Source organism: Ruditapes philippinarum, unplaced genomic scaffold, assembly GCF_026571515.1.
Source record: "Ruditapes philippinarum isolate M1 unplaced genomic scaffold, ASM2657151v2 ctg1783_1_1_1_1, whole genome shotgun sequence".
NCBI lineage: Eukaryota > Metazoa > Mollusca > Bivalvia > Venerida > Veneridae > Ruditapes > Ruditapes philippinarum.
In genome coordinates, this window is record NW_026857499.1 from 174,434 (window position 1) to 229,016 (window position 54,583).

Genomic DNA, 54,583 nt, shown 5'->3' on the forward strand with positions numbered 1-54,583 from the left:
CATTTCTCTTTTTTTTGCTGCAACTGGTTATAACTTGTTATTAATGAATGGATTGACTTCATATTTAGATACGACATTCTTTTGGATACGACCTTTATGTATATGAAATTTCAATTGACCTTGGATCATTTATGACCTTGACGAATGAGTTATTGAATTTCCACTGATTCTTTGCTATAAATGACTGTAACTTTGTATTAATTAATTAATACATTACATTTATACTTGGACAAAACAAATTTTTGGACAAGACCTTTTAAAAAAGTTAAACTGACCTTGACATTTATTTTGGATTTCTTCTTTTTTTAAAATTCAAACAACTATTTTGTAATTGTTTTTAGAACATCCCATAGAATTTATATGTCAACTTTCAAGTTTGTTCAAAGAAATGTGGTAAGCTGCTTAAGGAAGACTTTGTATGATATAGGGTATAGATTATCATTAGACTGGTTTGTATTTACCTTCATCCTAGACCTTTTATTCAAATTAGCACAAATTATATTGGCTGCCCAAATAACATGAAATTTGAGACTGTTAACATGGATCATGTAGGGCACTTAAAGCTGAAAAATATGAGAATGACAGTCGATAAATAAAATTAGATTAAAACAGAAAATTCATATTTTGTGCAATTGAGCCTGATATGCACTGAGGCTATCTTGTACTAATTTATTAGATTTTTTTATCCATAAATGTTGAATAAATAATGGCAAAAGTCATGTTTTAAGAAAATCTTGCAGGGATCAAAAATGAAAGCGCAAGTGTTGAAATACGACATACGACTGTACTCCAAAGAAATTTAATACACGTCAGCCAGTTCCTTCGCTTGGACATTTCTTCTCGCAAATTCCAAAGTTAAACCACATAAAAAATGATTTAAATGTGTGTAATTTGGGGAAATTAAATCGACAGAAAAGCAGGATACTGGTATTTATAGTCCGTTACATATCTAGCGATCACCCATAAATGACATACTTATACTGTAAAACTCAAACAACGTTACTTTCATGTTACATATCTATGTTATACAATTAGTTTTGCATGCGTCCAAAAGAAATATTGCTGACAATGATTCAGATTTGCTTTAAATTTATTGAAAGCACGTCTATTTTGTTCCCATAAAATTGTAAGGTAACTTTTAAAGTAATGGGTTTTGAAAACGTCATTCGTTGAGCTGAAATAATTCCAGTTGTTCATAATTTCAAGCCAACTGTAAGGAGAAAATTCACTTTTGCATTTAGATTTTCACACACAATGTATATACGAATAACAAAGTTAAAATGTTTTCTTTATTTTCCTGTTATTAAAAGATTTTAGTTTCCACGGTCATATTAAAGATCCTGTAACACAATTACATTTATGGTTTTATATTATAATTATGATGCTCACATTAAGATTTATCAATTTTTTAAGTCCCAAAAAGCATTATTTATAAAGATATTGCCGAATCTAACATGTCATGTAAATAAAGGGAGGTAATAAGATATTTAACTTGTATAGTCTAACTCATTTATATCTGAAGTGAGCTCGTCATTGACTGTATTAAATTATCATCGTCTGTCTCGGGTGGTAGCGTTCCGTTGTTCATCATACACAGTATTTGTCTAGTTCATTGGCAATTTTGTGTCAGTGTGCGATTTAAGAAAGGATTCTAGTCAATAGTTGACTAGTATATTTGCAATTTTTTGTCAATGCGCGATTCAAGAGAATTAATATGCCAATTAATGCGATCGGCCCCTTTTATGACACACACATAATATGTTTGTCTTACAATAAGCATGGTTAACTGGTTAACTTAGGTGTTTAGTGGAAAAGACTTTATTAGAGTATACCTTTTTAAACTCGAAGTGTGTCAACATTCGGTGACCTAAAAACTTGTTCAATCATTTTACCGTGCAAATTACGTAAAGGGTAACCAGTTTCAACTAAAATCCAACATTTATTTTGGGGAAATGAGAACATAATCATCACTTCTGTTGCCTTAGAAGTAGATTTAGTGATTGGTAATGCAGATTCTTGGTTACACCACAGATGTAGATATCTGTCTCTAGTTTCACGTAATATCGAAACTGTGAAACCTTTGAGTATCTCTATAATTTTGATAACCAATGCTCGCGTTGTATAGCAAAAACTTTTGAAAGTACATATATTTATTACAACACACTTTAAAATAGGACAGTGCATTTTCATACACAAAAAATAATTGAAAAGCTAAAAACATTTTGTTTATCAAATGATCATGGATCGTATTTGAAGTGGCTTGCCCCAAGGACCAGAACTAGTGCAGTGCGTGCTTGCCAAAAGGGTTTACCATATACATGTATATGAATGACATATATCCAAAAAACATGTGTTTTCAAAGCCCTAATTAATAAGAAATTGAAAATGAAAGCAACTGAAAACGACAGTTTTATAAAGATAATGTTGACGAATTGTTTTTAGACAGCTGTTTTTTTTAGATTTCCCCCTCAAACTTTCATGTAGTGTTCTTTATATAAACGGAGTTCAAGCAAAATATTGAGTTCAATTAAGTAACCTTAGCGTTAAATTGGTTTGTTCAATGTTAAACTTTCCTAAGGTCCTCATTAAAATTTATGTTAATTGTATTTTGTAAGATGAAATGATATAATAAGTTTTAAATGGTGGTTTTATTTATATATGTAGATCTATAAGATTTGAATAAATTTTAATTTGTAATTAAGATCATAAAGATAGGAAATAGATACAGTGATTGATAAAAGTCCTGATTGGATAGTAATACTAGATATCTACCCGGTAGATAAAAAATGCAAATGTATAAAAAATGTAACGTTGTTATCAAAAAAGCTACTATAAAATAGAGAAAATAAGAATCCCCAAAGAAAGCCCAACACGGCATAATTGAAATGTTGCAGGCTCAGTTTGATAAAACCACTAAAGAGTCGGGAAAATGGGTTTACCATTTTCAACCTCATTCACACACGTGCAAGACGCTCAGGACTACCAAATAACAGCATATAGATAGATAGTTTTATTCTGATAAAAAAAATGCATGTCATTAAACAAGAACATCAAGAAATACATGTGAACATGATAGTGCATGTGTTGATGACATATATTCAATATGGCTTTTCCCTCTCAGCCCCACCCTGCCTGCCCCAATCACAGCCAGCTCTGTATACGCCACTGACACACTTCATGAATATATTTGGAATACCCATTTGGGACATACGGATCCGACCGCATCATTCATTTAAGATGCCCATCGTGAAAAGTATCAGTTGGTCTACGTGACTTTTGATTGACAGTCGATACTAAAAATATCTACTCAGGTATTCCGATGTGTGACGTCACACTTCACAGGTGACCTAATTTCGCGTATTATTTATTGATCGCTTCAGAAAGTTAAAGAAAAGTTTTAGTTGCGAGTGTAGCTTATTAAAAGCGTCGGATATTTAGCTTTTAACAGGACTTTGGAGTGCGACCAGCGATGTCGTCGTCACGAGGTAGACGAGCGCGAAGTGGTCGGCCTAGAAGTGCTCGGGATATCGAACTTAGGACTGTACAAGAGGAAGAAGCGTTCAGGAGGGAACTTGAGCGGGTAAGTTTAAAAATAATTTCACTTACCTGAGGAGTCTGATACACGATTAACTTGTGAGTAGTGATCAGGTAAACAGGTTGTTCACATAAATGTATTGCTTTATAAATTAGCTGGGTTTTTCTATATATTGTGAAGTATTTGGTTGATATTTGAGAATGTTAAACTGAGTCATATTCGACATATAATGTAACAACTGGGTAAACAACCTTGATAAGTACATTTTTAGCTGTTTTTAAAGATAATACCTGATTATTTTCTATTATGAATGCACTATAAATAAACCAAATTTATATAGGACTACATGTAGCATATATACCTCTACTACATTTACCTTTGAAAATAGCAGGCTCTTTAGACTGTATAAACATGTAAACAAAGTAATAATACTGATAAATATCATTTGTGACTGGAAAAGAATATATAATTGTGTTCTGTTACCTACTGAAGTTTTTATTTATCATGAATGACATTTTAGTATATAATGGGTTAAATCCTAGTAACAGTGATAAAATTAAGAGGGACTTAATTACCCATTGATGCACTAAAGTGACATTATGAACTCAATGGCAAGTTGAGTGCATTACTCAAGTTTTACTAAATCATTTCCCCTTTATAAATATGATAATACATATGAGTAATATATTAATCCTTAATTGCTAGGTTAAATACCTTACATTATATGGACTTGTCCATCTTTCAATCTAATTAAAAAAACCAACAACATCAAAACACCAGAGACATTATAGCTTGGCCAGCACTGTAGGTTTACTGCAATTTAGTAACAGTAAATAATTACTAAATCATTTCCCCTTTGCAAATATGATAATACATAATTTTTTATGAGTAATATATTAATCTTTTGTCACCGGTATATTGAAGCCAGGGCAGCGCCTCAGATCTTCAATGTAGTCAGTTGTACTTAAATACAGACTGACATACAAGGATGTCAAAATTATTGAGTATCTAGCAAAACGTTTTATAATTGATACATACAATGTACATGAACACAGTTGGCAATAAAAAAAAATTCACTGGCAAAAATGATTATACCTAATTTTAGTTTTTACACAGTATACTGTACCATGCATATATATTAGGCTGTACAAATTACCTGTGGTCTGATCCATCACTTCTGACCATTTTAGAAAAATTAACATGGTTGTATACTTAACCTTTACACCAGCTAATTGACTTATATATCATCCTTTTGAAGTTCAGCTAATTTGCTTATCCTCTTTTGAAGTTCAAGAATTGATCATGGTTAGTTAATAACCTATATTTTGCTAGTCCACCCATGTGACCCAATTTGAGAGAACAGCGGTGCCACCTGATCATGGACCAGCCACACTGTTTGCTATTCAGTCTATAGGCTTATACATATATTCTTTTCCCTAAAAATGATGAATGGTTTTGCCCAAATTGAAAAATGGACAAGTCCATTTAAGATATTAAAGTGTGGTATAAGGGTCGTATTAACACATGATGTATATATTGTTAAACTGAGTATATAGCTACATGCCAAGCTATGTGTCACCTTTAATGAGGGCTTCCATTAGTCCAAGTGTGGGAGTCATTTTTCTCCTGATTTTGGCTTGTTACTTCCAAAATACAATTAAATTAATGCTTTTCCTTCTTTACCTATAAAAAGAGACTTCCAAATTTATGTCGGGCATTTTGCAGTCTCTGACTTCCAAGGTTTTGAACTTCTGGAAGCCCTGCAATGCCTGGCAGGGTCTATACTCTTTGCATATATTGAAATTATCTTTGCTGCAGAATAAGCTCTTGAATATTTAATATTATCTATATATAGCTGAATAACTTTTGTGTCTAAAGCAGGTGTGTAGCTTGCTAGCAGTCAAACTCCTGTACCAGATTAGTAAAAGCCCAGTCTGACACTGTGTCAGGTGGTCGTGTTGGTTGTTTTCACTCTGGATCACTGCAGTAAGCCACATTGAATTTACTAGAGCACAGCTCAGCCACCGCATTAATGCTTGAAGTCGGTAGTTACCCTCAGACTTATGTTGGACCATCTTGAATTTGAATTAGTTTTAACAAGTTCTCACTCATCTCAAATTCAGCTAATTGTAAAATACCAAGTGAAACATCTCATTACAGGGTTATTTTTGGCTTATTTTATAGCCGTTATTGGTTCATATTCCCAATGGAAAATTTAGTATATTATTTTTCCAATCCACAGGAAGAAATTCCAAATTGAAAGTTACAATATAAAAATATTGAATAAAAATTCTAAAATCTTTGCAAATAATGGTTTCTTCACTGTAATAGTGCTTAAATGTTAGAAGATGCCATCATAGACGGTAATTGTTGGCATCCATTTAATCACTGCAAATTTTCAGTCATGCGTTTTTCCCATTTTTTAACAAAACACTGCTGAAATTCCCAATTCCATGGGTATGGGTCATGTTCCCAAAATCCTGGAAAAAATCCCTGCATTATTAATCAGCTATAAAAGCCTATGATTATGACTTTGAAATTGCCCAGTAATTCATGAATGCAGAATATAGGTGTTACTACACTTTGTATACATAGTATGTATTACTGATTATTGCATGTAAACTTGTTGATCATTAACATATTGTACATATTTATAAATATGTAAACGCTGTGAGTCTGCCATGTGCTATAATTTATGCAAATTTTATGATCAATAGCACCTAAAAAAGCATAATGTCTATACAATGTATATATAAACATTTATATTTTTTATGATTTCCCATATGTGGTTTACACTTAGGTTGGTACACATATATGATAATCAACATAATGTTGATAATATATGTTACGGTCTGTTGCAGTCGTACAACAAACACTGCAATCTAGACATGAACATAATTCTCGGTGATGTATCAACCTCATGTTATAATTGTTGTGCTATAATATTATAAAGATATAAACGGCAGCACGAAATACCCAAATACACCCAAATACAGCAATATGTATTTTTGTTTGTTTAAAATATAGATTATAGTGAGAATTAAATAAATATTTATAAAATAATATGACTTAGCCTGCTATAACTTTCATTCATTCCGTTGAGATGTTGTAAGAAAATAAAGGTGTTACATTTGCTTATAATCTACATGTACTATATAGGTTCTTTATGAATTTACTTGCAATTTTAAATCAAGATGTTATATTTGTTGTCTACACTTACATTTTTAAGGTTTAATTTTGTTGAAATTTCATATCATATACAAGTGTCCATGTTATTAAAAAAAATAGCTTTACTGGAGTACATATACTGTATTTTATTTCAAAACACAATGATAGGAAAATGTATATTTGGGTATGTTTGATTATATCTTAGTGAAAGTGTATACTGTATTGTATTCATGATTAAAACAGCACTTTTTTACTATAAAACATTTATTTTTAGTATAATTGGGCAATATTTGGGTATATTTAGGCAATATTTGGGTATATTTGGGCAATATTTGGGTGTATTTGGGTATATTTGGGTATTTCGTGCTGCCCGATATAAATTGATTTGAGGTTTAAATGGCATCTTTCTTCAGTGTCTATTCTAGGACGCGCGATTGCGCGATTCACGCTAGTATTTAACAGATCGCGCACAATTCAAAATCATGTGCGTGAAAATCGCGCATCTATAAAAATAGTTAATAAAACCGTAAAACTTCCATCCCGCATTATATTTGGTTGTTTTGTTTACATTTACACTGAAAACCGAAGGGAGGTAACTGTAAGCTAATTATAATAATTTAGTACCGTATGGTACTGGTTACGTGAGTTGAAGGAAATTAACGGAATGTTCCGTATCAACCTGACAGTTGGGCGCCATTTTAGTGTAGTTAATAATTAGGAAAAATGAGGCAATTCCTAGCTTGGCTACGATCTAGACGTGAAAGATAGTTCGATTATTTGTATTGCCAATCCCTTTATAATCAATCGCGGCAGTTCTGTAATAATTTGTTTTCGTTTAAAAATTAAGGGGGGACAACTTCTGCTGCCTTAAATAAATATTATCGTTTTAAATATTTCCTCGGTTGAACGCCTCAGTGTAAACTTAATGCAGACGATTTAACACTGGCAGTTTATATTGGCACCCTTTGATTTTGAAACTCGCCCCCTTTTTTGAAATAGAGGGGGGAAAATCACCCCTATTTTTCAATTCCTAGAATAGACACTGTTTCTTGGAATTTTTGACAATAAGTTTTCATTCTGAAATTGCCCATTTCCTTTAAGAAGTGTTTTGTTTAAAGTCTTTTTTTTTCAGGCTTTTCTTTAAAAAAAACTGGGAATCAAATTTAAACACCATAAAATGACATTGCTCATATTAGGGATTCTTGTACTGTTTAAAGTAAAAAAAAAAGAATATTTGTATATATTTTTAAAAGGGCGTGCACTCGGCTCTGTCTTTGACAGATAGCTAAGACAGACAGGATTTAACAGACTTTTAAATCATATTCTTTCCAGTCCTTTTTTGAAGAGCTGCAACATAGTTAGAGTAAACTGTGATATCAAATTAATTATATGCAATCTGAAAAAAACCCTCATGAACTTAGCCTGAATAATTTTGTGCAATCTGACAAGGAGCCTTGAACCCTGCACTGCAATCTGACAAAGAACCTTGAGCCCTGCAGCCAGAATTATTTTGTGCAATCTGACAAAATGTCTCAATAACCCAGTCTGAATAATTTTGTGCAATCTGACAAGGAGCCTTGAACCCTGCACTGCAATCTGACAAAGAACCTTGAGCCCTGCAGCTTGAATAATTTTGTGCAATCTGACAAAAAGTCTCAATAACCTAGTCTGAATAATTTTGTGCAATCTGACAAAAAGTCTCAATAACCCAGCTTGAATAATTTTGTGCAATCTGACAAAAAGTCACAATAACCCAGCCTGAATAATTTTGTGCAATCTGACAAGGAGCCTTGAACCCTGCACTGCAATCTGACAAAGAACCTTGAGCCCTGGAGCTTGAATAATTTTGTGCTATCTGACTTTCTGACTTGATGTTTACTTTAATTTTTGCATTTTAATATTTTTTTCATATCAAAACCCTTTGCTTTAACCATATTCTAATAATAACTGTTCCAAACTTTAAAATGAAGAAAAAAAAGGATTGAGTTCATTATGCAAGTTTTGTTGGGTTAAACTCGAGGTAAAATTACTAAAATGCAATAAAATATATTTTTTGTCTTCTTTTTTCATATGCTGACAGCAATTCAAGCCATTGTTTGATAAGGTAAGTTTTGATTTATTTTGATTTTCAAATTATGAATTTTAAAATTTAACCTTCACATATCTATTTGTAGTATTTAAATTATGTTTTGTACCCTGTTAACTGAATATGTTGCGGAAATTATATAGCCTTTAAGGCTGAAAAAGAAAAGTTTGCTTTCTTGTGGTCTCTGAGGCCAAAATAAAAAGGGGACAGTTCTGACTTGTAGGTTAGGATAAGAATACTATTTTTTATAGATTTATATTAAATATTGTAAAGAAAAGAGCTTGAAGGGCATAAAACAACAAAACAAACAAACCAGAAACTGTTGGTCAGCTGTTGAATTTAAAAAAAGATGGTGGATTAGAGGACTTTGCCTCTCTTAAGTCAATAATTTTTTTTTTTCATATAAAGGAAGAATTAAAATGACAGATCTAGATAAAGGAGCTTCATATGATTTTAAATATTAAGATTATTGAAACATACAATGGGATGTTATGTAACATGAGCCGCCCATGATTCACCTGTAAAATGTCATCTTTTTGAAGTATTAATGTCAATGATAAATACTGTCTGGATATATGAATTTTTATACAAATATTTTGTAGGCGTTTTTTATGCGATTAAGATATTATCTCAAATGTTTGAACTATCTGTGCTAACAATGACTTTATCGCTAATCTTAAATAGCAATTTATTTAATTTATTTATCTGATGTTCAGGAATTTTTCTAGATTTTGGCTATTTTCCTTATACGAATTTATTTTAGTCTTGATTGTATTGGCAGCTATTATTTTAAAGCTTATTGAAAAACTCGCGAATTTATTATTTAAAGCTGCTCCTAGGTTCGAAAGATTTTTTATGCAGTCAAATTTAAATTCACTTACTTAAGTGTTTACTGTTATTTATAGGCTGTTAAACGTACAATTTAATACGGTTAATTTAATACATGTTAAAGAGGTCTGGTCCGGGAGAGGTAATCTAGTGTAGGTTTTGATAATACTGGTCAATGTGAATCTAGTATGGGTTTTAAATTACTTTTAATCGTGGATTAGTGATTTAAACCGTCTCTTTCAATGCTGTAAATGTTTGTTATGTTATGTGACTTAAAAGTTAAAACAAGATCTTAACATTTAGTTGGTTGTGATAATACACATTGTTATTTAAACACCATAACAAACCTGATAAACATTTATATTTTAAAGAAATGATTTCCAGATAAACTGACAACTATTTTGAAGAAATAGGGATAGCTATATTGTACCCACGCGTCTAGCGTCACACTTGGTTAAGTTTTTGCGTGCAAGTTAAAATACGTTAAAAATACGGAAGGAAATAAATTTGAAACTTCACACACAATATTGAGAGCACCATAGGAGGTTACAGTCCAAGGCCAAAAGTTTTAACATTGATCTTGACAGAATTATGGCCCTTTTTGAACTTAGAAAATTTCTATATTATCACTGGAAATAATATTTCGAGATAAATGTTCCATTTGATGTAGGGTTAGACCAATAACTTGTGTGTTAAATTTCAGATCATTTTAAGCTCACTCCATTTACCCTGAATACAAATACATGTATTGTAATTTTGGAAATTGACCCAAAATTGAGCTAGGAATAACACAAAATAAGATTTTCAATTTATATATGAGTATATTTGCATATTTTTTTCTGTTTTTAGTGTCCCAGCTAATGTATGCAAGAATTTAAAATTCTATGTTTTTTTAAGGCCTTCCAACCAGTCAAAGGAGTTTCTTCAATATTGTAACCATGCCCTGTTAATAATTATATTGTGATAATGTATAATGATATTAATCTTGCGTATTGTGTTAAAATTGAATTTAAGAACAATGGTGACCGTGAAGAAAAACAAAGGATATAATTTTCCTGTTCAATATGTTTTGCATGACAAATATCCTCATATACAGTGACAGATTATTTTATATAAATTTCGTGTAAACATTTCGTGTAAAGAAAAAGTTCACAGTAAAAAAAGCCTGCTTGAATGAAATTAATGATGATTATTACTTTATTATTATTAACGTTATCAAGAGCTTAAAGCAGCATGCCTCCAGATTAATTCTAATTTTTATTAAGATTTTAAAAATGTATTTAAAAGTAAAATATTTTGAAATGAACAGAGAAAATAATTTACACATTGCAAACAACACTTGCAATCCACATAAAATACTAAAACGTGGAAAAATAAGTAGAAATAGCTCTTTACTGCCTTAGTAACGCAGTAGAAATATGGCAATTAATACTGCAAAATCAGCCTTTAATTGCACAATGAAATATTTTGGCTCATCTGGAGGCATGCAGCTTTAACATCCATATTGAGACTGGGTAATTAAATGTGGAAAAATATTTAATACATTTGTATGCATATATTACAGCATGGTAACCAGGGAGTTTTGGTCACTGAGTTACAAGATGAACTGGATGAGACGGGAATTATTAACACTATACCGGAGGACAGGTTAGATATCTTGTTGGAGAAGGCGGACAGAGATGGGGACTCTTATATTACCTTCGCTGAATTCATCAATATGGTATATAGATAAGTGGATATATAAGATTTTCTTTTTTATATTTTTTTTGGTATGGTATATAAATTATAAGAATCTTATTTTATATTTTCCCTCAAAAAGTCTTTAGTTCAATAACTTTCATAATTATGTATCTAGAGCATTTGTAGAGAGAGCACGGGATTTGTAATTAAGGGGACGCGGATTTTAACACATATCTTGCAGTTGGTTCAGTGTCCGAATAGGCTTTTCTGGATAACTAACCATTTATTCCAAATTTCTCAGCAAATGACCACTAACTGATACAAAATAATCTGAATCAGTGTTGAGAGACAAAATTAATGATCATAAGGCTCAATGTTTGAGAGAAATTGTTGCTGAGAAATGTAGCCTTAATTGCCCGAGGATCAAATCTGCGTAAAAATAAACACAAACAAAACTAATATTTATTTACTATAATTGTATTTGTATTGATACAAAAATTTGTTATGTAATTTGCATCTTTTATTTGATGTTATTTAAGAAATTATATGGGTCTTAATTTGCTGAGTTTATCGACTATTTAACACCGGTTTGGAGTTTCTATTTTTTTTTTTCCATATTTGTCTATAGTGACAAAATCACGAGGAGTGTTAGAATTAATTTTGTGTATGATTTTAGATGACACGGGATGGTGTTCTGTCAAAGAAAGAGCGTACAGCTATGACTAGATTTGTAGGCGGAGTTATAAACAATATCGTACCAGAATACATGAAGGAAGATTTCCTCGAACATTACACATGCTGCCCGCCTCCAATCTTCATGGTGGTCATTAGCATAATTGAGGTCAGTGCTTTTTATATGTTTTATATATAATATCTAAAGCAGCTTTTTTTATCTGTTACGAAAATAAAAAGTGAAGCTATTATGATCACTGCATCGTCGTCGTCATGCAAAAACTTCAATGTAGCCCATTATTATAACAGTTTAAAAGTAATTGAAATGCAATTTGAAATATTTGCTTACCATGACAACATGCAATTGTAAGACAAGGGACATTATTCCGAAAAGTATACCTTTAGAGTTATCCCCCTTCTTATCTTAAATTTTTGTTTCAAAATTGGTTTTTATAGCTGTTGCCTTTAACAGATGACAGTTAACATGGCATGCAGTGCACTTGTTAGTTTTATGAAATCTTACGAAAGGTAAAATATAAGTAAAAAACACTTTTTAAGAAATTGTTTTTAATATGGATAAACACAAAACAGATATAATATATTATAGATGATGTTATGTGGGTCAAAAGAACATTGCATGTTTGATGAAAATCTGTATAATTATGAGATTTTATTTTATGCCTCTGAGTGGACTACTGATTTATTCCTGAAAATTACTTGTGAGAATACTCATTTGAAAGCTCACTTGATGAAATAAAATTTCATAAAACACAAAAACAAACAAAATATCCTCTAAAAAATATTAATGAAATCAACGTATCAATTGTCCTAAGGGCTACAACTAAAATAATTGTGTTGATATTATTATTGTTGTACACACATTATAATTGGCAGAGAAAGGTTTTTAATACAAACTGATTTTTTTTCCAGATTATAGTGTTTGTAATATATGCAATGCAGTTAAAAGATACTAACGATCCTGTCACTGCCACGTCAGGGGTACCACTTTACAGTCCTTTTATATACAAACCGTCAAGACGATATGAGGCGTGGAGATATTTTACGTATCTACTCATTCACCAGGGGTATAGTCTCTTTATTTTTTTTTTTACATCCCTTAATTTGCATTATGGATTTGACTGGCCTTGAATTTGGAAAAGTCCATGCAGTATTTAAGGGATTCCAGTATTAAATTTAAAAAAACAAACCAGTATACAATGTAGAGCGTGTTCGGAATGTATGGATGTGATGGCTTGTGCAAATGTTTATCACTTTCGAAAGTTTACTCGTTCAAATGATCTAAAATACATTGTATTGAATTTAGTATTGTGAAATTTAAACTTAACACTGTTTTAATCTTGCCTCCTAAGTCACACAGACACTATTGTAGTCATAATGACAACTTGTGTAAAATCTAGCTTTACTGGCAAAGGAAGCATTTCTCATGCACATGTTGGCTAATAGAACCATGACCTTTCTACGCTAGATAGATAGCTTCATCAATAACATTAAACTCCGCTTATAATGATATTCTAAGGACTGCCAAATTTGTTGTTGGGTGCCCTAAATTCGTCCTTGTCCTATAGTCAACACCCTTACTGTGAATGTCAGAAAGTCCTAATACATGTTCGTTAAGAAAGAAAACAGTTGGATGTTTTAAACGTCGAAGTAATTTTAATGTATCTGCCAAATTTCTTCTTCATAGAACGCTTTGATCATTAGAAAATATAGCGTATCAATTAAACTACATGAACTAGCACTGTAAAATATTTAGGGTAATTAACCATGCCCAAGCTGGTCTGGATCAATGCTGGTCGCAAACACATTATGTTGGTTTTGTCATGGCGCGGCTTATTTATAAATGAATATTTTATTTGTTTTGTAGGTATATGCATCTTGTCGGTAACCTGATATTTCAGTTATTGCTGGGCCTACCTCTAGAGATTGTACATAAATGGTGGAGAGTTCTTATTGTCTACTTCTGTGGTGTTATCGCAGGTAAGTTCTGGAACAGCTGGATACTTCCTGATATCTCCCTTGTGGCTGAGGGGTTGCCTTAAAAGGTTAGGGCATCAGAATTGCAGCCACCGTTTATCCCTGCATGATAGTAAGCGGTAACTGAATGGTTTCAAATTACTGTAGTGACTATTTGGGTTCGAATTACTGGAGTCTATGCAACTCTTAACTAAAGCAGGTGAGGTGGTTTTAACCCCTTGTGTTATCACCTGAGGTTCACCAAAATCATCTTCCCTGTTTTGGCGCCATATGACCTAAATTGTTTTGGTGTGCAGTAAGACCAAACCAAGCAAAACAAAACAAAATGTCTTAACATGAAAACATTCATTGCAGACTGGAAAGTGATATGCAGTCAGTGAATATAGAGTGGACACAATAGTCCTTGAAAAAGCTGCTGAATCATGATTATTAAAATGATAAGAGTTTAGGTGAAACATTTATGTACAAGAAAGAGTAATTCAATGTTTGTTTAGATATTTATTTTAGCTCAGTTATTATAAGAGGTTGAAGCTTATTAAAGCCTGTTTCCTAGAATTTATCAGTACTGGTGTCTTGTAAAAAATAATGGTTGCAATCCCACAATTCTTTGGTTGAAAGGCAGACACCTTAAGATTTTACTCTAGGCATCTGCATTTTCAGTATTCCAATACTAATGTCACATATTAATTATAGAGCAAAATTTCCTTTCAAAATTAGCAGTGTAATGTTTAAAGTCAAAATGAGGATGTGAACTTTTTTTGTCTTTAATTTGACAGGTTCACTGGCACATTCATTGACAGATCACAATGTTGCCTTGGCCGGTGCTAGTGGAGGTTGTTACGCTCTTATAGGTGCCCATCTGGCTTCCGTTGTAGTGGTAAATATATAAAGAAAAATATTACTACTAAGTCTTAAACAATGGATGATCCATGACTACAATGTGTACTGGTAGAGCAAAAGAAAAATTAAATAAGTGTACACCAAAACTGTAGTTGTCTAGCAAAATCATTGGGACATTTTGATAAAACCAATGATACACTTAATAATTTTTAGAGATAGTTTTCTTATGTTTTGATTGGGTAAAATGTGTGTAATTTTCTGTTTTGTTGAGATGAACATGTATTGAGATCATGCTGAAAATATTTAGACATTCTTATGGTTTTATATGGCGAATGTGTATTTTATGGCAAATAGATTTAATTGTAAAAATGAATGTTTCATTTTAAAACTTCATGAAAAAATTAATATTTAATTTAGAAAGTAATGATTGTTTGACTTATTTGAATTTATTTATTTGAATTTGAAATAGCGTTTATATAAGTTTTAATATAAAAATTATGTTTCATATAAGTTATTAAATATAAAAATTATGTTTCATATAAGTTATTAAATATAAAAATTATGTTTCATATAAGTTATTAAAGATATTTTATGGTGATTTTTAATTGAAAATAGAGTGTTCAACCTATGATTTTTAGTGTCATAATTGGCGTTTCATATAATTTTAATGTACAAGTAGGTGTTTTATATAATTTAAAGTCAACAAATAAGTGTTGCATATAAGTACCAACTAAATCTTGAGTGTTTATTTTATTACAGAATTGGTCTGAGATGAACCACGAATGTTGTGATGGCAATCCTATAAGGTTCTTACTAAGTGCACCTGTCAGACTCACTGTCCTGCTATTGTTAGGTAAGGTTCTTACTAAGTGCACCTGTCAAACTCACTGTCCTGCTATTGTTAGGTAGGGTTCTTACTAAGTGCACCTGTCAAACTCACTGTCCTGCTATTGTTAGGTAGGGTTCTTACTAAGTGCACCTGTCAGACTCACTGTCCTGCTATTGTTAGGTAAGATTCTTACTAAGTGCACTGGTCAGGTTCACTGTCCTTCTATTATTAGTTAAGTTTCTTACTTAGTGCACTGGTCAGGCTCACTGTCTTGCTATTGTTAGGTAAGATTCTTACTAAGTGCACTGGTCAGGCTCACTGTCTTGCTATTGTTTGGTAAGATTCTTACTAAGTGCACTGGTCAGGCTCACTGTCCTGCTATTGTTAGGTAAGATTCTTACTAAGTGCACTGGTCAGGCTCACTGTCCTGTGATTATTAGGTGAGGCTCTCGTAAGTGCTCACTGTTCTGCTATTATTAGGCAAGGACCAGTCAGGCTCACTGCCATGCTATTATTAGGTAAGGTTCTTGCTAAGTGCACCTGTCAGGCTCACTGTCCTTGTTTTAGGTAAGGTTTGTGCTAAGTGTACCGATCAGGCTTAAAGAACTGCCAGTAAAACCCACTAAACAACTCTGTATATTCATATTGTGACCCCCTATAGAGTTTAAAACGTAACACTCATTAGGTGAGGCTCTTGCTAAGTGGCTGCATGGCCGAGTGGTTAACGCGTCGGACTAGTAATCTCATGATCGTTAGCCGCATGGGTTCAAACCCAGTCAGGGGCAAGTCGTTGTTTCCTTGAGCAAGAAACTTTACACTCATTGCTCAGTACTGGTTGGTTCCAGGAACGGATTCGAAAGTGTGTCTATAAGCTTATAGCTTCCTACACAATCCAACTAAAATAAATTCTGTATAAACCAAAACGTAACACATCTACTGTTGTGTAAAGTCAAAACATATTTATTATATACATTGTACATGTAGCAATTATCAAATATCAAACTGAAGCATAATATATCATTAATATTTGAGGTGTTAATTTAAAGTATTAAATCTTTATCTCCGATTCTAGGCAAGAGAAAATTCTGTGCCATACGTTCTGACGAAATTCTTCCCATTTTTCGGCTTAGATTTTCAGTTTAGTTTTTGTACCACCCTATTGATTTAGACTAGTAAAATATATAATACCCTTTATGGTATTATCTTTAATCTTTATACTGCCTTCTCTTTCCATTCTACATCACCTGATTAATTATAGACCTCTTCTTGTTACCCTTTGAGATAGAAGTTTTTAATACCTGTTCTTATTTCATTATCAACTACTTACAATAGTCTAGAGCTATTCACCAAGGATTTCGGTGGTTCTACTAGGGTGCCTGTTGATGCCAGAAATAATGCACAGAAGGTATTCATCCACCAGTAAAGCTTGAAAGTTGCCATATGACCTAAACTGTGTTGATGCGACGTAATTTGGTAAAACCCAACAAAAAAAAAACATGTTTTTTTTATGGACTGCATTTGTTTTTTGTTACTTAAAGGTCTTGAAATTGGTATAGACTGTTCCAAATCCGTAGCAGGTCAAATCCATTACACAAATTCAGCAGGTTATTGTTTAATTTGTCAGTAATAACTTGGTGTATACAGTGTAAGAAATTAGGATTTGAATCGACTAGGCTGGTCGGACTACCAGATTGGAATATTCACTAGCCCAAAAGACATTTCACTAGCACGATTCATTTGTTCAAAACAGTTGTTTATATTGCCTCTGAAAATGCAGTAGCCTGGTCGGGCTTGTTACTGTGAAAAGTTGGTAGCCCGAGGAGAAATTTAGTAGTCTGGGGCTATAGGACTACTGCTAATTTCGAACACTGTGTATATTTGCAGCTGGTTTAGATACCGCTAATGCAGTTTATAGACGATTCTTTGATCCTGCTGGTGGTAATATCGGAATCACAGCTCATATGGGAGGCCTCATAGCAGGTAAAACATTCTTATTATAATAGTTTAAGTCTTTGTTCTATGTTCACTTTGCCAAATTCTTGAAATTTAGTTTTTGTAAGGACATATGTGGTTCATGTTTAGGACTTCAGACCATTTGTCCTACAACCATGGATTTGAATCCTGGTATGAATCCTGTTAAGTGCATTTGATCCTTTAAGCTATCTAGCTAGCTTACATGGTAGGTGACTCAACTCGGGTGCCAGTTTGTGCCTGAAATAATGCTCAGAAGGGCACTTATAATATCTGTTAACAATACTGAATCACTGTAATTTTTTATTAGCTCACCTGTCACAAAGTGACAGGGTGAGCTTTTGTGATCGCTTTTCGTCCAGCGTCCGTCCGTCGTCTGTCCGTAAACTTTTACTTTAAATGACATCTCCTCATAAACCGCTAAGCCAATTTCATCCAAACTTCACAGGAATGTTCCTTTGGTGGTCACCTTTAAAAATTGTTCAAAGAATTTAATTCCATGCAAAACTCTGGTTGCCATGGCCGGCGAAAGAAAAAACTTTAGATATGTCTACAAAGTTTGTTCAAATAAAAGCCCTGGGGTCAAAACTGGCCCCGACCCAGGGGTGTCATTATTTTTAACTATATGTGTAAAGTAAAAACTTAAAAAATCTTATTTTAAAAAACCTTAATAGCTAGAGCTTAGATATTAAGCGTGAAACATCTTCTTATGGGTCTCTACCAAGTTTGTTCAAATAAAAGCCCTTTGGTTAAAATTGGCCCTGCCGGGGGGGGGGGAGTGGAAGATCATTGTTTTTCATTATATGTGTGTAGTAAAAACTTAACATCATGAAACATCTTCTAATGGGTGTCTTCCAAGTTTGTTCAAATAAAAGCCCTGGGGTTTAAACTGGCCCTGCTCCGGGGGCCTATATACAGGTGAGCGACCTCAGGGCCATCATGGCCCTCTTGTTCGTTAAGCCAGTTTTTATAAGAAAAGTAACTATTTAACTATTTCATTTTGTGCTTGCCTCTTAAAGGTTTGGGCTAAAATCCCATCAGGGACTTTTGATTTTTTCATGTGAGGAAGCTATACTGCTATATTACAGCACGTCAGTGGTTCTACACAGGTATCCGTTCTTGCCTTAAATAATGCAGGAAGGGGCCCCTGAGGTCTTTCTCCACAAGTCAAGCTGTGAAGTCACAGTATTTCTGTTACAGCACCAGTGTGACTTAAAATTCAACAAAAACAAAATTAAATTTGTAGAAGATCCTTATACAATGTATTCTACTCACAGCTATATTTATACTTTGTTATGAGAAATATTTTGTATCATTTTTAAGGCTGGTGATTCTACACCAGTGCTTGACTGTTCCTTGAACAATTGAGGAACATTTATGAGTCTTGGAACTGAAAACTGGAAAGCTGCAAAATTGAGTAATAGTGTCCATAACAGTGACGCCATGAAAAAAGATGAAAGTTAAAGATAGAATCATTATGTATATAATTATTATGGCAATATTGTGTTATTCATTGACAGGGTTATTATACCCCAAAAAACGAAGTTTGGGGGGGGGTATATAGGAGTCACCCGGTGGTCGGTCGGTCGGTCGGTCCGTCGGTTGGTCGGTCGGGCGGTCGGTTGGTCGGTCCAGACGTCCGTTGCATTTTCCTTGTCCGGAGCATAACTTGAAAACTAATGGTTGGAATTCAATATAACTTCATACAATGGTCAAGCACATTGAGAGGAAGTGCAGTGCACAAAAACCATAACTCTATCTTGACTAATTACAGAGTTATTGCCCTTTGTTACTTTTCCTTGTCCGGGGCATAACTTGAAAACTACTGGTTGGAATTCAAAACAACTTCATACAATTGTCAAACACAATAAGGGGAAGTGCAGTGCACAAGAACCATAACTCTATCTAAAGTAATTACAGAGTTATTGCCCTTTGTTGCTTTTCCATTGCTTTTTTTTTTGTCCGTTGCATTTTCCTTGTCCGGAGCATAACTTGAAGACTAATGGTTGGAATTCAATATAACTACATACAATGGTCAAGCACATTGAGAGGAAGTGCAGTGCGTAAGAAACATAACTCTATCTTGACTAATTACAGAGTTATTGCCCTTTGTTACTTTTCCTTGTCCGTGGCATAACTTGAAAACTACTGGTTGGAATTCAAAACAACTTCATACAATTGTCAAACACAATAAGGGGAAGTGCAGTGCACAAGAACCATAACTCTATCTAAAGTAATTACAGAGTTATTGCCCTTTGTTGCTTTTCAATTGCTTTCTTTTTTTGTCCGTTGCATTTTCCTTGTCCGGAGCATAACTTGAAGACTAATGGTTGGAATTCAATATAACTACATACAATGGTCAAGCACATTGAGAGGAAGTGCAGTGTGTAAGAAACATAACTCTATCTTGACTAATTACAGAGTTATTGCCCTTTGTTACTTTTCCTTGTCCGTGGCATAACTTGAAAACTACTGGTTGGAATTCAAAACAACTTCATACAATTGTCAAACACAATAAGGGGAAGTGCAGTGCACAAGAACCATAACTCTATCTTAAGTAATTACAGAGTTATTGCCCTTTGTTGCTTTTCAATTGCCTTCTTTTTTTGTCCGGAGCATAACTTGAAGACTAATTGTTGGAATTCATTATAACTTCATACAATGGTCCAGCACATTGAGAGGAAGTGCAGTGCACAAGAACCATAACTCCATTTTGACTAATTACAGAGTTACTGCCCTTTGTTTCTTTTCCTTGTCCAGAGCATGACTTTAAAACTACTGGTTGGAATTCAAAACAACTTTATACAATGGTCAAGCACATTGAGAGGAAGTGCAGTGCACAAGAACCATAACTCCATCTTGACTAATTACAGAGTTATTGCCCTTTGTTACTTTTCCATTGCTTTCTTTTGTCCGGACCATAACTTGAAGACTTATTGTTGGAATTCAATATAACTTCATACAATGGTCAAGCACATTAAGAGGAAGTGCAGTGCATAAGAACCATAACTCCATCTTGACTAATTACAGAGTTACTGCCCTTTGTTACTTTTCCTTGTCCAGAGCATGACTTGAAAACTACTGGTTGGAATTCAAAACAACTTCATACAATGGTCAAGCACAATAAGGGGAAGTGCAGTGCACAAGAACCATAACTCCATCTTGACTAATTACAGAGTTATTGCCCTTTGTTACTTTTCCTTGTCCAGAGCATAACTTGAAAACTACTGTTTGGAATTCAGTACAACTTCATACAGTTGTCAAGGACATTCAAAGGAAGTGCAGTGCACAAGAGCCATAACTCCATTTTGACAAAATACAGAGTTACTGCCCTTTGATACTTTTCCTTGTCCGGAGCATAACTTAAAACATACTGGTTGGAATTCAAAACAACTTCATACAATGGTCAAGCACAATAAGAGGAAGTGCAGTGCACAAGAACTATAACTCTATCTTCAGTATTTATAGAGTTATTGCCCTTTGTTCTTTTTCTTTGTCTTTCTGGACTTATTACAGAGTAATTCAATTAAACTTCATCAATGGCCAACCACATTGAAAGGAAATGCAACATACATGAACCACAATTATCTTTAATTGCCCACAACCATAACTCTATGTTTCAATTCTTTTACAAGGTATTCTGTTACTAGTAACATCCTCATTTCCGAAGCAGACTTGTGGGGGTATTAATCACATTAAGTGATAGTTCTAGTTCCTTTTATTATAGCAATATTGTGTTATACTTTGACAGGGTTATTCCTTTTATTATGGCAATATTGTTTTATACTTTGACAGGGTTATTCCTTGGTATAGCAGTGATGAAAAATATCAATGAGAAGCCGTGGGAGAAGAATGTAGGTTGGGTAACTCTAGCATTGTTCCTTGTCTTCGTGTCATTTTCCATATTCTTCAATGGACTGTACAATGGGTATCCGGAAACAGACTGGACTGCCTGTTGCCCATAGACTGGTTATCTCGTTGACCATAGACAGATCATAGCCTTATTAATTGCCTTAAGATAGTATGTTTTGGTTAATCAAGTGTAAAACGTTTTTTTACAAGGCATGAACTGGTGCCAAGAATATGAGATTACAAAAGCTATTTGATGTATGTATTTAAAAAAAGTCACTAAATTTTATTAAAAAAATACTTTTTATGTGGCAGCTGGATTTCTAGTAATGCAATATTATTGTGTGTCAGAAATGTCTATAGTATGTAGGAAGCTATAGATATTGCATTAAGCAGGCTCTCCAACCTCCCTAGTCTACTTTTCTACTTTTCTTACACGCTACTGGAGAGCCTGAAATAAGAAATGATGCAATTAAGAAACAGTTGTCTTTTTTCTTTATAAAACTGTTACCATTTTTTAAGTTTATGAATGCTGCACATGCAAGTTGAGTTCTTGCCAAGATTTGCCACAACTTTTCACCAGTTTTAAAAATGTAGAAAATTTAAAAATTAAAAAAAAGACTGTCTTACATACCATAACAATTTAATGTTTTTTTTTCTTTTCAAAAATATTTTCTCAGATTTACTATATCAGCATACTTCATTGCTCAAACACCAAATACTATCTCTAACACAAAAAACACTGCCAAATTAAATATTTAGCTTCTGTTTATATTCCTTTCCAAAATGTATCAATAATATTTATACTTTCGTTTACAAAATTCTGCTTGCATTTATGTTATAAATTGAAACTTTTTGAAAATGAAATTTTAATCCCTTTATCTTTTAAGAAATCTTCGTACATTAACTTTATTTTATCTCCATGTTTTTTTTTTAATTTTAGATAATTAATGTGTTACTATTTCTTACTGAGATTTTAGGAAAACTTAAAACGTATGTATATATTATATATATATATATATATATATATATATATATATATATATATATATATATATATATATATATATATATATATATATATATACAGTCACATTCCTCCATTTACGGGGCATCGGTCTATTTGAGACCATACTTGTGGGGTTTATATTTAATGTGGGGCATACATAAGGCCTCCCAACTCTGGCATGTTTAAAACGATGTATGGGGGCGTAGGCTACCCTTCTAACATAGTGCCCATAGGCCGGTTTTAGTAGTAAATGATATATGTCCCACAAATGTATATATTTTTAATGGGGTTTTATGTTGTTGGTCAATATGTTTTCACCTATGGTAAAATTAAATATATAGTTGATATATATAACTTAGAACCCCTTAGTTCTGTTGTTTGGAAATGTCATTATATGCCTACATAGTGGCATATATAAAAACTGACTGCATAAAATAATGCCACTCAACTCGGTCTTATAAATAGGCCCCGTAAGTAAAGATATGTGTGAATATATATATATATATATATATATATATATATATATATATAATTCACAAGTCGATTAATGTATATGGTCCTTTGTTATTTTAGATGGGGCATTTTGAAAAGCCCTGTGCTTAGAATTTTAGGAGTTGAAAAAAAAAATCCACAAAAACAACAAACGTTTTTTTACATTTTCTTTCTCTTGGACGTTGTTTTTTTATTACTTTAGATCTATGAAATACGTCAGTTTTCCTTCACCAATGTCTTTCCCATGATGCGAGCTTGTTCATTTATTTCTATTTAGGGGCGTCCGTGGCCGAGTGGTTAAGGTCGTTGACTTCAAAACACTTGCCCCTCACCGCTGTGGGTTCGAATCCCGACAGGGACTTTGGATTCTTTCATGTGAGGAAGCTATCAAGCTAGCTTACGGAACGTCGGTGGTTCTACTCAGGTGCCCGTTCATGCCTGAAATAATGCACGGAAGGGCACCTGAGGTCTTCCTCCACCAGTAAAGCTGGAACGTCGCGATATGACCTATACTGTGTCGATGTGACGTTAAACCCAAAACAAGCAAACAAAATTTCTATTTATGGTAATGATCATACATGACATTATAGATAGTAAATGAATTTTCTGATTTGATTATTGTTGAAGAGGCCTCCAAAGAAGAGAGGTAAAATCAGCCGACTTTAAAATTTTTATTTTACCTGTGGGTTCCAATCCTACCAGGGACTTTTGATTCTTTCTTGTGAGAAAGCTTGTCTTGAAGTTCTACACAGGTGCCCGCTCGTTCCTTAAATAAGGTCTTTCTCAACCGGTAAGTTTGAAAGTCGCCATATGACTTTTACACTCCCAATGTGACTTAGAATAAAAAGATAAAAACATTGGTATTGAAGTTTCTCGAACTATTTCTGTAGCCTTTCATTTTTTTTATCAACAAAGTTGTAAAGTTTTGTTTGTTTTGCATATCCAGATACAATGATTGTGATAAAATCAGAAAAAAACATAAGCAGAAAATATTTTCCACAGTCGTTAGTGCTCACACAGGGCACCTTAATTCCAATCCCATGACATCATTATGATGTACCTATAGTACCTATAATTATTGAATGCTCTAGTATTGAAATGAGTGAGGCAAGGTTGTACATTCTGTCCATACAGTTTCACAGCGTAAGTTTCAAGATTAGCATGTCCCTAACCAATATACCAGTACCAATATGACCAGTTAAGACAAGATCAATAGGCACATCCATGTTGCCTGATCATGACCTGCACTGTACTTTATTCAATAATAAATATGTAGAATGAATGAAAAGCAAGTGCATTTAAGATATTTACTGTGGTTAGGGTTACATTAACAATTATTAACTGTTAAATGGATTGGCTAACATGCTTGCACATATAAATTCTCTTATCTTGTTATTGTAAATTAAATTGCAATTAGAATCATACATTTATGTTATATTCTGATTTATGTTTGTATGTTTTAGGGGAAATGGTATTGTACGAATAACATTTGTTTTAATAATATGAGCCGTGACATGACAAAACCAACATAATGGGTTTGCGACCAGCATGGATCCAGACCAGCCTGCGCATCCGCGCAGTCTGATAAGGCTCCATGCTGTTCGCTTACAAACCCTATAACAAGTATAGAAACAGTTGTCTTTTTTAACGAAAAAGCGAACAGCATGGATCCTGATCAGACTGCGCGGATGCGCAGGCTGGTCTGGATCAATGCTGGTCGCAAACCCATTATGTTGGATTTGTCATGGTAGGCTCATATGTGAAGCATTTTCAAGACATGAGTAGATCTATGTATTAGTGAATAGATAATTATACTGATGATATAGTCGCTTATATTGTAGTAAAAAGATAGTGACATTATATTTTGTATTCTAAACATGAATGGTATGCCCTTTTATATAATCACTTACTGATATATATGTTTCTGAGCGCAATATAATTGCATATTGTTATTTTCTTTTACTTTATTTTACATATCATAAACATAAATTCTAATTGTGTTGTGATCCCTTATGTTTTTTTATCTTTATACGTATATTTGCCTTTTTGCATTTATTTATATACACATAAAGAATTACACTGTTAGATATCAGTTGCAATCACGTTAAAATCAGTTATGAAAGTTTTCTTGGATATATGTTATTTAAAGCATGTTTTTTTAAAAGTAACTTTTTTTTAAGTAATGTTATTGTCTTCAGCAAACACAAGATTACAATTTTACATGCAAACGCTAAATGTTTATATTGCACTTGACCACAGTGCTGACAGGTGAGATTTAGTTGTGATAGTATGTTTTCCATTTTGTATAGACTGTTCTGTTGTGACCCATAATTTAAAGAAAAAAAATTGGTATCCCCTCCTTTTTATTCTTTTCAACTTTCACTTCAACAGAAGTTATGACAATGGTTCTGGCATGATGTATCAGTAGGTCAAAGGAGCTAAAATATATTTAAAATGAATTTTTAAAGTCTTCCTCTCTGAATGTACAATAATATGACTGAAAAACTGTTGGGAAAAGGCGTAAAATGAAACAAACAAAACAAAAAAGTAAAAAATTGGCATGTTACATCTTCTTGTGTCGTCTGCTATAAAATTATATAAATCCCGCCATCAGGGTCAAAATAAGCACAACCCCGGGGTTAATTTAGTTTATGTTATTTTTGGTGTGAAATTACCTGGTATAGAAAGAATATTTAAAATGCAGCATTGCCTAAAAGACCTTTACAAAAATATAAATCATTCCCTTTGGGTAAAAATGGGTATTGCCCTGGTGTCATTTTTGTTTCGTAGAAATGTATAGGAAACAGATTATAAAATGATTTTTAAAATCTCTTAATAAACTACGATGCCACGAAATTTAATGTTTTGGCAAACAACATAACTTAATGGCTCTTTACTGAATATATATTTGTCACCAAGTTGATCTTTGATAAAGATTTTAATGTTATTATAAATCATACCCTTTAGATCAAAATTTGTCCTGCCCTTGGGGTCACTCGGTATAGGAAAACACGTTATCGTGAGGAACTACATGTCTTAGAGCTTAGATAGTGACTACCTAGCATTGTTTAGTGAAACCTATTTTAAAATTATTTGAAGAATTTTCGCAGGGGTGAAATAGTCCCACCACAAAAAATTGACCCAATGACTTAATAACATAAAACCTTTTTTAGCAGTTGATCTCATGTGAGAGGTCTTCGGCTATCTTATTATATGTAACGTTTTTATCAGTTTTTAGCTCGACTTTTCTATGAAAAGGGGAGCTATCCTACTCGCCCCGGCGTCGGCGTCGGCGTTGGCGTCACACCTTGGTTAAGTTTTTCGTACCACCCCACTTTATTTCAGAAGTATTACAAGTATGGCTTTGAAACTTACCATACTTGTTCACCATCATAACCTCCATCTACAGACAAGAGTACATAACTCTGTCAAGGTTTTTGACAGAATTATGGCCCTTTTTTGACTTAGAAAGTGTATTGAGCTTGGTTAAGTTTTTTGTACCACCTCACTTTATTTCAAAACCATTGGAGGTATTGCTTTGAAACTGACCATACTTGTTTACCATCACGACCTTCATCAACAGACAAGAGGACATAACTCTGTCAAGGTTTTTGACAGAATTATGCCCCTTTTTGACTTAGAAAATACATTGAATATGGGTAAAATCCACTTATTGCCTTAACCCTTTGAGATATTGCTTTGAAACTTTTAATGCTATTTCACATCATTACCCCCATCTGTACGCAAGAGAAGGTAACTCTGTCAAGGATTTGTTTTAAAAATTAAGGCCTTTTATCGACTTAGAATCTTGGTTAAGTTTTTAGTACCAGTCCACTTTTTGACTGAACTGTTTGAGATATTAATTTGAAAGTTGGAATACTTGTTTACAATCATGATTCCCAAACATGTCCAGGAGAAGGTAATTCTGTCAAAGATTTTATTTGAATTATGGCCCTTAACTGTCAATGTTTTGTATTATAGGCAAGCACTAAAAAAGTTTTTTTTTCTTTCTTACCAGCCCTCTTTTGACTTAAACATTTCAAACTTTGCTGCAGTGTTCAAGGGTATCACACAATTCAGTAAAATAATTCTTCACTAAATATCTTAATGCTCATGGCCATTGTTCACTTTAAAAATACAGAGATTCTTGTATTGCCTTTTACTGCAAAAACTTTTTTTATTGGCAAGCAATAAAAAAGTCGAGCGCGCTGTCTTACGGACAGCTCTTGTTAATTACTCTTGTTGATTATATTTCTAGCTTTTATAAAATATATTTAACATTATTTTCAATAAATGAATTTATATATTTTTGAAGTTTTAATTGTTGATTTACACCTATTAAAGATCCTGTATGTTGTTACTGAGGTTGTATACCACACTTAAGTGAAATTATATATATGTATATAATTATGCTTATAAAATAGAGAAAAACAAAATCCCTAAAGGAAACAATTTTCAAACATCGAAGGATATGTAAAATATGTACTGCAAATAATTGTACATATTGTAAGGGATTGTGAATGATTATCAACTAAATTACTTTTAGGACCTTGTAATGAATATATCAGTTGAAAACAAACTATGTTTTATGACAATTTGAACATCAAACTAGCATAATTTATTGACAAATGAGGTAATAGTGTTCAGTCAATGCTTAAAACTTACCTGTCAGGATTCCTGAACTTACCTCAGCCATTCATATTTGCTGATTTTATGTGCTTAGATAATTTTCTGGTAAATGAAGGAATTAAGACCAAGATATAGGACATTCTGAGGCTCTAGGACTATGCAGGTCACTGCAAGAAGGTTTACACTTTAAGAAATGATTAATTACTTACTTTGTTTATCCTGGCATCAAAATGGCCAACAAGAGTTGTCTACCTTGATTCAAAGCTTTAAATGACTTCATTTTCATAAACATATACAAATACTTATTATTTTACATGTAAGAACATAGAATGCAATTCTTATTTACCTAAGACCCAAGTTACTTTCCAAATATAGTTAGCTGGCTTTGCTGTATTCCATAATAATCTTGATGACTGGTATGACCTCTAAGTTTGTCAGGAGGGAAAATTCAAATTCCTGGCACTTGGAATCTTTTTATATCAATTGTTCATTTTTCTAAGCTATAACCATGATTGCTTTTAGTCCAGATTTTAAGTGCATTAAGTTAAGCATGTAATTTAAGTGTTCATTGCATATTTTGTTATAAGTTAACTTTGTTAATTAACATTTTCTAAATTATTCCTGTCAATATGGCTGCCATTTTAAGAAATTCCTGTCTTTCCTGCCAGACTGCCAGGCCAAATGGAATGTAATGATTGGTTAATTGTGACAGTCCTGACTATTTCAGAGTCTATATAAGTAGCCATGACAGGCTGTGCTCAGTTTACTAACTCTGGATGGTTGGCGCTAAATTGCCGCTAATGAGAGCCGTTTTTGTTATCGTCAGTATGGAACTTGATGCCTGGCCAGTATTGTCGTACTCCTCTACCACCAAAGAACGAAGAATGGGTACCAGGAAGATTCAGCTTGATAAAGACGTCCCCGATGAGACTACCTTAGTGGACCGGCAAGGATGGTTATTCCGGCGCCGAGTATAAATAAACTGAAATTGACTGACTGACTGTGCTCAGTATGCATTTTGGCTTTAAATTCTGACAGTCGCGAAAACTAGTGACAAGAGCATTTTGTAATAATTTCCTGAAAACTTCTATTGTTAATCTAGCAAATTTAGTGCTCTTCAGAGTTGAATAAAAAAATTGTGAAATTAACTTTTTATCAGTAAAAGTTGTTATTTGAACAGTTTTTGACTTAGCTTACAATATTATATGGAATCATTAAAATATATGCATTCATTTCCTATTAAAAAATTTGACTTAGACTTTATAGAAAATAAATATTTTATTACCTTCCTTTTTTACATAAAATGTTCTATTCGGTAATATCTTTATAAATAATGTTGTTTGGAACTTACAAAATTGATCAATCTTAATTTGAGCGTCATATTTATGATATAAAACCATAAAAAATGTGTTACAGGATCTTAAAAGACATATGTAAATACAATTTTGCCTCTTTGATAACGGTTTTTCTTGTTTCTTTACCGCATAAGACTGGACGATAAAAAGCATCAATTTATTTTAGGCGATTTTTTCTCTCTGTGAGTATACATACTGCAGAGATGACAAGTTGGCCTGGGTCAGAGGTTAACTATAAAGAAATTTTATAAAGCTCAAACATAAATTGATTTGAATGGTCAGAATCTGCCACATCATATTTACTGACCAATTAAAATCCTGCGATTTTATACAAGACCACAGAAAAATGTTTCATAATCATGAGAACAGAATTATTTTATCTAGATTCCTCATCATCATTTACTCGGTGGACCAATGTCATTGCGGATTGGTTGATTGGAAAGCTTGGATTATTCCCTTTACGACGATGATAATTATTTTAAAAACGCAGACTGTTTGATTTAGTCGGTTCATTAATGATAATGTTGCTGCAATCAATGAGCCAAAATGAAAAGAAAGATAACACAAGAGGCACATAAGTTTCCAGGGAAAAGCATTGTGTTTGTAGCACTGTTTTTTGTCAATATATCAACTCATTTAGATTATTCTCGTGCAAAGCAATTTAAATAATTTTTTCTAGAACTCGCCGTCATCTAAAAACGTCTGTCGTGTTCCCTCCTTTGAATCCAACTCTTGGTAAACGCAATGGTAAAAATAACGCATAGATCAACAGTTGAAATGCTAGACATTTACATAGAAAGACTTTCAAAGTCAAAAACTCAATGTGTTCATTTTTGTCGATTGCGGAAACAACATAATGACCCTGAACTTTACATATCTGGTTCTAAAATTCCAGTAGTTGATGAAGCTACGTTTTTAGCTCACCTGTCACAAAGTGACAGGGTGAGCTTTTGTGATCGCTTTTCGTCCGGCGTCCGTCCGTCCGTCGTCCGTCCGTCCGTCCGTCCGTAAACTTTTACTTTAAATGACATCTCCTCATAAACCACTAAGCCAATTTCATCCAAACTTCACAGGAATGTTCCTTTGGTGGTCACCTTTAAAAATTGTTCAAAGAATTTAATTCCATGCAGAACTCTGGTTGCCATGGCAACCGAAAGAAAAAAACTTTAAATATCTTCTTTTAAAAAACCATAAGAGCTAGAGCTTAGATATTTGGCATGAAACATCTTCTAGTGAGTGTCTACCAAGTTTGTTCAAATAAAAGCCCTGGGGTCAAAATTGGCCCCGCCCCGGGATGTCATTCATTTCCCTATATGCATATAGTAAAAACTTAAAAAATCTTCTTTTAAAGAACCCAAAGAGCTAGAGCTAAGATATTTAGCATGAAACATGTTCTAATGGGTGTCTACCAAGTTTGTTCAAATAAAAGCCCTGGGGTCAAAATTGGCCCCGCCCCGGGGGGGTCATTGATTTTCCCTATATGCATATAGTAAAAACTTAAAAAATCTTCTTTTAAAGAACTCAAAGAGCTATGGCTAAGATATTGAGCATCAAACATGTTCTAATAGGTGTCTACCAAGTTTGTTCAAATGAAAGCCCTGGGGTCAAAATTGGCCCCGCCCCAGGGGGTCATTGATTTTCTTTATATGCATATAGTAAAAACTTAGAAAATCTTCTTTTAAAGAACCAAAAGAGTTAGAGCTAAGATATTTAGCATGAAACATGTTCTAATAAGTGTCTACCAAGTTTGTTCAAATAAAAGCCCTGGGGTCAAAATTGGCCCCGCCCCGGGGGGTCATTGAATTTCCCTATATGCATATAGTAAAAACTTAAAAAATCTTTTTTTAAAGAACCCAAAGAGCTATGGCTAAGATATTTAGCATGAAACATGTTCTAATGGGTGTCTACCAAGTTTGTTCAAATAAAAGCCCTGGGGTCAAAATTGGCCCCGCCCCGGGGGGTCATTGATTTTCCCTATATGCATATAGTAAAAACTTAAAAAATCTCCTTTTAAAGAACTCAAAGAGCTATGGCTAAGATATTGAGCATCAAACATGTTCTAATAGGTGTCTACCAAGTTTGTTCAAATGAAAGCCCTGGGGTCAAAATTGGCCCCGCCCCGGGGGGTCATTGATTTTCCCTATATGCATATAGTAAAAACTTAGAAAATCTTCTTTTAAAGAACCAAGAGAGTTAGAGCTAAGATATTTAGCATGAAACATGTTCTAATAAGTGTCTACCAAGTTTGTTCAAATAAAAGCCATGGGGGTCAAAATTGGCCCGCCCCGGGGGGTCATTGATTTTCCCTATATGCATATAGTAAAAACTTAAAAAATCTTCTTTTAAAGAACTCAAAGAGCTATGGCTAAGATATTTAGCATCAAACATGTTCTAATAGGTGTTTACCAAGTTTGTTCAAATAAAAGCCCTGGGGTCAAAATTGGCCCTGCCCCGGGGGTCATTGATTTTCCTTATATGTGTATAGCAAAAACTTAAAAAATCTTCTTTGAAAAAACCCAAATAGCTAGAGTTAAGATATTAAGCATGAAACATCTTTTAGTGTGTGTCTACAAAGTTTGTTCAAATAAAAGACCTTGGGTCAAAATTGGCCCCGCCCCGGGGGTCATTGATTTTCTTTATACAAATGTTATATGTGTATAGCAAAAACTTAAAATCTTCTTTGAAAAAACCCTAGAGTTTAGATATTAAGCATGAAACATCTTCTAGTAAGTGTCTACAAAGTTTGTTCAAATAAAAGCCCTGGGGTCAAAACTGGCCCGGCCCCAGGGGTGTCATTGTTTTTAACTATATGTGTATAGTAAAAACTTTAAAAAAAATCTTCTTTTAAAATCCCCAATGAGCTAGAGCTTAGATGTTTAGCATGAAACATCTTCTTATGGGTGTTTACCAAGTTTGTGCAAATAAAAGCCCTTGGGTAAAATTGGCCCAGCAACGTTGGGGGGGGGGGGGGGGGGGGTTGGGGGAGCCTATATACAGGTGAGCGACCTCAGGGCCATCATGGCCCTCTTGTTAGTAATTATATTTGATAAAAAACTTTCTTTTATACCACATATTAAACATTTGAAAACTAAATGCCTAAAAGCTTAAAATTTACTTAAGGCTTGAACAAGTACAAATTGGGGATCAAATTCTTCAACATTACTGAAATTATACAGAAGTCTTATCCGATCAAAATTAGATTATGGTTCTGTAGTATATGGGTCTGCAAGAAAATCATATCTTCAAATGCTAGATACCATACATCACCAGGGTTTACGTTTAGCTTTAGGTGCTTTTCGCACTTTACCTGTAGAAAGTCTATATGCGGAAGCTAGGGAACCATCGCTTCATCTTCGTCGAAAAAAGCTATCACTTCAATTTGCAACTAGAATTTCATCTAATAGCAAAAATACAGCTAAAAATATTATTTTCAAGCCAAGTTATACTAAAAAACCAAAGGAAATTAAAATATGATAAACAAGATCAACAAGGAAAGGCGGCGTTCAATGAACGCAACCCCAATATGACCCAGCAAGAAGAACCAACGGCAAGGAGCCCAGACGGACCCCAAACAAAAACAGGACAGGGCAAAGACAGAACACGGACAGGTTAATCATTAAATGATAAATAATTTGGAACTGATTAGGAATTCAAAGAAAAATTAAAGAAATGAAAGCTAGAGGCAATGGGGAAGATACTTACCGTAGACAGGAAAACAACAAGGGACACAAGCAAAAGTGTCACCAAAACAGTATGAAACAACAGACATACATCTGAGGAACACAGTGAGGCGCCGCCTTGGAACGGTTAGCAGCATAATAATGACTGCTGGGGAGTTTAAACCGGTTAATGGTGCACCAAACCTCGCTCTTAGCCCCAACATGTTCCTATAAACGAGACAATGTAAATAAAATGAATCCCCGCCAAGTGAAATTCTAACAGTTGTCATGGTTACAAAAGGTTAAATAAGTAAAACACTAAAATGATCATGTAGAAACATATAAAAGTAAACTCAATGACCATAACAAAAGGACTCAAATGTCCTAAAGGAAGGGCAGAGCAACAAGAAAATCACCTACAATGGCCCGACGAAGCAAGGCAGAAGACGACATTAAGAACAATTCAGTCCCAAAGGGCCTTACGAACTATCCATCATAGAGTCTCCCACTTGGTGCGTCAGATGCAATCAAAAAGAGGAAAGCGTAGTGTCCAACTGTAAAAGGGTTGAACACTAAACATGCAGTATGTCTAAAAATAGTAGGGTCATAACCTCTTTTAATAAAACGTTTAATGATTTTAGTAAAAACAGCAGAAAAATTACCATGACCCAAAATCTTACGAAGTTTGTAAATCACATCGCCATAAAAACCAGGCTGGCTAATCCCTTGTCGCAGAAGAGTTTTTAAATCACTATTGAATTTAGAAAATTAAATCAAAGTTACGATTGTAAAATTTAGTACAATGTTTCCGTAATTTATGATAGCGGTAGCCCTGTTTCAGAAGCTTGCTGGTAATAAAAATATTCCGCTCGTTGAAATCCTGCTACAAGCTCTAGCGAATCTAATTAACTGAGAAAACCATAAACCCCGTAAGATGTTGCATGGGGTACGTCTCCATCTAAATGTGGATAATTAACTATCCAAAAGTCAAAGTCATCTCTTTTATCATAGATTTTCGTGTGAATAGAATTGTTGTTGATAGTAATATGCAGATCCAAAAATGATGTACTAAACATTTCAAGAATTCGTTTTATTAAGTTGTAGTTCATGCGGATAAATAACAGACACCATTTGATCAAAATAAGGATTATCTAAATTAAAAATATCATCAAGGTATCTGGAAGTATTATTAAATGCGACTATAACATCTTGTTGTTTATCTTCAGAGAGACTCAACATAAAGTCACTTTCATAGCAGTACAAAAACAAATCGGCGACCAGGGGTGCACAATTAGTACCCATAGGAATTCCTATGATCTGTTTAAATAGGGTATTACCAAACCTGACATAAATGTTGTCTAAAAGAAAAGAGAGTGCTCTACAAACTTCGTCACAGGTCCACATAGTATAATGTTTAACAATACCGTTAGTAAAAAAAAGCTTTGTTTAAAATTGCATGCTAGAACGGTAACTTTTTCCCATGCAAAAGTTTTCTGAATTAGGGAAATTAGTTTATCATTGATTAATTTATGTGGCAAAGTTGTATAAAGTGTAGAAAAATCGTTTGTACTGACAGTTGAAGCTTGAATGTTCTTAATTTTAAATTTATCCAAGATTTCACCAGAATTTTTAATTGACCAAAAGAGATGTTTGCCTGTGTTTTCATAGACTTTATCACAATATCTAATTACATGTGTTTTAATGGCAGTCAAACAAGACGTCAATAAAATAGAAAGTTTACTTGTAGTGCAAGATGTAGAATTAGTAATGAATCTGGCTTTGTAAGGTTTTTTTTATGTAATTTAGGAATCCAATACATAATAGGAAGTTTGAGTTCTTGTTCATTAATTTGGACTTTAAGATTGGAAATATTAGTAATATGATTGTTAACAATGTTTTTTCGGAGGCAGAGCTTTTAGAATACGCATTAGTACTATTTAGTTCCTTATGCAAAACATTAATGTAATGGATTCGTCATACAATTATAATATTATTAGCGGCCTTGTCCGCTGGCACCAAAACAAATTTTGAATGAAAGGCTAGAATTTTTTTTTCAGATGTCTTAAAGTAAGTCTTGGTTTAGGTGGCAAAAGATGTTCATTTCCACGATGAAAATTAATACGTGAATCAATAATTTTAAAGATGTTACGTTTCCATGTAACTAGAGCATTAATTACTATCCGCATTTTCACGGCGACACCATTTGACCGAGAAATCCTCTATAGATTCAGCAATCTGACCACGACAAGCATTAAAATCAATCTCAGAAGAAATTCTGTATTTAGGTCCTTTCAAGAATAAGTTACGAATTCTTTTGTCTGCAATTATATCAAAATTACCTGTGATTATATGGCCAAAATCTGAATTACAGAATTTAGAAGTATTGCAGTCTCAAGTTGTTGGAGTATTAGACTGAATATCTAAGTCAGAAACCACTTTGTTGTAATTAAATATGATATTTCTAACAGGTTTCTTATATTTATAGCAAATAATTGGTATCTCGGAGTTTTTTGAAGTATAAAGGAACAGAATTAGTGACACGTTTATCACGAAAAATACTTGGTAAATCGATGAAATCGATACCTTTATTAAGAAAGGTTACTTTTACGAAATGCCTGTTGTGGTCAGAAGTGTTATCGATATGAGGTCTTAAGACGTGCTGAGTATAACTTTGAATAAGATAAGCTGCTGTATATAAAGGATCTGTTTGAATAACTATACTATCTGCCTCTGCGTCTAAGATTTTCAGAGATGATAATGAAAGGGAAGTAAGACATGATAACATTGCATGTTTTCCAGAGTTTTTTAAGATAATATTTAAGTCGGTGACAGACAGGGTAATTTTAGATTTACGTTTGATGTTGCCATTTCTACGTACTCCGTGAGATCGGGATTTACGTTTACGAATATTCAGAATAGAAAATATATCAATGTTTGGATCTTTAGAGATGTTACCTTGTTGAAAAATATTGTCATTTAGGCCAAGTGGAAAAGGCGTTTGTAAGTTATTGATCCATTTTAATTCTGCTAAGTGTCTAGCTTTAACTTTAAAACTAGCAGAAGCATCAGAATCAAAATTATTTGTTCCACTGGTTGAATTGAAACATTTTTAAATGAATGACCATCTTTACGAAAATGTTGATATAGAAAAGTTGTAAATTTTGTTGCGATTTCTCATTTTATAAAAATGTTCACGGAATCGAATTTTAAGAGAACGTCCTGTCTGACCAACATACTGTATGCCACACCCAGAGGTGTTTAAAGTCAAAACATAAACAAAATGAGTTGCCTTTCAGTCAATATCTGTATTTAAAATAATATTAAAAGTTCTCCCATTTACATTAGAGGTTAATGTAGACCTGTGCGATAAAAAGTAACAACATCCGCACCTCTTAGAATTACACTTATTAATAGAAGGATACACTCTAGCTCTATGAGGATAATTAGTATGTGTGATATTATATTTCTTAAGAATGGTGTGTTTTATAGGAGAAAGCCTAATGCGTAAAGAATTATTGAAAATATTAGAATTAATGGATCGTGGAATATAAAATGAATTAACAGATGAAAAGTTTTAAGGCGAAAGAACGACGGATGGTGTTCGTCTAGGTGTACTGTGATTTCATATCTGTAAAGAATTAGTAGACGTAGAATGTACCCGAAGAGGTGAAAGAAAGTGTGTATTGTTTCTATTCAAGTTATTCATAATTACATGTAGTAATAAAATGATTCCGTGTCCAGTGGGGCACCAATATTAAAGTAACGAGACTAGAGTATTAGTGCCACAGCTAGTGTACACACAACCTGCAAAAGGGTAAGATTAAAGAAAACTTTGGTATAAAAATATAATAAAGTGGAAATAAATATAAACCATTAGTCTATGAAGGCTGGACATGGAGGGGGACACCGACACTGAACGCCGTAACAATCCCTTGAGGATGGAAATATAACAACATTGATTGCATGTACGGGGAGACTTTTTACAGCCGCCACACGGCACAAACAACATGGTTGTGAGCATAAAATATGATAAACAAGATCAACAAGGAAAGGCGGCGTTCAATGAACGCAACCCCCATATGACCCAGCAATAAGAACCAACGGCAAGGAGCCCAGGCGGACCCACTAAAATTACCCACTTTTATCTCCTCACAAATGACAATGCCCCTTTCTGTGTAGGTTGTAATGAAAACCATTAGGCCTTCGTTTAAAAGATGATTTAGATAAACTTAAGATTAACCCAGACAGTATCTTTCAAAATGACGATGCGGATGTTCCACCTTGGACTTATAATTCCCCGAAAATAAATATTAACCTTTCAAATATAAAAAAGTCATCAAATTCACCTGAATATTTCAAAGAGAAGTTTCTAGCAATTTAGGAAGATTTTATACATATTTATACGGACGGTTCAAAAGAAGGTTGCAAAGTAGGTTCGGCTGTGTTTGAAAATAATTTTACATCTAGTATGAGGCTACTAGTACCAGGTAATGCATTCATTTTACTACTGAAGCAAAAGCTATCGATTTAGCATTGTCATACATAGCACAGCATACCCACGATAAATTTGTGATATTTTCTGACTCGCTTTCTGTTTTAATATCCATTAAAAATAAAAAGTCTGACAATATCATGATAAAGAAACTTCTTTTACGATTTCATGATATACTTAAAACAAAATTTGTTAAATTATATTGGATTCCAAGTCATGTAGGTATACGAGGAAATGAAAAAGTAGATGCTTTAGCTAAACAATCATTAAATTTTCAAAAAACTGACTTATTATTACTTGCTTGTGATTTTAGACCGGCTATAAATAAATTCGTCTCATCTGAATGGAAAGCAAATTGGGACACGATAAACTTCACGATATAAACCCATCTCTTGATGTGTCACCATCTCTATCTCTGTCAAACCGCCGTGATCAAACAGTTCTTCTTCGATGCCGAATTGGACACACTAAAATTACCCACTCTTATCTCCTCACTAATGACAATGCCTCTTTCTGTGTAGGTTGTAATGAAAATTTTACTGTCAAGCATTTTCTTCTTGAATGTCATGATTTTTCACAGACCCGTACTAGATTTTATTCTGTAAATTCACTCAAAGAACTCTTTAATACAATTCCATCAAAAAACATCATTGATTATTTGAAAGAGATAAACTTGTATTCTAGGATCTAATTGGCTCATTTCTATTGTCATTTACAAAGTTTTACATAACATTTTAAGCCATTATAGCATTCGGCACGATATGGCCAGTTATGTGTTGACGTGCTGTAAATCCAAACAAACAAACAAACAAACAAACAAACATAGAAAGACATGTCAGGGCTGCAAGGGTATGAGCTCAAATAAAGCAGTAAATTAGATGTCAATTGAGTGATAATACTTTAGTTATAAATGGTTCTCCATGTTAAAGCATATTAATGTGAATTAAGCATATACACATTGAACCTCCAGCCTTGGGTTAATTTATTTGAAATCACGTTCTTTCAAAGTGTGATTTCACATGTCAGCTTTATTACTGTAAGTAAGACATATCTGGACAAGACAATGGGGTCACTGTCTTTAAGCGGTAAAATAAGTATCGTAACAGGTGCTACTCGTGGAATTGGTAAAGCAATTGCTATCCAGCTTGGTCAACAAGGTGCCAAGGTTTATATTACCGGAAGAACATTGAGCACTCAAGATGGCGTATGTTTACCAGGATCGCTAGAGGAGACAGCACGTGACATATTACGCGCTGGAGGAGGAGTTTGTGTACCAATTCAATGTGACCATTCGAAAGATATTCAACATTTATTTGAACGCATCACAGCAGAAAACGACGGGAGGCTCGATATTTTTGTCAATAATGCGTTTTCGGAAAATGATATCCTTTTGAAGGAGCGAGGAAAACCATTTTGGGAACAGTCGTTGAACATGTGGGACGATATAAATGAGGTCGGGTTGAGAAATAACTATGTGTGCGCTATCTACGCGTCTAAATTGATGGTACCACGTAAGAATGGCGTCATAATAAATGTGTCGTCTGCTGGGGCTTCAATGTACATGTTGAATCCTGCATATGGGATTGGTAAAGCTGGTGTTGATCGCATGACAGCCGATTGTGCCCTGGAACTGAGGAAGCATAACATAGCCTTTGTTAGTTTGTCGCCCGGTCCTTTGAGCTCAGACACTTTAATGGCGTTGTCAACAAAATAACATAACTGAAAAATGTTATAAGAAACGACGCCCTGTCACTGGTTTAAGCATATTCGTCTTCTACAAGACAATGCCCCGCTCATACCTCCGCAATAGTTTCGGCGTTTTTGAAAAAAGAAAAAATGACTGTTAATTTTGCCTCACCCCCGTATTCTCCAGACTTTGCCCAATGTGATTTCTTTTTGTTTGCGAAATTGAAATCCTTCCTTGCTGGGCGAAAATCCGACAGGCACTTGGATCTGCCATTCATCAGTACCTTTTTACTGTGCTCAAATCAGCGTACCGTGTCGCCTTCAAGAAGTGGATACATCGACTGAAACTTTGCATTTCTTGCCAGGGGGAGTACTTCGAGGGCTTGAAATGAACACTTTTAAGCTGACATGAAATTTGAAGTCTCTAGATAGAAATAAGCAATACATTTCGAACATTCCTTGTAATGCACGCAAGGGCACCTCAGGTCTTCCTCCACCAGTCAAGCTGGAAGGAACGTCGCCATATGACCTATAATGGGTCGGTGTGACGTAAAACCCAAATTAACAAACAATAAACAAAACATAGCCAAAAGGACACAATTAAAAGACCTTATAAGCATTACTAGTTGGAAGTTGCTTGTCCATATCATAAAACTTCCTGATTACATTGACTTTAGCTTTGAAGAAATATAACATATGTCTGTTATTGTATGTATCAATATCTGATTAATAGTCATTCTCTTTCTTCTGAAATTCCTTTGTCTCTGATAATCATGAACCACAATCTCATTCCGTACCGCTAATGATGCCCTTTAACGACATAATATTAATTCTGGTGTATATGTTATGTGACCATTAGCCCCTATTTGTTAACATATTTTCTCATTTATTATATAAGACCTGGCCTTTGTGAACAATACAAAGATAGTATCCTGTTATACTTAAACTGGGCATTTGCAAAAACAGCTTTATCTGACTACAAACATAGTGAAAACATGAAAGTCATAATGACTGTGAGGTTGCGTTAAAAACTTATGCAAAGTACATGAACCATGCCTTTCGTGAATTTCAATTTGACTATGGTGCCTATTAGAAGATAACGATAGCATAGAAATTCTATAACAGGTCCGCAGGTCCCGATCCTGTAAAGCATTCACTAAAGCTATGCAATCATTGGTTTGCATGATAAAGGCTTGACAATTTTGTATTAATTTTGTTTATGCAGACTCTGAGTTATACATACATATATAGGTTATTCTTTATTTATTTAATTTGACTTTCTGAGTGCAACAGAGCTAGGTGTCCCATCTTTGACTAGCACTTAGTCATGATATTAATATGTTATATGTTGCAGTTTGGATAAGAATATCCGTCGCGAAGTAACCAGCCTATTTGGTGAGTAACGATGCTTGCCGAGATGCTGGTAATGGGCGGGTATCAAAGAGACGGATATTTCTATTTCCATCTGATTCGCAAATACATGTCAAGTGTTTCCGTAAAACTAACCTGCGGTGCCAGATTAAGTCGCGTGCTTTTCAATGGCGACATTTTAGCACACTTTATGAATAACCTCCGTTAAAATGACTTCATTTTTGGGCATTTTTGAAGTACTAAGAATAACATATAAAATGTAATGTTTTTCGTTATGATTTAGGGTTTAACAAAGAAAGTAAATACACAGTATGATTCACTACTGCTCTTATTCTATTTTCAAAGGCCTTTTATTTTTGGTGTACTTATAATTTCCAAATAGTTTCTCATTTGCTAATGACCTGGACCATTTTGTTTCTTCTGTTGCCTTTGGCAATCGCACTGTTATAGTGATTTGGTATTTTGTATGGAAGTCAAAATACTACTTGGTTACATTTTGATTCCTGTATGACCAATGTGGTCACATCTAGCGCTACATTTCTCAAGCAACAATAATCTAATAGCTTACGTTATTAAAAATTCACATATGCCGTTTTTAAAGAAGTAAACATTTATTCATTTCTGCGGCATAATGTGCCTTTAAATAAACTTTTCAATGGTGTAATAGAGATTAAATTCATACAGAATATTAACATGTGTCACCCATCGTAAGAATATTTAACGTATAGTTTACCTTCATGACATGTTCTAACATGAAATAAGTACATATAACATACATATTGTTTTTCCTACAACAAAAAATGGTCATTTCTGCATTTACTTTACGCTGGACCTTTTAAGCTCACCGAATTACTAGTAGCATGTTAGCAACTGAACTTACAGATCAATAATCATCCGTTGAGAAAAGTGAAATTTTTTGAACATGCTTGAAATCTTGCCTAGTAAATGATAATTTGATTCGAGGAATAGTTTATTTACAGATCGTTACGTTTTTAGTCAGATTAATGCTTTTTACCTCTTACAATTGTATTCTGTTAGATAGTAGTGGGGCTGTTTAAAATTCTCTCTTGCGATGAAATATGGACTTTAAAAAAATTCAGTCGTACTAAGGTTTCTTTTACAGAATTTACCAACTAAAGGGTCAAATGCAAGAGCGCCAGGTCATTGTTGTTGGACAATATTGAAAGGCATATTGTGGTAAACATCCAATTTCAATGATCTGCCTATTTGTAGACTTATACACCACAGAGCACATTATGAAATATGAAATATTACCAGGTATGATCAAAATGTTACGGCCTCTTATACTTCTAGCCACTACGTACACTGACATTCAACAGAATTAATACGTCGATACCGAGATAACTGACCGAGATACACGCGGTTTTACACAGATTAAGTAACATAAAACACACTTTGATCAGTAGAGGGGTGTGTCATTTAGACCAAATGGAGAAAGTTGGAATCAGAGCCGTCATTAAGTATCTCTGTAAGAAAGGAATGGCCCAAGGAAATCCATAAAGACTTTGGAAGGAGTCCCCTTCCTATAGCAATGTGAGAAAATGGGCTGCTGAATTTAGGAGGGGCAGGGAGAGCATTGGAGATAATAAGCGGCCTGGGCGGCCAAAAGAGGCCACCAACGATGAAACTGCCAAAGCTGTGCACGATCTGGTGATGTGCATCAGAACGCGAGACCTGCGAACCATTGCTAGGGGAGTGGGTATAAGCTTTGGTTCAGTTCTGGCAATTCTGACTGATGTCCATAGCATGTCAAAGGTTTCCGCTAGATGGATCCCAAGACAGTTGACTGACGACAAGAAACGGACCAGGCTTGACATTTAAAGATATATTTTGTCTCGCTACGAGGATAACCTGATTTTATCTACCCGATTGTAACTCAGGTGATAAACATTGGTCCAGCACTTTGATCCAAAAATAAACAGAGCATGCAATGGAAGTACCCGGCTCACCCGCCTCCGAAATAAATTCAAGAAGGTTGTCATCTGCAGGGAAGAAGATGGCTGGATAGTCAGGGATAATCATGATTGACTATCTTGAGCAAGGTCGTATTATAAACGTTACGTACTATGCAGACGAATTGAGACGTCTGCGTCAAGAAATTGCGCGTAAAAGGAGGGGCAAACTGACACAAGGCGTTCTGCTCCTGCACGACAATGCGTGCGCCAACTCACACATTCCAAGATGCGATGGCTGCTGCAACCCATCCCCATCCCCCATATTCTCCGGACTTGGCCCCCTCTGACTTCTACCTGTTTCCGAAACTGAAAACCAAGCTTCGTGGTAGACGTTTTGGAAGCAAGAAAGGTGTCATGGAGGCGGTCAATTAGTTCTTTGAGGACCAAAATCCAAGCTCAACTTGGGGTAATATTCCTATATCGAATATAAGTTTTCATTACAGAATGATACACAAAATATATTTATTGTTTTATGGAAGTGATCTGTTATTATGTTGATGATTTCTACATCATGCACCTTTGGATCTCTTCAGCATATATGTACATATGTACTTATATATTTTCAGTCAAATCTACGGACCTTTAATTGTTCTTTTAGATTGGCTCTTCAATTACAAAATGAAAGTGATCCGTAGATGGTTTCCGTTATCACTCGTGGAGATCTTCAGCACATATGGAGCTGAAATGGAATTTTGATCGACAATTCCTTTATTTTGAGCCCAGTCTCAATAAATGCTTCAATAAGGGGTTTGTTTGAATGTTTAGCATCTTTTGGTTAAAAGTCTGTATCTGGAGTCCGTTTAGCGAAGGTTTCTTCATACGCATTGCATATTTTGGGCACACCAGAACCCATGTCGGGAAGAATATCTCGATGAAGACTACATAAAAATTCAAACAAAAATGGGTAAATACAGAGGAAAGCCAGGAAAATTGGACCGCATTTCGTTTTCTGAAAATAAGAATTGTTTAAAACGATAAAAGCTTACCCTGTGATTAACCTATTTTCTCCTTCTCATATCGAGATAAAGCGCATTCATAGATCACCGAAAATTCACATATATCTTCACCGATGCTCAATTTTGAGATACATATGGTGTTTCACCCCCCCCCCCTGTACACAGACCTGAATCATGACTTAGAGACCACTACTAACACAGTGAACATGACTATCAGAGCACATCTCTCACAGTGGACATGACTCTCGGAGCACTTCTCACACAGTGAACATGACTTGTGGATCACTATTCACACATATAACATTACTCATAAAGCACTACTAACAGTGTGAACATGATTACAGAACACAACTCACACATTGAACAAGTCTCACGGAAAACTACCCACTTATTGAACACGACTCACGAAGCACTTCTCACACAAGTAACTTGACTCGAAAAACACTACTAACACAGCGAACATGGGTCATGGAACACTAAAAACACGATGAACATGACTCGCGGAGCACCAATCACATAGTGAACATCACTCGCGATGCGCGATGCACAACTCACACAGCGAACTCCAACGATAACTTTAAATACTTCATTTAAGTACAGTTGGTCCAATGCAGATGATTCGCTTGCGGAAAGCTGTAGTTTTTACAACACTTAATAATCCTAATCCATTATTCTGTGATGACCCGCTAACTTCATTTTGTGAGAATCGGTCTGTACATTGTGTGAGTTGTGCTCTGTTAGTCATTTTAATGTGTAGTAATGTGGTGATACGTGGCACAGTCACTGTGTAAGTAGTGTGCTCAATGAATCCTGTTAAATGTGTGAGTAATATTTTGTGAGTCATGTTAACTGTGTGTGAATAGTGTTATGTGGCACATGTTTAGTGTGTAAGTCTTTTTGACTGTGTTAGAAGAAGTCTGTAAGTCATTTTCGCTGTATCAGAGTTGTATCCTGTGTGTAAGAATAGTGTCTGGTAAGTTGTATGAGTTGTGTGTCAGGTCATTTGTGTGAGAAATGTCAGGTTATTTGTTTGAGTTAGGTAAGTGTGTCAGTTTATTCTGTTAAGTTGTGTGAGAACTGTCCTATGTGCGTCAGGTCCCTGAGTAGTGTATTGTGTGTGTCAGGTCAGTTGTGTTAGAAGTGTTCTATGCGTCAGGTGAGTGTGTGAGTCGTGACAAGTAAGTGTGTCAGGTTAGTTGTGTGAGTCAGGTTAGTGTGTCTGTTTAGTCTGTGAGCTGTGTTTTGTCTCCGTCAGGCCAGTTTGTCAGTTGTGTCAGGTGAGTTATGTTAGACTAAGTAGTGTTCTGTGTGTATGAGGTCAGTGTAAGGGTCGTGACAAGTTAGTGTGTCAGGTAAGTTGTGTGAGTCAGGTTAGTGTGTCAGTTTAGTTGTGTTTTGTCTCCGTCAGGCCAATTTGTGAGATGTGTCCTGTGTGTCATAGATAATTTGTGTGAGAATTGTCACGTGTGCGTCAGGTCAGTAGTGGGTTGTGTATTGTGTTACAGGTCACTTGTTGCAGTAGTATTTTGTGTGCGTCAGGTCAGTGTGTGAGTATTGTCAGGTTAGTGTGTCAAGTCAGTTGTGTGAGTAGGGTCCTGTAGAGTCCTGTGTACGTCAGATAGTCTGTGTGTAGTGTTCAGTTTTGTTATCTGTGTTACCTGTGTATGTGAGTAGTGTCCAGTCTATGTCAGTGTAATGACGGTTGTGTGAAGTGTCCTGTGTGCGTCAGTAAGGACGTGTGAGTAGTGATATGTGTACGTCAGCTCATTCTGTGATTAGTGTCCTTTTTTTGTCAGTGTCAGGTCAGTTTTGAGAAGAGTGTCCTTTGTGCGTCAGGTCAGTATGTGAGTGTCCTGTCTGTGTCAGTGTCAGGTCAGTGTGATAGTTGTGTACTGTGTTTGTCATATCAATTTTTGTGAGCAGTGTCCTCTGTGTGTCAGGTCAGTGTGTGCATATTGTTCTGTGTGTCATGTACGCCATACTGTAGAGCCCTGTGAGTCAATTGTATTAATTTTATCTTACGAAAGATTGTTAGTAATTTTAGTGGAGTAGCGGGGGATCGAACTCGCAACCCCTGGACTTGTAGTCAGACGGTGTTACCACTGCGCCACAGCGCCCGCTCTGATTTATAACTATTTTGGAATTTCCTATATATATATTATCACATTAGTGGCCAAGAAAATGTGTTATACAATTGGATTTTCACACCTCAATAGTTAATATAGCGGTAAGGTCTAAAGAGTTTTTCAATGGCTGATATTCGTATCCTTGCTTTGTTTGTTTGTTTGTTTCATTTTACGCCTTTTTCAAAAGTATTTCAGTCATATAGGCGGGTAGTTTCCTAACCATCGTTCCTGGAGAGTTACACCAGTACTAGACTACCTTCCTCCGCGCTAAACTACCAAAGCATCTCCCGGGGATCGAACCCACGCCAGAGAGGTAACTGGATTAGAAGTCATCGACTCTAACCCCTCGACCACGGAGGCGGTTTCGTATCCTTGCTCGAGGGATTATGATAAAGAACTTTACACAAACGAATAGTAACAAAAAATAAGTAAGACTTTTGATAAGTAATAAAATCCCATACCGGAAAAGCCTTGTTCCGTTAAATAGAACAAAAGTTTGAAAAATTACAATAAGTTAGCTTTTTTTTAAGTAAGCTGATACCAATACTTGTTGTTCATGATACATGATGGTTTGAGACAAGTCTTTTTAATCTAGTTTCACTACTTAAAAATAGTTCTGTTGGACGAAATTAGATAAAAAAAAGTTAAAGCAGCATATACCTCCAAACTCATGCTGATTTTTTAAAAAATGATCTGTTAATTAAAGGTTAATTATTTTCAAATGAAAAAAGAAAGTAATTAACATATTGACAACAACAGTTTCAATAACGTAAAGTTACAAAATAAACTTCAACATTAAATGTCAAAATATGATTGTCAAAAAAAGCTCTTAATGCGTTAGTCACGCAAAATAGTTAAAATCTCAATACATTAATATCTCATACAATAATATTTAGTGTTAAGGTGTGGGGCGTGGCCCTTTCCTCCTGTGGTGATAGTAGTGATGTCATCCTGGGGGTCTGCATGCGCTGTGGGGAGGTATCTGACTCCCTCGGTACTGGACCTTGGTGTAGCAGTACTCATGCTATCCAGGTTCGTTAGGTTCAATATTCTTTTAGTCTGATGTCGCTGTATTCATTCTTTTATCAATCGTTCATATATTTTCTGTTGTAAAGTATGACAACAAAACAATGAAAATCATCAATATGCATTTAAAGTAGCTTTTAATATTTATTTATGAGTTTATGTTAAAAGGCACATTATTTCTTACACATTTATATATTGAAGACAATTTTAATGTATGACAATAATATTGTAAAGTGAGTTTTAAGGATCTTTAAGTTATATTGAATTAATATGTAAAAATAATTCCATAATTTATACTTTTAATTAGTTAATGCAAAATATTTTTAATGTTCATAATCCTGTTCATTTATATTGTTTTAGACATATATGATTGATGTAAAGCGCCTTTGAACATTTTAATGAAAAGGGCGCTATATAAATGTGGTATTTATTATTATTATTATATTATTCCATCTTAAGTTGTTTGTTTCTTCATGAAGCTTTAATCTGTATAGATGACATTGTATTACTTTGTGAAGATGAAAGTTAATGAGGTTCTGGCAATGTCAAAGGGGCCACCACCAACTGCCTTACATTAATATAGTGCCGTAAAGGAGAAGCTCTAAATTTACGAACAAGACATTGTTCAGAGATGTCAGTGCATCGAGTTGCGGTAAATGAGCTGTATATATTTTATAGAAATTGAACTAAACGTGTCTTACCTGGTACTGTCTCAAAATACATGTATACACTGCATACAGACATGCATATATTGGTTCATTGGTTTTCTGCTCTTCGGCCATGATATAAGCTTGTTTCTATTTCGATATAAACAGAGAAGCAAGGGAACTCAAACTTGACCGTATAGAAGCCGTTAAAGTTGAGATTGAAAAATGTTTATATGCTTATATGTTATTGAAAAAGCAGCATCTACTTCCTTTTTGACAAAATTATATTTCAGATCAATGACTTAAGGTCTAGTCTGGACAGAAAATGGACATATATTTGATTAAGTCCGCAAAGTTATGAAAAGTCATCTGAACAGATTATATCTTCACGAATCAAAAGTATTCTAAGAAAATAAACTAGATAAAAACCTGCGACCAAGTCCACACAAAGATGAAGCATAACATGTTCTTTTAAGCATTGAGGTGTTGTTTAAGGTTGGCATTTATTAAGTAAAGTGGTCTTTAGTTGGGGTGGTCTTTGGTACGGTTTTGACTGCTTATTGCCGGACAAAGAAAATACTTACTACGCGTTATTATTATATTGGAAATAAAAAGCTTTAAATTGACAAAATTTACTAAGATTTTAATAAATATAAATTTTTTTGCTTGACTAACGCAGTAAGGGCATTTTCTTGCATATTGTGACTTTCATTTGGTAATTTTTGTGGATTGAAAGTGTTGTTTGCAATATGTAAATAACTTTCCTTATTCACCTGAAAATATTTTACTTTTAATTTACATTGCATTTTCAAAATTCGCATGAAAACTAGCACGAGTCCGGAGGTATGCTGCATTAAGATTTTTTCACCTAATCTTAACGAACAGAAATATATTCAACAAGTGAAACTATATTTAATAGACTTGTCTCAAACCTTCATGTATCAGTTACAACAAGTATTTGTTTCAACTTTCTTATTGTTAATATTAGACTTTCGGCTCCATCTAACGGAACAAGGCTTTTTCGGTATGTTTTTTTTTGTAATTGCTTGTCAACAATCTTACTTATTTTCCTTTTTCAACTCGTTTGTGTAAAGTCCTTTATCCGCAAGAAAAGGAATGTCAGCAATTGTAAAAGACTTTAGACCTTACCGCTATATTTACTATTTAGGTGTGGAAATTCAATAGCCTAATTACTCAATTTCTCGGTCACTAATGTGATAATGTATATAGGAACTTCCAAAATAGTTATAAATCAGAGCGGGCGCTGAGGTGCAGTGGTAACACAGTAACACTGTATGACTACAAGTCTAGGGGTTGCGAGTTCAATCCCACGCTACTCCACTAAAATTACTGACAATCTTTCGTACTTTGATTCAAAGGACACATTGATACACACAGTGCATTATTCTCACACTGACCTGATACACAAATCACACAATGACACACACAGAATAATACTCACACACTGACCTAATACACACAAGTTACCACTCACACACTTACCTGACATGCACAGAACACTACTCACATACTGACTTGATACACACAGTTCACTACTAACATACTGAAATGATACACAAAGGACAGTACTTACACACATACAGGATACTACTCACACACTGACCTGACTCACAGTTCACGACTCACACACTGACCTGACTCGCAGGTCACGACTCACACACTGACCTGACTCACAGGTCACGACTCACACACTGACCTGACTCACACACTGACCTGACTCACAGGCCACGACTCACACACTGACCTGACTCACAGGTCACGACTCACAAACTGATCTGACACACAGAGTACAATACTCACAGACTGACCTGACTCACAGGACACTTCTCACACACTAATCTGACTCACAGGGCACTATTCACACACTAATCAGACTCACAGAACACTACTCACACACAAATCTGACTCACAGGGCACTATTCACACATTAATCTGACTCACAGGGCACTACTCACACACTAATCTGACTCACAGGACAATACTCACACACTTATCAGACTCACAGAACAATACTCACACACTAATCAGACTCACAGAACACTACTCACACACTAATCTTATTCACAGGACAATACTCACACACTTATCTGACTCACAGGTCTTTACTCACATACTGACCTGACTCACAGGGTACAATACTCACAAAGTGATCTGACACCCAAAGGACAATACTCACACACTGACCTGACTCACAGGTCACGACTCACACACTAATCTGACTGACAGGTCACGACTCACACACTAATCTGACTGACAGGTCACGACTCACACACTGACCTGACACACAGAACACTACTTATACACTGACCTGACTCACAGGTCACGACTCACACACTGACCTGACTCACAGGTCACGACTCACACACTAATCTGACTGACAGGTCACGAGTCTCACACTGACCTGACACACAGAACACTACTCACACCCTGACCTGACTCACAGGGCACTACTCACACACTGACTTGACTCACAGGACACTACTCACAAATCTGACACACAAAGGGCAATACTCACACACTGACCTGATACACATATAACACTTCTCACAGACTGACCTGACTATCAGGACACTACTCACACACAGACAGGACCATACTGACTTAATACACACAGGACTCTATTCACACACTGACCTTACTCATAGAGCACTACTCACATTTTCAACACTGACTCATAGACTGATATAACTCGTAGGACACTTCTCAAACACTGACCTGACTCACACTCTGACCTTATACACAATACACATTACGGTAATACATAGAGCATCATCATTGTCCTTATCAGTACATCATCACCATAACTAATTTGAAATATTTTAAAACATAAATATGTCGATACTGATAAAAATATTATATTTATACAAGATTGATATTTGTAGATGATGATGTCGATTATAATAGTTTGACTTTGCCGATGATAAACTTGATTCAAATTGTAGTGATGATTGTTATGGTGGTAATGATTATTATGCTTTTGGTGATGTTGATGATAATGATGATGATAATAACGATTTTGATGTTGGAGTTGATCATGGTTTTAATCATGAAGACATTGGAGGTGATGACAATTTTGTTGATGATTGCCGTGATGATATATTTAATAATGGTGATGATCGAGGTGATTATAAGATGATGATAGACGTGATAATGTTTTGAATAATGATAAGGATGGTTTTGATGATTATTATAAATTTGATTAACTATGATAAAGGAGTTGAAAAAGGTGAGGACGATAGTATAATGATTTTAATTCTGATGCTTTTGATGATGATAGACCTGATAATGAGTTTAACGATAATGATGTTAAACAAAAATGAAGGTGATAATTGTTATGACTTTGATGGTATTAATGACGATGATGTTGATAACTTTTTCATGGTGACGACATGGTTCATTTTTAGCCAACTCTTTGTAAGGCAAAGTAATTTTCATTAGTGTCTTGTGTTACTTTTGAGGTAACAATATGTTGGGTTTAACGCTGCTTTGAAGATGCTGTATAATAGAAATTTATAATATTTCTTTTTTCCCCAAGTGTTCTCTGTAACACGTTATTTAGTTTACGTTTACAAACTAAAACGGATTTCTTTATTTACCCTTTTGAACCCTTTATAGATCTTTTAAGCCTTAAAATGCTTATATTTTTATCATTCAAACGCCTTTTATTAAGAGGATAGGTGAAATATGGAATATATTTTCACTCAACATGATAGAATGCCACATGTTAAGTGAAAATATATACCATATTTCACGAAAAACGAAAGAATATCAATTTTATTCAATTTCATTATCAAAGAAAAATTGTTACAAATCCCCTTGCTTTCTACGCATCTGCAATTGTACAGCGCGCAGTAATATATTGATTATTCATATAGGTGCGTGACGCGGTTCAATACACACTATTTTCTTGTGTGTTTATTTTATTTTATTTTATATTTTTAAGCGAAATACAGAATATTGATGGTGAAATAAATGTGAAATTTATTTGGTTTGCTGCATTTAAATAGCCGTCTTGTATTGTCTGATTTTGCACGCGCTGTTTGGCGCTGCAGTATGACGTCACGTATAACAATTCTTTAAACGTCTGACCCTATTAAAGATATTGGTGTTCGAATTTATTTTCTAAATTAGACCATGTTAAATTACTCTAGATAGTTTTCAAAACAAAATTCTACAATTTTTTTTTATTTATCACATTTTCGAACAAAATATGGCTGAAGTAGTCTCTTAAAATAAGTATGAGTTTTTGACTCCGCCCACTTTCATATTTATGTTTCATAATTTATTTTTAACAAATATGAAATACATTTGACTGATATAGCACCATATTTCATGGGTAAAATTAAATAACTTTGGATATTCTAAAATCGTCTCTTATTTGCAATATAGCTGAACAATTTTGTGTTTAAAGTTAGTACATTTACAGTGATTTAGTATTGTTTGTATGAAAGTCCAAATACTACTTTGTTTTACATTTTGCTCCCTTTATCGCACATTATATCACATTCAATGATAATAACCTAAAGCGATTTTACGTTAATGAGAAACTCCGAAAACTGAAAAGACGCAATTCACCACAAATCTACGATTATTTATTGTACATTGTCGTTTGCATTGTTCTTTTTCTTTGTTAATAAGAAACACTGTGTAAATTGCCATATTTGTTTGTTTGAAATTACATCTTACACAACAAACAATTTTTCTTATCTTATGCGTAAAACAAACGAAATTGTTTTGATATTATCTTTCATAGTGAAATCTGTTTTCCCCATTGGTAGCCTCTCTATTTGTCGAATTTCTCATAAAATACAAGAAGTCTCGGGCAGAAAATAAGTTCGTCAATCAACGTTAAATGGCGATGATATTATTCATTTTATTCAAATAATATGAAAGATCGCTTGTTCTTATAATAAAAACAAACAATTCTAGTAGGAGAAAGAGTCAAACCATCCATCCATATTTCTGTTACTTACGGCGAATTTATATTAGACTTGGCTCTGTGAAATGTAAGCGGCGGCCATTTTTAAAAGTTGTTTATTTCATGGGAGGAAAATAATTGTGTTTGATTCAGAGGGATATCATTCGGATTTGTTAGTCATACATCATTTAAAAGAAAGACATTTTTCTAGAGGATTGTTACAGACAATTAATGTGTTGACAGATGTGTAAACATTCAAAAAACGACTAGGAAATTGGAAAACATGGACTTTTTGAAAGGCTGCCTTACAAACTTACGAACGCTGGGTTATTTACTTATTCTTCGCGCTGATGTCTGTCATTGCTTTTCAAGTTATAAGGCAGTTATTGCTCGTAGGATACTTAAATATGCCCAAATGTCATCAAGAGCAGTTCTGCATGTGGAAGAAATTGTACTTTTCAGACTGTAAAAATGAAACAAAACTTTATAGACGATATTTGGTGATTGGTTATTTGAATGAATTGAAATAAGTTTTCTTCTTTTTATTACTTTTGAAATTTCAGTTACTTATAAATTTCAGCTTTGCTTTTCCCTAAACAGCCCTGACAAAGTCAGAATTGTCAACAATAATAAAATTGAGGTACCGCATGGTAAAATCTTAAAAAAGTAGTCTCATCTTTGAAAAGTGTGAAATTATAATTTGATAATTTCACTGTGAAATTATCAAATATAATTTTCACGCATAAATCAGTAATCCACTGAAAAGCATAAAATAAATACTTGTATATACTTTGTTAAAATACGTAATAATTTCTATTGGAAAAAAAAGTTTGATATTGCTTATATCTTAATAATGTTCCTAATAATTAATAAAGCCACCAACAGTCTTGTGTACGTTTCATTATATAATAATAAATGCATGAATTGTAGGCATTTGGCATTATAGAGACTTGCATCTTTTTGTAAAACTGATATTTATATGAAAGACGTGTTTATTTAATAATATCATTGTTTAGTTAGTACGTCTCTGAGTAAAATCACACATAATCTAATGTTTAAGTTTTCTTCTTTACAATTGGTCACTTCTAGTTGACATATAAAGAAGGAATGCTGTGTTACTACTAAGAATTCAAGAAACTAAATATAAGATTAATTATGGGAACATGTGTACGATATATACAATATCAAACATAAATTTCTAAAACTCTTTAAATTTAAGGGTTCATCTTAGTATATGTATTTTAAGTATTATAAGTTACCACTTTTTATTAGATGTGTAAATTTAATGTTTCAGTACAAAATTTTTATTAAGACATTTTATTCACACATCTGAAAGTATGAAAAAATAACTGTCCATTATCTAATTTTACCCATGAAATATGGTGCTTTATCAGTCAAATATATTTTTTTTTAATTTAAAAAAAAAAAAATATGAAATATAAATATAAAAGTGAGCGGAGTCAAACCTAATATTTATTTTAAGGGACTTCTTTCGCCACTTTGTTTGAAAAATCTGATAAATACAAAACAACCTTTTGTTCAAATTTGTTTTGAAAACTATCTAGCATGATAGAACATGGTCTAACTAAAAAATTAATCCGAACACCAATATCTTTAATTCAGCCATTAACGCTGTACAGACGTTTAAAGAGTTGTTTACGTAACGTCACAATGTAGCGCCAAATATCGCGCTGGAAAGTATCAAATATTTAAATATTGAATTCTTTTTAGCAAATATTGGAGAGTTTCTTCATCTGTCAGTACCATAAACACATTAATGTACAGATACAACAAAAGATGACGTCACAAACATGTTTAAACAATTGAAAGCTTACACAACCATCTATGCGATACATATACATAGTTCGTGCAAAACGTGATTGAAAGCGAGATATGATAAAGTTGCATTATGTTTGAATACCCCTCTTATATTCTTTACAAATCGTGGCCCTTAACTTGCCGAAATCCAAAGTGACTAGCTTTTGTCATCAGTAAAAGCCCAGGCCGGTCTGCACGTTTGTGCAGTCTGACTTATTGCCAAAGACTTTATAATATTAAGTCAGTTCTAGATATAGACAAAATTTCACAATAATATTAATCTTAATCGGACGGAGTTTAGCTATTTTACAATATGACGCATTGTTAATTGGTCTTGTGGACAGAAAAAAATCAAAGAAAAAAAGGAATAGATCTATCTCCCAAATACCAAATGATGTTTTGTATGTAGCATTGTCTATTTTTTTTTCAGGAAGATATATATAAAGTGGCACTCTGCAAATGGTTCCCTCGAGCTTGCTTGCTTTCTATATCATCTATCAAGTCAATTGGAAACTATTTCCTATATGTTTACATATCTTTTTCAAGAAAGTCAACAGGCATATCAGAACAAAGTCTTTATACATATGGAATTAGATTTAAAGATATACTAATATAAATGAGAAATATAACATTGAACATTCAAACAATTATTGCATGAAAATATTAGTTTCAGATATTTAAAAGAAATATACTTAATAAAATGTATCATTTCTAAATGACAAATCTACATGAATAAAAAAAGAATAGATATTTCTATCATTTTAAATACTGTACAAAATTTTTTAAAGTGCAACCGCCAATACACTAATTTATCGGTGTTGTCTAACTTGTGACATTACACTTTTCCTGAAGCAAAAGTTTGGAAACAAGGCTGCGCAAAATGACACCATATTGATAAATATCTTCCGACTTAGTTACTTGACTAGATGACACAATGGGTTCCCGTCTG

General features: G+C 34.1%; 2 protein-coding genes across 2 annotated transcripts; both read left to right on the forward strand.

Moving 5' to 3' along the window:
* The first annotated feature begins 3,315 nt into the window (after positions 1–3,315).
* On the forward strand, positions 3,316–23,497 carry LOC132749958 (rhomboid-related protein 2-like). The gene is made up of 10 exons (XM_060739905.1): positions 3,316–3,580; positions 8,784–8,807; positions 11,182–11,337; positions 11,974–12,138; positions 12,900–13,054; positions 13,855–13,967; positions 14,741–14,841; positions 15,564–15,657; positions 17,518–17,613; positions 21,400–23,497. Exons 1-10 carry the CDS (start codon positions 3,470–3,472, stop codon positions 21,567–21,569), a joined length of 1,185 nt encoding a protein of 394 aa, XP_060595888.1. The 5' UTR covers positions 3,316–3,469; the 3' UTR covers positions 21,570–23,497.
* A 14,655-nt stretch (positions 23,498–38,152) lies between these two features.
* Positions 38,153–38,803, forward strand: LOC132749959 (dehydrogenase/reductase SDR family member 1-like). The gene has a single exon (XM_060739906.1). The coding sequence runs from the start codon at positions 38,153–38,155 to the stop codon at positions 38,801–38,803; it is 651 nt and encodes a 216-aa protein (XP_060595889.1).
* Positions 38,804–54,583: the final 15,780 nt, after the last annotated feature.

Bases quoted from the DNA above. Each gene is read 5' to 3' on its own strand.
- LOC132749958 (XM_060739905.1), top strand. From the start codon at position 3,470: ATGTCGTCGTCACGAGGTAGACGAGCGCGAAGTGGTCGGCCTAGAAGT. The intron at 13,968-14,740 runs GTAAGTTCTGGA...TTAATTTGACAG, and splicing joins CTTCTGTGGTGTTATCGCAG to GTTCACTGGCACATTCATTG. The intron at 15,658-17,517 runs GTAAGGTTCTTA...GTATATTTGCAG, and splicing joins CACTGTCCTGCTATTGTTAG to CTGGTTTAGATACCGCTAAT.
- LOC132749959 (XM_060739906.1), top strand. From the start codon at position 38,153: ATGGGGTCACTGTCTTTAAGCGGTAAAATAAGTATCGTAACAGGTGCT.